This window comes from Papaver somniferum, unplaced genomic scaffold (assembly GCF_003573695.1).
Source record: "Papaver somniferum cultivar HN1 unplaced genomic scaffold, ASM357369v1 unplaced-scaffold_123, whole genome shotgun sequence".
Classification (NCBI taxonomy): domain Eukaryota; kingdom Viridiplantae; phylum Streptophyta; class Magnoliopsida; order Ranunculales; family Papaveraceae; genus Papaver; species Papaver somniferum.
This window is the reverse complement of record NW_020621381.1, coordinates 2,691,408-2,763,496: the sequence shown is the minus strand read 5'-3', so window position 1 is coordinate 2,763,496 and position 72,089 is coordinate 2,691,408. Positions and strand designations below refer to the sequence as shown.

Here is a 72,089-nt window from a genome sequence, read left to right as displayed (position 1 = left end):
AGGTTTGTACGCTCAGTCTGAATCCTAAAATATGAATTTCGCATATGCGTCTGAAGCTAGGTCATAAATATGCAAAATTATGATTTACGATTTTAGCCTTCGTCAAAAATCTATCATCAACAAAAATCTTTGAAGAATTTTTTATCATCTCCAAACTCTTTATCAACAACAGACATGGGAATATACGCTTCATGAATGAAGGTGTTAGTTCCAGCAAACCTGGTAGGTTATTGATCAACAAGATCTTCTTGTAGTTTGAGAGATTTCTGTAGAATTTTATTCATTCCCTGCATGTCATTCTTGGTTTTCTTAAGTTCATCAAGAAAATTTTCAAACTTTTTCTGATTGGAGTAATCCGCTCTAGGTTTCTTCTGATTCTTCCTTTTCCTCTTAAGAGATTAGATAAAATGAAAGGATATCTCTTCTTCTTTTTTGGTTGGATAAGTATCAAAAACCATTGGAGCATAAGTTCCACAAGAATATGTTGTGTTTGGAGCCTCCATGATTCATGAGAACAAAATGGATTTGTGGAACACAAATATATGGCTCAACACGCAAAGCTTCTTGTAAAGGAGATATGAGTCTTGAAGTAGAAGATATTTACCATGCAGGATTTCAGAACCATAAAAGTTCAGGCACTAGAATAAATAAAACCTAAAATGAATAAAAATGCCATTTTTATCTCTATAGGTTTCGTGGATCAAAATTTTAATACCATTACTTGGACATAGATTAAGATGCACAGATACGAGATGGAGATCCAAGCAATAATATCCAATCTTGATCCTAAGCCCTGATGTGCACAATTCTTATCTCTTTTAAGGGCACATGAGATAAGATGCACATTTTAACACAATTATATTGTGTTGAGGTGAGCGTTAGATTGCTCACCACTATATTCCTGCACCGAATTAATATCCTCCAATACAGAGCGTTTAGTCTGGACTCTTCTCTTTAACTGAGATTTTACCTTATCCTTGGAATCAATCAATCATTTAGAAGAAGAAGAGTTAACTTTGAGTACCTCAGGATTGGACTTTTGAATAAGTTTAAACACATTTTCCAAACGACTAGCCCTCCGTTGCAATTTATTGACATACCTTAGTTTATCTTTGTACTTGAAACGTTGTGTGAGTCTGTGACCGTCACTAGGACAATAAGGACATGTCGATTTTGAGATTTATTCAAGAAAAACATTAGAATCTAGACACAAGGTACCTAAAACAATAACATAATTTTCATTAGTATATGAAAAATCCATTACATCCTCCAGTGATTTTGATGAAGAGTCATCAATTAAATTATCAAGATTGATATGAGTATTGCTACAATTATCAAAATTGACAATTTCTCCCAAGAGTGCTACATTTGAACCATCTTCCTCTTCGGAATCATAATGATCAGATGTTTCATCAAGTGTTGCAGCAAGACTCTTGTTTCCAGTGTATTTCTTACGGTTTGGACACTCATTAACAAAGTGACTGAACCCTTTACACTCGAAGCACTGTGGCATATCCTCAACGTCGGTATCATTAGAATCTATGTTTGCGACAGAATACGATTATGTGTCTTATATGACGTTGGAGGTTTGTCTCTGGAGAATCGTTTACTTGTCTTCCAAAGAAGTTCTCTAAACTGTGTTGTGATAAATGATACTGAGTTATCAATATCTTCATCAAAAAGATCAGGATCAACAAGATCATCTCCAGAGTTGTATATACTTTCACTTCTAATAATTTTAGTGTTTGAACGCAATATCCTTTCCGGCTTTAGATTGTAGTTCATGATCAAAGATCTTCAACTTTCCAACAAGACTATTTCTGCAAGGTTATTCCCTTACATGATGACATGTTTCTTAGACTCGTATCTTGCTGGTAGAGAACGGAAAATTTTCATCACAATGTCCTTTTGGGGAATAGTCTTCTGTAACGCAAAACATGCATTAACAATTCCAGACCTTTTGATTAAATTCATCAAACGATTCTTCATCAGCCATACAAAGACTTCCCCAGTCAGAATTTATGTTTTGAAGCCTAGCTTCTTTCTCTAAGGTATCTCCTTTGAATACGGTTTCTAAGATATCCTAAGAATCTTTAGACTTGGTGCACGAAGTCACGTGGTGATGAGGATATGTGCTTATGGCGTGGATAATAGTGTTTAACCCATCTGATTTATGCTTTGCAACACTTATCTTGGATTCACTATATTGTATCAATGGCTTCACAACAGTAGCTCCGTCTATAACAATTGTTGGTGTGTTGTATCCAGTAACTAAAAGTTTTCATGTCTCAAAGTCACGGGCTTGTAAAAAGGAACGCATAACAATTTTCCACCATAAGTAATTTGTGCCATCAAGTACTAGCAGTACGTTTATCGAGATTGCACTGTTGTCTATATAGTCAGACCGCTTCAAGCACAGACTTATTAGGTCTTAGCGTGTTTTCCTGCTCTGATACTAATTGACAATGCGGGGGTACCAAAATACACTACCATTTTTTTCTTAGGAAATCTGTATGCACAAACTAAATACAACTCTGAGAGATAAACTCAATTAAGGAATAGTATCTTAGAGTTATATCTCTATCTCTTGCGATTAAAACGTTTACAGAATTGAATCCGTGAACCTAATCATAAAGAGATAACTTGGACGGTACCAAAGACCAATATCCAAGAATCAATCAAGTCGTATCCAACATACTAGGTCGGATGTCTCTACTATGATTGATCAATGCACAACCTGTGATATTTCCATTATAAATATAAACAATATAATGCGGAAAAATATATAACACAGACACCGGAAATTTTGTTAACGAAGAAACTGCAAATACAGAAAAACCTCGGGACCTAGTCCAGATTGAACACCAAACTGTATTAAGCCGCTACAGACACTATCCTACTACCAATTAACTTTATAGTAGAATGTAGTTTATCCTTAAAAGGTATCCACCGATTAAGGTATAGTCGCGCTATGTACGCCTCTTGAATCCCAGCAGGACTTCGCGCAATCGATTCCCTTAGATGACGTCACACCAGCTAAGAGTTGCTTAAACTCAATTGAAGACTTTAAACCAAATATGCCTCCCACAGATTAAGCCTATATAATTGATTTCCTGATTATGATCGAAATGTATGATCAAAATCAAACATATGACCAAGGTGATGAAAATCGATAGCAATTTGACAAAAGTCTAGCTATCCTCAAATTCCGGACTTATGCAACCCGACGCGCAGCCTATACTATTATTCACCTCGCAAGTATAAAACTTGTGGAATCAACAAATTCTGAGACAAAGAGAACTTTCATGATCACTATCTATCTTGATCTTTGGAGCAAGCTCTACAAACAATCAAGATCAGGATACTCAAGTTATCAAAGAAAGACAACTGGACCTGGCTTCACGAATCCCAGTGACGTCTTTATAGTCGATAAATCTTAAAAAGGTTTATGGAGAAGACGGATCTAGATACAACTAGGATACACCAAAAATTAATGTCAGGATTCAATGATCTCAGTTGCTTGGACTTCCCTTTTTACAGACATTCAAAGCATTGGTTGCTTTAGGTTTAAGCTAAGATAGCTTTGGAACCAAGCAAACAATATCCACTGTTAGATAAATCTTTGAATCTGATTTACATAAAAAATATATGCACTCTGGTTAGGTGAGACCGTAACCGAACCGTGTACAAAGGCCATATTTTCAACATGGTTATCCGAAACTAGTCGTTTGAACTTAAAAGCTTAATCTTCATTTTCATGAACACATAAGACATTAACTCCGAGTCACAAACATGTGATCAATTAAGTCTAGTGTTTATAGAGAATTAATCAAATGCTTATTATCTCGAAGAAATAACTTGAACACACTTGAAAATATAATCGACATGAATAGTAGATGTACGAGTACAAATACATAGTAGTTCGTGAGTCATTACAGTCATAATTCGCATACCGTCTTGGAAATTTTAAACCAAAACCAAGTTCCGGAGTTCACGGAACTTTTTAGGGTTGCGTACCAGTTTGCAAAATTTGCACGAAACCTAAGTTCCGGAGTTCACAGAACTTTTAAGGTTTTCGTACCGGTTTGGAAACTCAAATACTGTCCTCGGTTGCGGAGTTCACAGTACTGAATCAGTTTGCATACCGGTTTGAAAACGCTACCGAGTTCAGGAACACAGAAATGTTTTAGCTTGTGTACCGGTTTGGATACTCACCCCGGTTTCGTAACCACATTTCAAGAATGGTTTGCATACAAGTATGCACACCGATCCGGTTCACGAGTCACACCGATTTTCATATGATATGCATAAAAATATGTTTACCACTAATCTGTAAGTCGATATGTATATAGCTACTCCGCTGCTTGTACGAATACATGTAATACATGTTCAGACTTATAACAGTTTTCCCAGTAAAAAGGATACCAATGTCTTGTATCCGAATCAATATTAGTTCTATATTTCTCTAAATCAATTCAAAACATTCCTGAATAATATCAATGACACATATCATTGTTCCAGGCTATTTACGAATGATAAACTTGAATGATGATTTTGATTCCGAACAATAAATTGTCCTTAATCGAAATTCATCAAGTATGAACAAATGTTTATTAAGCTTAGCCATTATATTTCGGGAAATTATCAAGATAAACTTGACTTGAAATTCTTGTGTATGCATACTAGTCTAGAAAGTGAATATAACTTGAGATATAGGTGGTTCAGTCTTCACTTACCTTTTGTTGATGAAGTTATCCAAAGCTTCGGTTGATCTTCGCCTTCAAACGGTAGAATGCAATGATGACTGTCGTAATCCTCTGTTTCTCAACTACATTTTTATCCTAGTCCGAGACTTAACTAATTGTAAATTAGAAATCAAGATATAGTTTTAACAACTAAATTTGATAAAAGCTTGAGATAGCAACACTTGTGAGTTCGACCGATCACTGCTCTAACAAACAAAATCAAGTTGCAGATGCAATAGTCAAAAATTTCAGAGAAACAACTATTGACATCCAAAAATTTTAAGATTATTCCTCAGTTATTTGTGATCTTATTCCTAAAGATCAAAATTTTATTTCGACATAAGCAATAAAAATTTATTTTATCAAAAAGAAAAACAAGAATTAGTCCATTTACTGCTGATGTAGTTTTTACATTTGTAAGAAAGAGTTTGATTCTCGGACTTGTGAAGTTTATTTTAGACTTAAACTATAAAATTAATTTAGCAAATAAAATAAAAGAGAATGACAATATTGGGAGATTACTGGGAATCAGGATTTCACCAAACTCTAATTCCATGGTTTCAATATTAATTCTTAAACAATTACAGCTCCAAAAACAACAATTATTGACTCTTAATCTTTGCCAAGGTAGATTTTATAAAAGATTAATTGTAAATGGTAAGCATGGGTTATCAAAACACTAAAGCTAAGGATAGCCCATCAAACTAAATGACAACTAATTAATTTAAAATCATAATTCAATTTATATTGATGCAAAAGTCATAAAAATAATTAAATTAAGTTACCACAATGGTGAGAATTGGATTTCTCCGTCATCCCAGTGTTAGGGTTTAGCTCCTCATGCTCAAAACACACTTTAAAGATTGATTCATGGCTCAAAAGGGTGTTTTATTGAAGAATAATAATATCACAACGGATTTGTAACAGATATAAATGTTGCACATCCACTGTTACAAAGGTACAGTTGATGGAAGATGAACTTAGTCGCTAAAAGCCTATTACAAGTAAATAAACAACGATATTGTGTTTCTGTTGTTGAATATATGACTGTTCTGCTGCGTCTTATGTTCTTCTTCTTCTTCTTCCTTCTCTGCTGCAACTCTGCAACTTCCATATATATTTTCCAGAGCCTCTGTGGTGCTCGAAATCTCTCTGAAACTAACCCCAACTACTCTCCTAGGTCTCGATATCTTCTTAGGTCTCGATATCTTCTTTTGTGTCCAAGCCTATTTATATACCTCAGGGCTATAAATCTTCCCGAATTTATCTACTTTTCTTCCCTGCAAGTCACGGATTTTTCTCCTTTTTAATCTCACGCGTCTCCCTGTTTTAATCCAACTTCTTTCGGAAAAGTGAAACCAAATCTTCAGAAATATCTTCTCTAATTCTTTCCGCACGAAACTGCTAATAATAGGACAATAACTTCTCTATTTTCTTTTCCTGTTTTGATGAGACGAGTATGGAAACTTGATTATTTTCCGGCTAAACACACGTAGCAAATATTTTTTTTGAAGTAATCAAATCATTCCCGTGAGAAAGTCCGACCATATCTCCTCTCTGTTGCACGCAACTTCCAGAACAAAAAGCCAACAAAATTCCCGATAAACCCTCTTCTCTCTGTGTTGTTTGTATCCGTTGATTTCCGATTCTACACCCATTACCTCGCCTATTTTTCATAACATGACTAAAATGACCAAACTCGGTGAGAAATTCCGATTAAACCTAGCTAAATCTTCTCTCAAGACTAAACAACACTGGCTGGTTTCTAATCCCGCCAAAATCCATTTGAATGTGAGGAAGAAGATAGACTCCCCTTAACCGGACTAGGTTCCCTTTAGCACAGTTCCTTGGGGGTGTCCTTTTCAAATTCCAGGGTTCCTTTATCACACTTTTGGGTGTAAATATTAGTTTTGTTTGGGTGCCAATAACATGTTTTTGGATGTCTTTGACGCGTCTCCGGGGTGCCTTTAATAATTCCAGCTGGAAGTCCAAACACCGGTTTTCGAACCAATTTTGCCGCAAAAGCTTATTTCTCCAAAAACACCTACAAATACATAAATAACCAAATAAGTACAAAATCGAACACTAACAATACATGTAATTGAGATCAAAATAGACACATAAATACGTCTATTAACCGCGGACGTTGTTTTCAGTTGTGTAGACTGTTAATGAGTGGGCACTAGCTTATCTCATTCAGTATACTTCAAAGCTCCATTTCATATTATTTTTTTAAAAAAACCTAAAAGCTCTAGAGATAACGATAAAAGACTAAGTAACAAAATAATGAAGATTGACATATTTTCTGAAAATAAAAATAAAATAATACTAGCATAATAAGCTCAAAATAAAATTATGAAACAAAATTATGGTTTTGAGAGATTATATATATTTACATTGTTTTACATTATAAAATAATTTTTACATTTCTTTTGTTGTCTTTTGTTATCATATAGCTCCATGTCAATTAGCTTTAGCATCAAGTACTTTAGCTTGTATATACCATCTTGGTAAATAGTGAATGCTCCCTCCTTAAAGAAAAGAGTATTTTTGTTTAAATTACCAGTAAGAATGTTTTTGTTTAAAATTACTAGTAAGGACACATGTGCGATGCACATGCTTGAATTTGTCTCATTTAACGTGAAATCTTTTGTATAAAATAAAAAATTATTATTCCTATTGATAGAGAAAAAAACAGTATTACCACAAATCAGTGGCAAAAATGTTGAGAAAAAAGCAACTACAAAATCTCAAGTTTAACTGAGAATAAAAAGAACGCTAAAGAAAAAGAAAAAGAAAAAGGAAGCTATTGAGACCCTAAAACACCCTCCCAGTTGTATAATACCATATTAAGAGAAACATTCTCAAATGTATCCGTACCCAAAGACCAGTTAAACAGCAGAATCTTCACTTCTTGCAACACTAAGTCGTAACACTTGTATACTCCTTGAAAGGTTCTTTTGTTGCGCTCATTCCATACTGTCCACCAAATAGCAAAAGGGATTAAACCCCATAGATTTCTTTTTAAAGAATTCCCTTTTTTTCTGCTCCATTCCCACAAAGTAGATCTTACATTGACACCAAAAACCCATTGTGTCTTGAAACTTTTACAAAATAAATTCCACAGCTTACCCGTCTCTTCACAGTGAAGAAACAAATGAGTAATTGTTTCTGGGGCTTTCTTGCACAAAACGCAGGCATTAATCACTATGGAGTTTCTAATAGAATCAAGAGTAGAAGCAGCATTCTAACACAAACACCAAGCAAATAAAATAACCTTCATTGGAATCCTTTGATTCCAAAGACTCTTGTAGGGAAATATAAGAAAACCTTCATCTTCTAGAGGTAAATAGCAGGATTTTACTCAGAAAGAACTCCCAGGAATCCGTACTATTGTGTCATTTCCATTCTCTGCTATGTCAGGGTTGCTTATGAGGTGAAGAAGATTTGCCACCATATCCCCCAGGGACTTCCACCATTTCACAGATGGTTGCGTATTTGTTTCTTGATAGCCTATAGAGAGTAGGAAACAAATAAGCCAAATTGTAATGCCCTACCCATTTGTCCAACCAGAATAACACTTTATTGCCACTATTAACAATCACTTTTGAATTTTGCTGCAAAATTGACTTAGATTTTAAGATCCCAGACCACAGACTTTTCCCGACAGGTTTAGAACAATCATTTGGTAGCAATGCATCAACATTCCCACCAAATTTTTGATGAATGATTGACCTCCATAGAGCTTTCTTTTCTTTCCCATATCTCCAAACCCATTTATCATGTAGTGCTGTATTCATAAGTCTCAGCTTCTTAATGCCTACTCCCTCTCTAACTTTTGGTAAATTAATACTTTTCCATCCCACCCAACTTCTTTTCTTGTTAGAATCAGATGATCCCCATAAGAACTTCCTCATTATAGAGACCATTTGCTTTTCTACAGAAGCAGGTAATTCAAAGAGAGATAAATAGTAAATGGGAAGACTTGATAACACACCTTGTATGAGCATTAACCTTCCTCCTTTAGTCAAGTATCTTCTCTGCCATGTGCCAAGTCTTTGCTGAAATTTATGCAAATTGATTCCCAAACAGTAACGGACTTTGATTTACTGCCCAAAGGAATGCCTAAGTAGTTTAAAGGAAGTTGAGCTTTAGGACAGCCAAAAATTAAGGCACTAGAATCTGAAAATTGTGCATTCCCAACTGCCACCAGTGCGCTCTTGCTGAAATTCACCTTTAACCCAGAAACTATCTCAAAACCAATAAGAAGATTCTTAAGATTAGTTACTTGCTCTTCACTGTCATCTAGGAATACTATAAGATCATCAGCAAGTTGCAGGTGAGTTATTTTTATGCCTTCATTTGTTAGTTTTAAAACCTTGAAGAAGTTTCAAATCATAAGCTCTCTTAATCATTAACGAAAGTATTTCTACCACCAAAATGAATAAATATGGAGAAATGGGATCTCCCTGCCTAACTCCTTTACCACTTCTAAACAGATTAGAGCAAGAACCATTCAAAGAAACAGCAAACCTTACAGTTGAAATACACAAATGAATCCATTTCCTCCATAAATTTCCAGAACCAAACCTTCTCAAAGTGTAATCCAAACAATTCCAATTTACATTGTCAAAAGCTTTTTGCAGATCCACTTTGACAACTAAACCTGGAATGTTCATTCTTTCTCTGGAATCAATTAGCTCTGAAGAAATTAAAATCCCATATGTGATCTGTCTTGAGTCTACAAAAGCACCTTGGAAATTTGAAATAATTGTTGGCATTACCACTTTCATTCTGTCAGACAAACCTTTAGAGATAATTTTGTAAATACCTCCAATGAGACTTATTGGCATGTAATTATGCATTGATGTAGCTCCTTTACATTTTGGCAGCAAGATGATATTAGAACAGTTCAACCTCCAATCCAAAGTACCAGAAGAATGAAATTCATTAAAAAAATCCCATCAACTCATGCTTAATCATTTCCCAAGTGGCTTTAAAGAATTCCATAGTGTAACCATCAGGCCTTGGAGACTTGTTCTTTCCAAAACAATTGAGAACATTTTTTATTTCTTTTTCCTCAAAATGTTTTTCAAGCATGATACTGTGATTAACACTAAGAGAAGGAAGTATCAGATCACCAAAAGCAGGCCTTAATGGTGTATGTTCAGCAAAAAATTCAGTGTAGAACCTCTTTGCTTCTGCATTAATATCATCCTTGTCATGAGTCATAGCATCATCAATGATTAGATAGCTAATTCCATTGGCCTTGTACCTACAAGAATCATTTTTATGAAAAAAATAAGAATTCCTTTCTCCATCAGCTAACCACTAACCATTTGATCTAGCATGCCATTTCTTTAACCATTTGATCTAGCATGCCATTTCTTTGTCAAGTTTAAAGAAACAGACTTCTGCTTAATTTTGAAATCTTCTCTTTCCACAAATTCTTCATTAGAGAAAGTATTTATCTCCTCCAAACTATCCATGACATCAATAAGATCCTCCATCCTATTAACTTCAGCTTGTAAAGAGCCAAAATTCTCTCTTCCCCATTTTTTAATGAAAAATTTAAGGCCTTGCAACTTCTTTGCCAACACAAAACTTGATTTACCATAAAAAGTAAGATTGTTCCAGCAGATTTTAAAACAGTTCAAGAATTCAGGGTGATTCAAAAAGTAATTTTCAAATCTAAATGGAGATTTGATAGTAATACCTCCATTATAGCTTAGCATTACTAGAGCATGGTCAGAGACTGGCCTTTTCATTCTTGACTGAAGTAATGCAGGACATCTATCTTCCCAATCTGGAGACACAACAAACCTATCTAATCTTGAAAGCAAAGGTGGATTTTGGAGATTAGACCAAGTAAATAGACCCCCAACCATAGGCAGATCCATTAAATTTTGTGTATTCAAGAAATTTCTGAACTTTTTTATATTGATTAACCTTCCACCATCTCTATTTCTCTCTGACAGAGTGAGAATTACATTCCAGTCACCACCTATGCACCACGACTCATGCATAATTTTTCTAATATCAGCAATATCTTGCCAAAATTAAGCATAATCTGAAGGATCAGAAGCTCCATAAACAGAAATAAAGATCCAAACAAAACCATCTTTTACATTACAGAATCTAATCGTTAGAGAAAAAGCACCCAATAAAGTTTCCTCCATGGTTAAATCCCCACCATTCCAAAGAACAATTATACCTCCAGACCTTCCAATCGATGGCAGAAAAGCAAAGTCACAATTGTTACTACCCAATAAGGAATGCACTAAAGAATCAGTGACACACTCCATTTTTGTTTCTTGTATAGCACAAAGAGAAACTCTATTTTTCCTAATAGCGTTTCTTACTGCTTGAACTTTTAAATCATCGTGAAGACCCCTAATATTCCAAGTCATAATTTTAAGATCCATTACATACCTCAGTAGTCCCCACTACAGCTGAAGAATTTGAATGTCCTGCTGCTTCAACACTCAACTCCTCCTATGAATCAAAATCCCCCATTCCATCAATATCTTCCTGCATAGCTGATGCCTTAGCTTCTTATGATTGTTTTAGACGCAGCATAAGATCTTTACAGATTGATCTTGAAATTGGGTTATCATAATTAATCCCCATCTTCTTATTGAAAGTGACATTAAAATCTACCATTTTTTGAATTTCAAAGTCCTGAGAAGCAGTGAGTATTGAGTTATCAACGGCTCTTACATCCACATTTGTGTGAGACATATGAGTGGAAACTAACGCCTTAGAATTTGAATTATTCAAAGAGCTAGGTGATCGTGCCTGAGAATTTAAATTATTCAAAGGACTAGCTGATCGTGCCGATAATAACGAAAGGGACCCAAAATAAAATTGAGAACCATTAACTCTAGACATGTCTGGTTTACACGCACGCGAGACAACATTGTCTGAGTTGGTTTTCAGATTCCATTCTGACTCAGCATTTGGAACATGGGCGGAGCTGACAAGAAACTCTGGATTCAAATCCACAATTAAGTTCCCCCCCGCCCCTCCCCCCCAATCAAGCCCATATAAAGATCCGGTGCTGAGTTGTATTGGTCTTGGGCAGGCCTATCCGGACCGAAACCTGAATTCGTAATTGAATTCAAAGGGAGACATCCTGCCATCTGGACCAAATAATGATCGCTACATGTCCTATTCTTTCTTCTAACTGTAATCCATGGATGAGTTGTATCCAAATAACCCGAATCCGAAACCGTTTCCATAACCAAATCTTTGGAGGGAGTAATTTGAGAGCCCCTTTTCCTAGTATCTGATTGTGAATATACTTTCCCTTGAGACTCATTTACCGCCGAACTACCAGGTAAATTTGAATTTGAATCTTGGGGAATATTCACCGGCGAGAAATAAGGTGGAATACCAGAGTTTTTGTTTGAAACAGAACCTTGTGATTGCGAAACTATCTCCTTAGATCGTTTAGAATGATTCATGATCGTTTGAGTTGTTTTTCACTTTGAGTTATTTGGTATCACATTTTTGATTTTCAGTGGTTAATGCTTTCATTATTTGATTTGTTAGCATAATAAGATTGTAATACCTTAAAGCTCTCATTCATCAAGCAGACAGTTTTCGGTGGGGCCTCTCAAGTCTCATGCATCTCATCAATGAGATAAATGCTGGATAGTTTCCCCTCTAACAAATTTTAGAGAGTAAAAACAAAAATTCCCATAAAAAAAACAAAAAAAAATAGATGTTGAAATCTGAAATTAACAGGGACTTCAATATATGTTTCTGGTGTTTAAGTCACCTTTCAATGGCTTCCTTAGCCACAATTCTAATTTATTGCAAGGAGAAAAGTATAGTTGTAGTCACCAAAAGAAACAATGATCCCTATCCTCTCCTCTATTCTCTCTCCTCCTCCTGAATTCTCTAGCTGGCGGCCAATTCTAGCCGTTTCCCTTGTCTTCTTGTTTCCAACGGCTTTCCCAACGGTAAATTTCCACCGGACTTTTCGCCGGAAACTTCCGAAATGCTAAGTAATCTAGTAACCTGATCTCTAATTGCGACCTCAAATCACTCACAACAGTGTAACTGCATCAATCTCAGTAACTTCAAAGAAATCACAAGCAACAAGAAGAAGATCATCACATATTTCACATACAACTCACAAATCACTCTAATCACAAGCTCAGGAAAGGAAAGTATAGAGAAACAAAACACTAGCTACACATATATGGCAGCTAGCTTCTATAATCAACACCAATTCTCAAGTAGAGATCAAACCACAGTGGCTGCAAATCCGGAAACTCGAATTCATGGAAACCCTCATTTCACAAAGTCTTATTTCTTTCAGGAGCACCTGGAAATTCTCCCCCTGCATATCAATTCCCAACCCCCTGATGTTTGCTACAATTTCATAGACTCTAAGCCAAATGATTGCTTATCTTTTTATGAACCAGATCAGTATAAAGATTAATCTTTCACTATAACCATTTACTGGAAGGCAATGCAAAACAGCAAGTTTTACAATTACTCCTCTGTCTTCTGCTCTTACTCTTGGAGACAGACTAGCTTCAAATTCACTCTGCTGATACATCTACAACTTCTCCTAAGGAAATTTCTTCCTAACTTGAATATCTTCAAGAACTGTCTGATCATGCACCTTCTCGTGTTTACCTAAATCTTGAGACATAGTTGGAGAATTTCTCAACATCAATACAATTTATCCCTGCTTGGCTCTGGTTGGAAAAAACTGAATGGGAAGATGAAAAACTATCTCTTTCTCTTGATTTTAACTTGGATGAGAAGAACAACCGTTCTCATATCGCAACCGTCAAACCTCCCACAGGTCTCGATGATCACCAAACAATCTGTTCCTAGAGATTGGTGTTGCTTGATAATACATAATGGCAGGTCTAATGGCTATTTACAAGAGTATTGCATAATCAACCGCATTTTATTGGCTCATGCGGAGCGACATCCAACACTTGTCAGCTTCAAACCTCTCACTATTACGGGTCGGGTCTCGGGTAATTTCCAATGGTTTATGATCTCGACGAAACACCCACTTGAGGGTCCATTTCAACATAACTGGATTCTACAGCACAGCAGAGCCCATCACTGCTCAGGACACACAAGTAAGACTCAGTTCAATTACCATCTTAATAAACAAAGATCCACAGCTGGCTGGCAACATACACTGAAGACCATCAGTCAAGAACCAATTTGCAGTTTTTGGACAACTCAATGATCTAAGGTCGCCATCCCAAGGTTTGCTAAGAGACAATAACTCCAAAATGATCAGCCAGACTATAGACTATTATTCACCCAATGTTATTTGTCATATATCCCTGAACATGCATGATAAGAATCATATAAATAAGGAAATTTTTGACATAGATATAACATTCATTTTAGCATGCATTACCTTAAGTACTCTACATTGTCCAGCTAACCCCCAATGTCATTATAGCTTGTACTATGTTGGGTTTTGGTTTCTTAACAGGTCTACCTCTCAAGGTGCTCCAGTAGTCAAAAGCTTCACCATAGTCAACAAAACTCAACAAAAATCCAATGTCATTATAGCTTGTACTATGTTGGGTTCTGGGAAAGGCTAGCTAGCACATCGCAATTGTACTTCCATTCAGATAATCCTTGGATTATTCAGCTACATCAACCTGCAACTAAACAACAAAATGAAACCCTCTCATAATACTTACCTACACATCCAAATTCAAATTAAAGTTACCTGCCCCACTACTAAATACTACAACATTCTTAACATCACCACCACCACCAATACAAATTTTGAAACTTCTTTCATGGCTTCTTCACCAGGAACCAAACCCGCATACCAAGTTGAAAATATGGTTGATCAAATGAATTCATCTCTAAACATTCCTAAAGATTTATTTCCAAAAGTTTTTATCAATGCTGAAAATACTTTACCCAAAAAGAGAGAGGATTGGAAGTGGGTCTTTATTGGAAGATACTGTAACAAAGTTTCTCATGAAACCAGAACCATCTCAAGGTTCATTAATTCTAACTGGAAACTTAGAAGAAATGCTGAAGTCAATCTTTGGAAGAAAAGAAGAAACTACTATTCTATTAGACTAGGCAGCATAGAAGATTACAAGGTCTTTAGAAAAGGAGGCACTAGAGAAATATTTAACAAACTGATAGTCTTAACTGAAGTCCCACCAGCTGGTCCATACTTCATTGATGAAGCAAACTTCTATAGAGTCAAGATTTGGGCACTTGTTAAAAGAGTTCAAAGGCATATCATTCCTGATATAAGTAACATTATAAGACCAACATGAATCTTTCAAGAAGCCAAGAAAGCTTATGGGAGAGATGAAGATGAAAAAAACCTTGAAGTTTTCTTAACTATTGATGTCACTAGAGCTCTTAAATATGGCATTGATGCTTATGAAACCCCAACTATGTCTCACTGGATTGAAATGGCTTATGCTTTGCATGGAATTGTTTTCTGCAAGGTCTGTAGAATTCTAGATCACCCTGGTCCCCTTTGTTAAGAGAAGCAAGAACTATCACAAACTGCAACCCAAAAATCTCATACATTTAATCTCAATAACTCTTACCCATCCACTTCCAACACCCCAACAAATTCTAACACCAGTAGCCCTCAGAACAACATCATAATAAGACATTACACTGACAGAGATGTTGCTGAGGAATTTTCCATCAAAATGAGGCTAGCACAAAGACAAATCCTCCTAAAGAATAGCACTGAGGAGCTGGATGGCCCTGAGGAACACATCATATTCAAAGCTGGTTTGCATCAAACCATCAATGGAGCAATATCAACTATCAACTATGAGGTCATAGATGGCCAAAAGAAACATAAAAAAAATCATGGATAGCAACAGACACAAGGAAAAATTGCTGAAAAAGAAGAGTTACAACATCAAGGTTGTTGCTAGGAAACACAATCCTACTACTGAGAATGGAGGGGAAAACAATATCAACCCTGATAACATCTTCCCAAAACTCCAGACTACTTTCCCCAAGAATTCAACATCTAATATCTTTGATACAACACCTTCTCTAGCTGAAATTCAGCAACAAATCAATGAAAACTTTAACAATCAGAATAAGCTGCTATGGAAAAAAAGAAAAAAAGATTTTAAACTTAAAGATGTGGATACTAAACTCCATCCCCAGTTAATTGACCCAAAAAGAAAGCTCTTTATATCCTCTACTGCCACTGATCATCCTCCCCAACTATAGGATCAAAATCAACCATCCAAGAGAAGCAATAACCATGTAATGCACATGGAGGAGGATCATCTGACTGACTTGACTACTGGTGGCCTTGAGGGAGAAAATCCTTTTCTAAGTCCTCAGGTAACTTGTTATACTCTCTGTTATCCTTTCCAAAGTTCTTATATTAGATATAGCAACAATACCTTAGTTATAAGGATAATTCTCAGCCTTAGCTTAGGCAACCAACATAACAACACCATCCTTCAAACTGTTACCCTTATAGGTTATATCATTATCATCTTCACTTATCCTAATGTTTCTTATTTCTGGCAATTTTATTCAGTCATGTCTTGGAACTTCCAAGGGCTAGGACAGCCAAATACCAGTAGACACCTAAATAACATGCTGAATAAACATAATCCCGATATTTTCTTTTTATCTGAAACCAAGAAACAATCTAGGAACTTAAAAACTGTTCTTGGAAATATAGGTGTCACTAATTTTTGGTTTGTTGAACCTAAGGGAAAAACCAATAGTGCTGGTGTCCTAGTGTTAGCTTGGAAAACTAATCTGAAGGTCACAATAGAAGATTTTTCTAATCACCACATTAGTGCCACAATATATCTCAACATAGGAGAACCGTGGCTCTTCACAGGATATTATGGTAGCCCTTACACCACCCCTGATAAAATTCACTCTTGGAAAATGATATAAAATACTGGTAGAACTAACACTTTACCTTGGCTGATAATGGGTGACTTAAACATTGTTCTTCATGATCATGAAAAATTCAGTCAGCACCCTATTGATAATTCTGAAGCACTTTTTCTGAAGAAAATAGAAGAATCCAACCTTACTGATTTGGGCTACACAGAATGTCCATTCACTTGGCCCAATAGAAGAACTGGTATTCATCTTACCGAGCAAAGATTGGATAGAGTTTTGGATAATGAAACCTGGCTTGAAATACACCCAAATACCACTATCTGCAACCTCCCTGCCATTGGCTCTGATCATAACCTAATTCTCCTCAATACCAATCCCAATTGGAAGCAAGGACACATTCCATTCAAATTTTTTGGTCCTTGGCTTGATCACAAATATTGTAAAGCCATCATTGCTGAATGTTGGAAATCCCACCACAAAGGATCTCTTGCCATAAAAATTTCAAGAAAATTAATAGATATCAAAGTTAAATTAAAGAAATGAAACAAGGAGATCTATGGCAATATCAAGACTAACTTAGAAGACAGCTTACAACATTAGGAATGGATCACCAAGAATCAATTCAATATCAATAGAGGCAAGGATATAAGAGATGCTAAAAAGCAAGTTGAACATTAACAGAACATTCAGGAATGTTTTTGGAAGACTAAAAGCAGGGATCATCTTATTAAACTTGGATACAAGAACACTAGCTTCTTCCACTTATCTGCTAAGAAAAGGTACAGAAAAAATAAAATTATTTCTATACAACAAGTTGATGGCTCTTGGCTGCACAACAAGGAGGAAGTTGCCCTCTGCTTCACCAACCACTTTGCTACTACGGCCACTGCTGAACCAATAACCATCAATCAATCACTCATAAATCTTATACCCACCACCAAAACCACCTCTGAGAATAACAATCTTCTAAAGGTCCCTGATGTTGTGGAAATCAAAAATATTCTGTTTAGTATGGCAGGTGACAAGGCTTCAGGGCCTAATGGCTTTCCACCAAACTTCTTCCAAGCCAAATGGGATGTAGTAGGTGAAGACATCACTACAATGGTTAGGAACTTTTTTACTTCTGGATATCTTCTCAAAGAAATGAACTTTACTTTCATCTCCCTTATCCCCAAAACAGAAAGTCCGACTACCCTGCTCATTTCAGGACAATATCTTTATGTAACACAACCTACAAAATCATCTCAAAACTTTTGTCTCAAAGACTAAAACCTCTTCTACCAAACCTTATATCCCTTTTCAGTCAGCTTTCATTCATGGAAGACAAATATCTGACAGTATAGCTATTGCTCATGAACTTATACATCATATGAATACTAGAAAAGGAAAAAAGGGATCAAATGATACAATGGGAATCAAGATTGATATGGCCAAAGCCTTTGACAGGGTTAATTGGGATTTCCTTATTCAAGTTATGAAACAAATGGGTTCCAGCTCTCAATGGTGTAATCTAGTCCAACAGTGCATATCCACCATTACCATGGATGTTCAGGTAAATGGCTCTCCAGGAAAGTTTTTTAAACCTACTAGAGGTCTCAGACAAGGAGACCCTCTATCCCCATACTATTCCTTTTCTGCATGGAAGCTTTATATAGATATCTGACTAATGCCGAAGCTAAAGGTCTCATACATGGAACTAAAGTCTGTAGTGAGGCACCTGTTATCAACCATCTTCTTTTTGCTGATGAGTATATGATCTTCTGCAAAGCTAATATGGAAGAATGTAACAACTTAATCAAGATATTTCAAGACTTAGGGCACTCTTCAGGGCAGCTGATAAACTTCTCAAAATTTGGAATATTCTTCAGCAAGAACACAGCCCCAAGCATTGCAGACAAAATAAGTGATACTATGAAGGTTCAAAGAATTAGCACTTCTGACAAATATCTGGGATCTCCACTCTTCACTAACATAAGCAAGATTCAATCCTTCAAACCTTGTGTGGAAAAACTTAAGTTCAGACTTGCTGGTTGGAAATCTACTCTATCTACAGCTGGTAAAATTATTATGATTCAAACTGTCACCACAACCTCAAGTATTTACCAAATGAATTTCTCCAAGATTCCTAAGGGCACCTGCAAAGATATAAATGTTATACAAAGGAATTTTTTATGGAATAAAGACCAAGACAAACCCAAAGGTCTATTCTATATTGCTTGGTATGCAGTTAATAAACCAAAAGAGTTAAGGGGTATGGGATTCAAAAACATGGAATACTTCAATCTGGCCGTGATCTCAAAAACTGTTTGGAGATTGATAGAAGAACCAAATTCATTATGGACTAGTACCATGAAGGCCTCTCACTTTCCAAATCAGGAAGTTATTAGAATGGAAACCAAGCCAAAGAACACCGACTCTTGGATTTGGAAAGGCATTTTGGAAGGAATCTCCTGCATTCAAAAGTACTATATTTGGAGAATAGGTGATGGTACCAACATTCACATTTGGGAAGATAGATGGATAAACAATCTACCTAACATACTCCAAAAACCACCTCGATGCCCTTCAAACCTGAAAACTGTCAATCAACTATTCAATACCAATGGGGAGTGGGATCAAAATGTCTTAACTCTTTGGTTCACTCAAGACATTCAAAACCTTATTCTCCAGACTAATCACCACCCAAATACCGCTGACACCATCAAGGGAGCTTAACTCATACTAGAAAATTCACTGTCAAATCCCTTTATGATAGACAGATTGATGATAAATATGCTAATGACACCCAAAAAACTCCTTAGAAAGAAATTTGGAAACTTGATACCACCCCAGCTATTCAACTTTTCATATGGAAGTGTGATCATGGTATTCTCCCAACAAATGCCAAGTCATCTGGTATTCTAAATTATATTGATCCAATCTGTAGTTTCTGCAAGAGTGCTTCTGAAGATATTACTCATGTTCTCTTGGCCTGCCCAGCTGCTTCTGATGTTTGGAGGAAACTCTTTGGGGATAATCATCAGCTTTTACTGCTCACAGTTCCTTTCATGATTGGTTCAACAGTTGGTTTTTACCTAACAATCCCTCTGCTAAATGGAATACTACTTATGCTACCATTTGCTGGTTCATCTGAAAAGCTAGATGTGACCAGACCTTCAGAAATATAGATCATAATGCAGCTGCTACTGCCCTGAAAATCACTTAGCACCTTTGCTCTTATGACAGAGTGATTCACAATCCAGGGCACATCTTAAAAAACATCCACTATCAGGACAGCAGCAATGAATCTTTCTTAAGCCAAAGCAGTCTGGATAGAAACTTTCAAAAGAAGTTTGGGATAACTATTAGCATACACATTATGGAAGTAAATAACAATATGGCTAATAGTGATGTACCACAATATACGAACTTTGCTTTCGTGGCTCTCTCTTTCACATGGCAATACATGGGAGCAAGGAACTTTAAAGATCCATCAACTGGACTTAGCAGCGTAAGCAGAGCCAGCAGAGGAGCTCAACTAGCATTGACTTGAGGAAAGGAGATGCAAAAGACCAACATCAACTTTGAAGCAGTAGAGGATGACATTCTACAAGCCATTCAGAAAGGTTACAAACTAGCAGTGCAACAAAGATTTCAAGGAGACTATAAGAATGAAGATAGGAATTTTGAAGTCATCGACTTTATCCTGGGAAGATTCATAAAACTAGACTTTCTGCACCACAACAATGCTGCTAAGCTAGCTAGGATTACCAGTACCTCTACTTTATTTCAGAACCTGAATTGGAAAGGTCCCAATTTGCACTTATTTTGGCAAGCTTTACAATGCAATCCAAACTTACTTATTTAGGATTACTGTAATAACTTTAATACTCTATCAAGGGATCCTCTTGGTGCTAGGCTTAGCCCAGTTGATCCCAACGTTGTACTTTTGGAGTAGGTTGTTCTTTTTTAAGCTGCCCCTTACTCTTTTTATTATTTTAAAAAAAATGGCATCTTTAACCAATCAGTGTCATAAAAAGCAGGCTGGGCTCCGAAAGTCCCTCACTCTAAGCAAGTAAGTCCTATACGGTTCTTGTGAGAGCAGGAGAAGCGTCTACGGGTTTCAAAAAAATATTGGTATAAGCGTAATACATTAAAAAGTAAGCAGGCCTAATAACACGAGGGTAGGCCCTTCCCCGCCTATCCTCTTATCAGAGATTACAAAGGGGACGAGACCAAAAAAATCCTTTCAAAAACAACAAAAAGACGAAACTTTTAATAAGACAGTCAACTATGTAGTTAGCTTCACGATAACAATATGTTAGCTGCACAGTTTTTCGTTTTTTTTAAAGAAAAACTAGTGATATCAATTCAAAGAACAAATGTTCAAAGAATAGAGAGATAGATGCTTTCCCTTATTCCTGTGTTTACTTGGTTTTCTCTGTACTTACTTTCCATAAAGCAAAGGAAATGGGAAAATCACGGAACAAAAACAACAGTACCGTTTTCCTCCCACTATTATTATTGTTATTATTATTATTATTGGATAAAGAGTTACATTATCTAGTTGGAAGCCTAACAAGCTAAGCTCCAACAACGCACTACATGAATTGAACAGGTTGTCGTACTAATCTACCAGCGAGCCTCATGAGCAACCTATCCAAGGGAACCGAAGCGGGAGGGGACTGAGATTGTGTCACAAGGGGCAAGCTAACTCTACCGTACATGTTATTATTATAAATATTATTACATGAAACTAGTTGGAAGTCTAACAAACTAAGCTCCAACGACATACTACTACATTAATTGAACTGGTTGTTGTGTTAGCCTACCAGCGAGTCTCATGGGTAACCTAGTCAAAGGAGCCGAAGCGGATGAGGGCTGAGATTGTGTCACAAGGAGGGAAAACTAACTCTACCTTCCATGTTAATTTCTGCAATATTACGCCATTAGGGGCTCGAACCTGGAACCTCCTGAAACGCATGAAACTTTAGGGAACGAGGATGACCAGCCGAGCTAGGTGCCCGTTCTTCACTTTATTATTTTTTTTTTCTTTATTATTATTTTCTTACTTGGGGTTCCTCTTAAATCACGTTGGAAAGAAGAAAACTAAAGAAAGATTTGAGAAAGAAATTTCTTGGACAAACAGCCAAGGGAGAAAAAGCCACCACCCCTGCCACTACCAAGCACCATCTCCATAACCTCACCTCTGGTATCAATCTCTCGCTTTAACCTTTCAGGATTAGTTTTCCATTTTAATCACATACCTTCACCAAAACTTTGAATGAGACTAATCTAGCTAGCTAGGGATTCTTATTATATACTTTATCACCCCCCTAATCAAAATTACTATCCTACCATTTATTTTATTTTTTGAAGTTGCATCTTACCATTAATACTATCCATTCACTAAACTGTAGTAAAAATTAATTTTTTTTATCTAGTGTAACAGAGTTTTTTCGAGCACTCTCATTCACCGGAGCTCTTGGTTGATTCTCGTTTCAGGTTGATTTTGGCCCCATCGTTTTTGTTTTTTTGGTAATGTAATCAAATTTCAACTAAAAAATAATCTAAGAAAATATTTTTTGTCTGGCAATATATTTTTCGGCCAATCTTAGGCAAGATTATTTTACCTAAATCTTATAAAATCTCATAATAATAAATCGAATATATTTAATCATAATTAAATAAATATGAAATAAAATTTAAAAATAAACCATAAAATTTTATTTATTATTAGATAAAGAATATTACACTAACTAGTTGGAAGCCTAACAAGCTAAGCTCCAACAACGTACTACTACATTAATTGAACAGGTTGTTGTGCAAGCCTACCAGCGAGCCTCATGGATAACCTAGCCAAGGGAACCGAAGCGGATGGGGGCTGAGATTGTGTCACAAGGGGGGACAAGCTAACTCTACTTTCCATGTTAATTCCTGCAATATTACGCCATTGAGGTCTCGAATCTAAGACCTCCTGGAGCGCATGAAACTTTGAAAAACGGGGATGACCAGCTGAGCTAGGTGCCCTTTTTTAAATTTATCTTAACTAAATTAAATCAATCACAATTTCATCAGAAAACTAAATCAATCACAAAAAAATTTAAAAACAATATCCAGTGTCCAAATACACTTCTTAAAATTAAAATAAATTTCAATTACAATACAATACCATACCATACTATTTACTATTGTTAATTAAACTAACTCTAGTTGAAATTTCAGTGACATTAAAAAGTCTGTTGATCAAGTTTAAATCAATGATTAAAATTTTAGAAAAATACATAGAATTGCAGATACTTACCCGTAGAACGAAATGTGCTTCCTCTTCCATGTAATAATTGATTGGTTATCCTGTTCAATAGCAAGCAGCAATGTTTATTAAAAAAACAAAATAGCAAGCAGCAAAAAAAAGAAAAATAACGTTAATACAAAATCGTGTAGTGTTTGAACATGATATTAAACAAAACATTTTATTAAAGTCAAAGTGCAATCAAGTTGCACTCGTCAATATGGATAAATTTCAATTTATATTACTTAATATTGCTCATTCCATAAAAAAATTATCAACAATAATAAAATTTTAGATTTTTTTTTAAAAAAAGTACCAAAAATAAAACCCCGAGGCGTCTTATTTTTGAAAATTCTATATATGGAGAGTTTTCCCCTCCATAGTATTTCTTAGAAAAATAAAATCCTCTAAAATAAAATGAAATAATTTTATTCCTAATTAGCTTTTACTAAAAGAAAATCCAATAAAATAAAATGACATAATTCTATTTACGGATGATCTAGGATATCCAGAATAATTTTAGTCAAATATACAATGGCTATCCATAATAATTATTATGCACAACAATAATTTATTTTATTTCCATTTTTATTGAACTTTTGATGTTCAGCGATTCTCTATATAAAGCCCTCAAGCAAAAGCTTTTTTCTCACGAGTTTTGTCAGTTTTTTTGTTTTTATTTTTGAGCGGCTTTTTCTTCTGTTTCTTGGGATTTAATTATTTGTTCTATTTTTTTTTCTTTTTGAACAGTATAATCAATTAACTGTTTGATCTATTTTGATTTTTTTTGTACAGTATAATCAATTACGTTGTAATGGCTGCGCCAATGGAAGATTGGGTATTAAGTTGAAGACGAGGTGAAACATGAGGATAATATTAGTTCTTTCGAAGATTCAGGGTATTAATTCTAAACCCATACGAATAACTCATGTATTGTTTTCGTCTTTATATATTCTTTGGATTTTTCTTTGAGTTCTGATATTGGACAGTTATTGGAGACCTCTGCATGGTAACGAGATAATTTTTTTTTCTCTTTTTTTGTTCTTCTTCCTTTGATTTTGACCCTCCCTCGGTTGGTTCAAAATTTAGCCCCATAAGTAGATAACACCTTATAGATTCTTAAAGCTTTTATTTTAGCAAAAGTTAAGTTTGGATGTATACATTAGTCCAATTGTTATCATTGCCATATCTTCCGATCTTTCACATTTTGTATAAGTAGGGTTTTTTTTTCTTTATTCTTTTTTTTAGTGTTATTTTTCATGTTAATTACTAAATTTGAAGGATCCAGTTTTTGTTGCCCCATGTTTCCATGACCTAAGAGATTTCTCTGGACGTAGATTGACAGACGTTTTCATGGAATAAGCAGATGGTAAGTAATTTACGTATGCACTAAAGAAAGTTGATTGTGCTGCTCCAAAAATGCCCATCCATGCAGTTAATGAAAGTTATTCAGGGCACATTTTTTCAGTATAATGGCCTGCAAATCTTACTTGTTATCTTGCATGCATCTGTGTGTATCTTAGGTTACTTCACATGTGTTCTGTTAACTTTGGCCTTGGTAATACTTGCATGATATACCAAGTAGCTAAAGGTGAACCCTTCAACCAATCCCCATGGTCGATGTTGTTCCTCTTGATGTGAATTAGTGTATCTCATAAGTTTCTTATTACAGGTCCTTTGAACAATATCAAGGCCAATACACCTGCAAAATCGAATATACATTCACTAAAGAAATATTTACATTCCACTAAAGTAGTACAATGGGCTTTCCCTTTTAATGAAGATCGAGCACCTAAGCATGTTGCTTCTGGAATTTTGCGCATGAGAATTAGGATAATACTAAATACTCATACTATGACTCTGAAAAATTTTAACAAATAAAAAGCGCAAATCGTTACAGCAGGAGCAAGATCGCACATTAGAAACCAATATTGCATTATTTATGCATCTTCAACATACAATAGAGGAAAAGAAATGGTAAATGATGTTGGTCTTCTGGTGCGGATACCATTTTTATCTTTTGCACACTATAGTAGTTAGAAACTATACCTACATAAGGTAAATGATATTACACATATCCGATCCAAGGTTAAAAAAATACTTATATCAATATAACGATATGCCATATGATTTTTTATATGCAAATATCCTGAAAATCTTTGGAATTTTACCATTATAATTATTTCTTTTTTTTGAAGTCAACATATTGGAGGAATACTTACCGTGATTTAGACATGTACATCACCAATTTGCTTCTAAAATAGATAAAGTGAAAGACTAATTTTCTATGAGACGAGATATTATTATTTGGCAGGATACGACAGGCCTAGCTTCAAGATATTGCTTTGTAGGTCCGTATACCAACAATTCATATGTTGGCAATACATACCCAAGCTAAAAGACAATTAAATTAGTATTATTAGTAAGGTAAAGGCATCATGTACTCTTATTACCTTGATCAGTGGATTTATTTCTTTCTCGATCAAAAAGGAAAAAAAGGAAAAAGAAAAAGAAAAAGCTACACATAACATGAGAGGAAAAAAAAAGAGAACAATATATATACACATGATGCCTAAAATATATATAATAAATATTACAACAACAAAAAAAAAATATCATTATAGAAATTGGTAGAAAATAACTCAAAACATCAATGATCTTATTATTCATCAAGATGGATACGTTAACTCAAAAAGCTCTATGCAGTACATGGGATCATCCTAAGATGTTACACATATTCACCCAAATTTTTTCACCAAATATATATTTATGCGGGCACAAAGTTCAATTAAGTTATGAGTTTATATTATCTTGATATTTCACTCCTTTTATTTTTTAAACACACGACCTCTTTAAACATAATCCACCGTATATTTACTAACTTTACCGGTATTCAAGCGCTTTTATAAAGTATCAGCTTATTAGTTTTTTTTTATTGTTTTAACAAAACCATTTGTTTTTAACGAAATTAATTTTAAACATGAATCTAATATTTCATAAACAAGCAACAGGTCCATGCATCGCACATGTGAAAAACTAGTTTAAATAAAAACTATGTGCAAATAGATTAGTAGAGTTCTCCCGTGACGGATTCAAGGAGACTGCATTTTTTTTCTAGGTTCGGACTTGCACACTTGGTAAGCCCAACATCTAATGGGACTATAACCTAGATTAGTCTCTTGTAGATCTGTCCTTCGGATACTAACAAAACATTAATTATAAATAGTTAGACAATGTGAATAGGCATCTAAAAAAGAAAAAATTAATTTTTTTTCGACATTATAATGATAATTTTCTCTTTTTTTTTTCTTTTTTTTTATTAATTCAACTTAAATACTCTATGTTTTTTCTTTTTCATAATAATACCATCAGTTTTGATGGTTAGGGAAGGGTATTCTGGTAACTGGACATCATTTCAGCTTGGAGCATTTCATACTAGATACTTGTAAGTTGTAAATGGTTCTCATTTCATGTACACCAACGAATGTGGTTCAAATATCAAAACCTTTCCTTTCTTTTTCTCTTTTCCTTTCTATCTTTCCTTCTTTCCCATCTTAACTTCTCTCTTCTCTGTTTAGCTACTTTTGTTTGAAGCTTCTTGTTGAATTCTTATTCTAAATTTGCTACCCCGGCCCTTGGTGGTTCTACCTGGTTCATGGATATTGATTTCTTGTTGGCTCTTGGGGGGTGGTGTATTACTAGTATTCCTGGTTGCATGGCAACAATTACAATAACATCATCATCATCTTCTTCTTCTTCTTCTTCTTCATCATCATCATCATCAGCTCATGATCGGTCCATCATCAAATGGGACATTTCAAAAACATTACTTGTTTTCTTATTCTTTATAAGCTTTATCTTTGTTACTCATCTTTGTAACCCTAATCCAACATCGGTTACAGACGAATCGAAGATGATGACAGCCATGGATTCTTCACCGCTGATTACAAGAAGATTCTTGTCTCAACCATCTACAACTTCACCTACGTCCACGTCTCATGATGACAATCATCAACATAGTAGTACTAATACCATGAATTTGAATCCTCATGGCAGTAGTACTCGTACAAAGAATTCATCCAAACAGTTTGAAGCAAGTGACCATGAAGTCCCAAGTGGTCCAAATCCCATCTCTAACAGGTAGGATTAATCACCATCAGTGCTGCTGCTGGTATCATCATAATCGAGCTTGTTGTCGATGAAGAAAAGAACCATACATTTACAACATCGTTGTCATCATCATCGCCGTACGTGGTCACAACGTTATATTTAATATTACTTGTCTTCTATCTCAGAGGTTTGTTACCATTAAATTTGTGTTAGCATCATCGTCATGATCACTCACCTGTCTTGGTATTAAACATTTAAATATCATCATCATTTTCTCTTCTTTGCTTTCTCTTCTTTGCTTACTAGAATGTGTATAGCAAGTGAATACTATGGGTATTATGTTATGGTTAATTTTTTATATTTGTTGTTGTTGTTCGGGACAAAATTTAAGCTACCTGAATTGAAGCTAAAAGTCTAATTAACTTTTTATGTTATAATAAATTGCTCTTAAATTTGACTATGATACTTTATGCATAAATGAGTTCTTCTTCTTCATCCTCTTTGTGATATATATTACGAAGGAATCCGAAGTTTATATATTATTTTCTTTATAAAACTTGTGGCAATGAATTTGAAGCTAATTATTTGGTGACATGTTTGTTTTATAAAATTTTATATTTTAACTAAAAGTGAGAGCATTCCAAAACATCTAAGAGATTACCGTCTATCATTTTGACTATCGACCGTTAAAAATTAATGTTTAAAATTATAATTTGTGGATGGTTAAGTTTCATATTTCGGAATGTTCTTATTTTTGTCCGTTATTTTTGACAGTCATTTTTTATCATCAAAATATTAGTTTCAAATTTATCACCGCTTGCATCTTGCAGGAAAAATAATATCACCATGCCACGATAATGTCAATATAACCATATATCTGACATTCCCTCTATATATAGGTATACAATTATGTTTATTTTGGTCTGTAAGAATTCAGGCTGTGAGTATCCGGGCAGGTCTCTACTAAATGGACATGTCATGTACTAATAATGCATTTTTCTATGTAGTATTGAATTGATTCTTGAGATTTACTTGCACATGACACAACATTTTGTTGAGTACCCTTGTTTTGTATAACTACTTCCTGTTTTTAGAGAAGAGTTTCTACGATTTTTTCAATTTGATCGATTTTTGGGCTAAATGAAAAAGGGGTGATATTCCTTTTTCAACAACGGAGGTAGTATATATGGATCCCTTACCTCCAATATCCCAAAAGAATAAATTAAAAAATAAAAATAAAAAGTGATATCATGTTCTACCAATAATTTCAATATGATTACTTTTTTTTAAGTGTTTTTTAACTTCATGGATGAATTGCATTCCTCATTTTGTTTTTTGTGTTGGATTTGAGTTTCAGACTACACTGATCTGATTTCATTGTCAAAGTTAAAATCAGAATCTGACCCACACAAGAAGTGGTGTCAGATCTTTAACAATGAGTATCTTTTATTTATTTAATTACTGATTTCATGACTTTTCTTTCTTTCTTCATTTTGTTTTCCTGATTATTGTCCCCACATGAATACAAACACGTCACCAATAAAGGAAAAAGATCTGATCAAGGAAAAAAGTCATGGAAGATGGAACCATATGCACACTCTTGTATTTGATATGAGTTGGTAATAATTGCATTGGTGATGATCAGAAGTTCTGTTAGTTTTTTTTTTTAATATAAGAAAATGAAGCTTAAACAGATACTGTAACAACCGGTGATCCTGGTTTCCAGGGTATCATGTCCCCAGTTATGTCTACAATCTAAGTTCCCTTTCCCATTGTTTTCAGCCAGATTTCTAGTAACACGTTGGTTTAGGTTCCATATTTCACATCCCCTCCATTGTCTACTAATATTAAAACTTGAAATATAGTTTGTTAAATTTAAAGCTAAATAGTTTTTGATTGGAGTTTGTGGTACTCCAAGTAGCAATCTCAAAATAATTAACAGTTTTTTTCTCCAGTTTGATTCTTCGATGTATCTGTTCCGCATGAATTTTCCTTGTCAGCCTTATCAGTTCACAAGAATATGGGATAAATAATTTTCGATGTATCTGCTCAGCATGAACATCTTCATTTATCATCAGTAGAAGAGGATAAATAATTTTGTGTTCCTCATTATTAGAATATGGGCATGCAATTCAAAACCAGTTGGTAATGAGTGAAGAGGCCCAAAGGATTATAAACAGCATGATCTTAGGTTGCCAGACAATATGAGACTAATAATCTCAACACCCCCCACCCCCCACCCCGTGTAGCCTCGTTGAGTCTAACACGTGGACAATAAATCGGCGGAGTAAAGGTGTGGCCAAATGACTCGACACAAAAATCCTTCTCTGATACCATGTTAGAATACAGACATCCAACTCAAAACCAATTGGCAATTAGTGGAGAGGCCCTAATAGATTATAAACCGCAGGTTCTTAGGTTGCACACATAATAATAATCTCAACACCCATGATGTAAAATGATGATATTTTCTTGATGAAATTTGTCACTACTATTTTCAGTTACAGCCTCTCCCCACTATTATTGCGAATGATATGTCATCATCATCTCCACCAATATATGTATACACTAGAATATGGCTCGTGTCGTGGCGGCACGAGATTTGGTTCTTGTATGACGTGGTTCTATTTTTTTTCTTGCTTTTGTTAATTACACGACTCATGTGAACAAATGTCACCCCATGAAATGTTATTTTCTTAGCTTATTCCCACATAATCACAAATCTAATTATTAAGACAGTTCACTCAGTTTGGACTCCTAATATACACAATCGGATTAGCAAATAAAACCCACTCAAAATAACGAAAATGATTAATACCGGAATATTATCCCAGGAGTAGTAATTCCGTATAAGAGGGATGGCGGTGATGGTAGAGTTACTCTTAAAATAAAGGGAAACAAATGAGCCAATTAATAAATACGTCAGATTAATCTTATGGAACATCAGATTATCAAGAAAGTTTTACTCACGGATTTAGTCTCTATCTAATACGTCTTTATTTCCTTGATAATTACTGTTCAATGGACGAATTGTATGTCCGTTCTTAAGACTATACATTTTAGGTATTAGTCACACATATACAAAAAGATAATGCAATGGCAGATGAGCTATCCCAACTGGGAGCAAGCAGTAACATTTCATAATGGTGGAATTATCCTTAGATTTGATGAGGGTGTGACTAGGAATTTATAGATCTTCTATTCCCATTTTCAGATTTCTTTGATACGTATAATAAAATAGTGGGACTTACAACTGCGATCATATCAACTTTGTGGCGAGTCTGGCGACACATTTTAAAAAGAATTTTTAAAATAAGTAAGTTATACTTCACTTGTTTGAAAAATAAGATGTTAGGTCGAGGAACTAAGACCATTGAACATTTACATTTGTCTTACAAAACATAAAAATCTTATGCGTTTTTTCTTTTACCGGGCAAACTAAGTAAAACATGCTCTTGCAATTATTAGCAAAATTCATTGCCGAGTAACATAGCTGATGGCAATGACGTGGGTTTAGAATCGATTGTGACTCTGTGAGCTTGAATGTAATATAACTTAGATATCGACTCATTGTCTTCAAACTGGAAGGATAGATGTTGCAGTTTCGACTCTGAGTCCTCAAACTGAATGAAACAGAATTTGCAAGGGAAATGGACCTAGCGTAGGTAGCCATCCATAGAGTAAACAGTTGTGTTCCGATCACTGTTGGTCAGATAAAAATCAGGTTAGTCAATGCTCAAATGCACTTTGTCTAGAGAATACAAACCCTCTTCTCGGATTTGCTTATCAAAACTTCCAAATGTGATGTTTTTGGGAAATCCACTGTGTGATTTCTCTCTTGAATAAGTGACTGTGTCAATATTCCAATCACCTCACATACCAACTTAAACCCCACACTGACATCTGATGACTAAAGGAAAAAACAAAGCTAAATGGTGAAATAAAACCCACATTGCTGCGGATTTTTACTAATGCTCACAACCTGTTGTCATTTTTCCTCCAGGTGTACCACTGCTTCCTGCATATAGTAATATCTGAATTTTAGAATCCATCTCATAGAATTCAAACTAACTAAACAACAAAAAGAAACTAAGTCAATGAGTAGTCAGTTGGAACAGGTTTGCAACAAATTAGAAACGCAACATAAGAATCCTCAAATAATGCATCCTATAATTAAAAATACATCAAAATAAGTGTATAACTAATTAAGTCTCTAGGATTAAGAATTAACTAACTACATCAAGTATGATCACAGTACAACACCATCTGATTGTTTGAATTATTTCATCTAATAAAAAAATTAAAGTTTAGCTTGGGAAATTGGAGTATAAGGACCTATTCTTCTTACCGCTACGTCAGTCACCGTCCATGTTGCACTAACCCCTAAACAAACAAACAACCTCTTTTTAAGTGTACTGAAAATTATTTTTTATGTGTGGCAATAGCTACCCATCTTCCATGAAATCTCTTTCATTTGTAGCTATAGATAATTCATTAGCTCATCCCCATCAAAGTGGACAACAAAAATACTACAGGGACCGAAATTAAAAAACCATCATGTCAAGAGTAGGCAAAAAGATCCACTTTAATGCATACATAAGCCAAAGAAACTTTTGCCATTATTGCCATTAATCAGAATCAAAATGTAATCAAAATAAACTCGGCAAAGAAGGAGAATTTCCCTCTTTCATAAGAACCTAGACTGACTGATAGTTGAAGATACCTCCATAACTTACTTGGAAAGGGACTTAACAAATTAGAAAACATTCATTAAAATTGTTCAGCATTAAATACTTCATGATATAACTAAGAAGAACCAAACCTAGATCAATCCACTCAAAATTGCTCTTTTATAATCTTAATGAAAATCATATTTACCTGCATGATGGGTGAATCTTGGATAGTGCACGGATGAATTCTCTTCATCTGTTATGGGTCATGAATCCACTAACTTGAAATTGAATACTATGAACTATATGAAAAGCCATGTATAGTGAGTTAATAACAAATTATTTCTTAATGATCTCTGCATGGACAAATTGAAGATGTTAAATACCATATGATCATCATGAAACTGGTCACTTTAGAATAGATGTCTTCCGTGTCCAACTTAAAACAACGGATTATCATCTCAAATGCTTGCCTTGTAGTAATGTTTTCCTCTGTGGAAACAGTAATTGTGCCTTGGTTTTCATGAACACTTGCCCGTTTTACTATAAAAGAAAGTATATGTATCATGAACTGTTTCCCATTTTACTGTAGAAAAAAGTAGATGGGCAAGAAAGGGAGATGTAAGCATAAACAATCAAGAAAAACGTAAGATTCATAATCACAATGCAATTTTTTAATACGGATATCAGCGTAATACAGGTAGAACCCATAAACAACAAATATCTGGGTTCTGGACATTCACTTTCACAATCTATTGTCACACTTGTGTTTGACCATAGATGTGAATAACATGAAGGTGAACCTCAAAAACATTACAAAGGCTTAAAAGCATAAGAGCTTCATATTAGTCATGTTAAGACTCTGTATATATCTATATTACAAAATACAAAGGATTGATTATAAGGTATCAGAGTCTCATGGGGTTATTTTTTGATCAGTAAAGGTTTAAAGGGTGAGTGCTACTTACATTCTCATCGATCGGGAAGACATCATTCGTGTCCATGATTCTAACTCGTTTTTTGAACTCATTTGAATTACCCACATGTGTGTGGGCGAGAATTAACATCAATTGACAATCACAACATTCAAAGAATAACATATAACAATAGTTTCCACATTGGCATTATAATAAACATATGACATGAATGACAACCACTTTAAATCATGAAATTCCACTGATATTTACCTGAGACTGATGTTAGTGTGTGCAGAGTTCTCGGATAAAGTGGAGGATTAAGCCCTGTTTGACACAATCAAAAGGTGTGCGGTTCTATGCACATCTGTCGTTAACTACCAACAACAAAACCAATCAGAAAATAGAACCTCTGGAAAAGTAACAAATATAAAATACATAAATATGAAATAAACAGTATTAAAATTAGAGAAACTTACATGAACAAATGAATCTTGATAGAGAAAAAGGAGATTGGTTAGCACTGAGAATCTGTGCGAAGTAAGATCTTTGGGGGTTTATGTAGCCGAACAGTTCAAGGATTGGCATGCAGAAATAATCTTTTATTTTGGTAACGTATAAACAGTTGATTTGATTATTCAGGTTTGAATCAAAAGGAGTAATGGCGGTTCTGATTTCCTTCTTTACGGACGAGAAGCTGGAGCAGAGTACTAATTTCCTTCGTTACGGATGAAAATCCGGAGCTGAGTAAAATCGTAGTAAAGGAAGCTTACTTTTAATAGGCATAACAGAAGGAAATTAAAAGAGAGGAGAAATTTGAGACGTTGGATGAAGGAGTAGGATAGGGGTGTATTATGAGCCACGATTTATCTCCTTCACTTTCTTGCATTTCCGGAGAAATAAGAATCGTCGATCGTTATAAAAGACCTATGCAAAACCGTTAGATGGCGAAAAACACATTTGTTTTTGTAAGATGGATATATCTTTTTTTTAGCAGTAAATAAGATTTAGTAATTACTCCCTCACTTCCGCTATTAGTTGACCTATTTATTTTAAGATTTTGTCCCATAATAGGTGACCTATTTCATTAAATAAGGAGATACTTCTAAAATTATCCTTTTAATTGATTTTTGTTAGTATATGAAATATATATAATCTGATAGGCATATTTATATTCGTTATGTAGGTGTTTTAAAATGTATTTCAAGGGTATAAAATTTGCGAACATCCGTGGTATAGGTTGAGGGATAAATCATTTCTAAATTTACCACCCCCTCCTTTCCACTTTAGATGATGTTCTAGGAGTTTTCATGTAGATTAAGAAATGGAGAGAGAAATGAAGATTTTTCAACTATACCCATAAGAAAAATCTTCTAACATGAATTGTTATTAGTGCATTTAAAAATAAACTTATATTTCCAAGATAAATGTTATGGTATTATTGGTAGTTTTGTGGGAAAATATGAAAACTTTCAAGTATTGTGGAACAAGAAAATAACCCTAAAACATCATCAAAAATGGAACGGAAGGAGTAGTTATTATCCATAAGGGTATAATTGTAAAAAACACTTAAAAAAATACTCATTTTCCTTCCGTGCCTTACGAATTGTGCAAACTTGAACTAGGTCATCTAGTGGGACGGAGGGAGTAGAAAATATTAAGAGGTGGTCAAACTAAAAAATATTTCTCTCTCTTCTCTCTCCTTTCTAGCTCCTTCTCAAAAACCAAAAAACCTCCCACCGTAAAGCTTATTGCTCAGATCTAATCCATTTTTGTTCTCTCTCTTCTCTCTCCTTTCTAGCTCCTTCCCAAAAACCAAAAAACCTCCCACCGTAAAGCTTATTGCTCAGATCTAGTCCATTTATATTTTTTTTACAATCAAAAGGGAAAATTATGTTAAGAAAAATAGCAGTCAACAGAAGTGACTGCTATCAAAGATGCCAAAAATGAAACACAAATTAGTTATCGGCAATTACAGCATCCAATTACTAATTAGAGTGCTTAGAGGGTAGCCATCAAAAAGCTTATAAGATAAAGTCCAATTAAACAAAGTACATTTAATTAAGATTATCAATTGCTTCTAATTTATGCTTCTTTTGCTTTCCAAAGTGTTAATTTAACACTGTTAGTGAAAACCCATTTTAAGCCAAAACTATCGAAGAAATAACTCCAAAGCTTTGTGGTTTCTTTGCAATGTAAGAAGAGACGCGTATTCGTCTCTTTCTCATTATTACACAACAAAAAAAATATATGTATTAGATCTGCCAGCCCTATGAAGACGATCAAGAGTAGGAGCTCCACCAAAATAAAGTGTCCAAACAAGGAATGAAACCTTAAGAGGAACTTTTGGGTTCCACAACTGTTTGTGAGGGAATGATAAGTATCCATCCAAATCCAAAGAATTGTAGCAGCTAGCCACATTAAAATCATCCACTGCATCCCATTTTCTCTGATCATCTTCATTCGCTATCCCTAGGACCAAAGATGGATCCCCCAATACTTGAAGAAGAGATATAACATCTTCAAGTTCATTTTCATTCAAATTTGTAGAGAAATCAAAATCCCATGCCATACTTGGAGAAATGCACTCTTTCACAGTAGCATTTTTCTTTCTACACAATCTGAAAGAGACTTGAAAGAAATATGTAAAGCATTATTCCGTGTCCATTTATCCCTCCAAAATAGAAACTTATTGCCGCTATTAACCGTGAACAAAGTATTCTGAACAATATGGTCTTTGGCCTTGAGAATTCCAGCCCAAAAACTATGGCCGACAGAATTAGAAGTAGAATTTGGCAAAAAGGAATTAGGATTACCTCCAAATTTTTCGTGTATTATTTGTCCCCGTAAGGCTTTACGCTCAACTCTATATCTCTAGATACATTTGCACTGAAGGGACTTATTAACAAGATTTTGTTTTTTGACACCAATTCCACCTCTATTCTTAGGTAAATGAACTTTAGCCCAAGACACTCAACTTCTCTTCTTAGAATTTGCAGTAGAACCCCAAAAGAAATACCTCATAATTTTCTCAATGCTTTTCATAACTGAATAAGGAATCTGCAACATTGACAAGTAATATATAGGCAGACTAGACAAAACATTATGTATCATAATCAGTCTTTGGGCCAGGTTTATTTATTTTATTTTATTTTGTTTTCTTAGATAAGTAATAGTGTAGGTTAGATTTTTTTTATTTTTTTGTTAATCTCATTGTTTTTAGGAGATTTTATAGCGTTCTTGTGGATTTTTTGCCCTTTTTGTTTATGTCTTCTCCTTATGGAGATTCTTTATGCGCTCTCGTGACGTTTTTTTGTGATTTTCAAGAAGAGAAAACCTTATCAAAATGGTTGGATTATAATCCAAAATAATTCTTTTAATCTTCGGATTGCTTGGTGCTCTAGTTGGTAATTCGTTACTTCTCTTCACGGAGAACTCTTTGTTAGTACCTTTTAGTTGTATTTCGATCTTTGATCTTGATGTTCTTGAATTCCATGTAATCCCTATTTTATCATGAATGAAATTTATCAAAAAAAAATAAAAAATTAAGAGACATTGTCTTCGTCAATAGAGGGCTGAAGTTAAAAAAAGGAAATTGTTGAATCTAAACAAACTACAATTAGAATGATAAAACCAACCAAACACTATGGTGAGGGTTTCTTCTTCGCTATAGCTTAATTATAGCGACCATTATGGTCTTCTGTATTGCTTAAGTGTAGCGATATCCCTTAGTTACATTTAAAAGTGTATCACATCTGATCCAGATTGTACAGAAGAGAAATCACACGGACACTCAGTTTTCGTGTAATTTTCTATTTTACGAAAAACTGAGTATCCATGACATTTTACACAGAAACTGAGAATCGTTTGCCAAGTTTTATTTGTTTGAACTTTTTTCGTTTACACTCCACTCACATCCGATCATAATCATCATTCTCAACGGCTCTAATTTCTCCGCCGTCGGATCCCAACGGTTATTTTTTCAAAATTTGAGAAAAATGTTTATAGAAGGTAACTCTAATTCTCAATTTAAACTTGTCCCAAACAATTGAGTTTAATTGATTTCTTATCTCTCTTCTACTATACTTCTTTGGTATTTTCATAACCTTCTACTACTCAAGTTCTTAAATATTAGTTTGATTTAAAATGGTTATTCAAAGAGAAGAAATTGATCTAGCCACTGCATACATTTATGTGAGTTGTGATGAAATTGTTGGTACACAACAAAAAACCTCTCTTTTCTGGAAATATATTCATGAAATTTTCGTCGATCGGAATGGCAATCTTAATGAAAGGGATCTCAGTTCCTTAAAAACAAAGATGAAAGCAATCAAAAAAGATTGTAGAGAATTCGTGTCAATACTTAACACTATATATCGGTGAACTAAAAACGGTGCTTCACATGAATATTTGGTAAGTTCTACCACTTTATTATTTATTTTTCTCCGTTATATTTAGTAATTAACTTATTTTTTTAACATAAAATTTCAGACACGAGATGCTCGAGACCAATTTTAGAATCAAATAGGAAACCATTCAAGTTTGATGCTTGTTATCAATTGTTGAGACTGAAAGTCCCTGGAATTGATTATCGGCTCACTGTCGCACAAAATATTGCCATGTTTGACATCCATCATAACTTTGTACCAGTCGAAGATGGGGTAGAAATCATTCCTAACAGAGAGACTCGTTGGAATTACAAGTATCAGGCTAGTCCTATAGGAACTAAAAAATCCAAAAGGGAAGCTAGGATGAAGAAGGATCGCGAGCAAGTTATATTCACGGAAGGTGATGGGAGAAAATCTTTGATTAAGATGGAAGAAGAAAAGATCTGTCAACATAATGCAAATATTTTAGAGTATGTTAAGGAAACACGATCGAGGAAGGAAGCTATCAAAAAGGAACCAGAAGGTCATCCATCTCCAAGCAATTTGGGCGTCTAACCAACAAAAAAATTATGAAATGCATGAACAACAGAGTTATCAAATGCACCAACAAGCTATCAAATGAACGAAGAACAGATTTATCAAACACGATTTGAGCAAGATAATGAAATTATGGTTATAGATCTAAGTAAGATAGCTCTTTACGAGAGAAAATATTACCGATGTAAGCAAAATAATATTTTGAAGAGGATGAATGTAATCAACATTGAAGATTTGGAAGATGAGGAAGTTATCCACCTCTAAAGTTATCCCTTAATTGAGTTTAGTTTTTTTATTTCGAGTCAGCCTAGTTTTAAATAAAAGATGTTATTTTATTTTTTAGTTCGTGTTGTTGTGGTCTTAATAAAAATTGTTGTTTAGTGAACTTAATGTAGTCATTGCTTGAATTAATAAAAGGTTTATATTTCGAGTAACCAAAGGCTTTATTTTTAGAAATTAACACTAAAGGCTCTATTTTTTGGAATTAACACCACTATCTCTTTAATTTTGAATTAACACCAACACTGGTGATTGTGTTGGTTACCATTGATGTAAATGTCATTAGAGAGATGTTATAAAAAGCATTCATTAATACTAAAATTTGAAATTACAATCTCTCATTCGACTATTTGTGTTGTTAAAACACTTTTTTGAATGAAATTTTCGAATGAGGTTTCTTCATGCAACACCTTCATTAAGTAATATAATGCCATGCGCTTACATCATAACATCGTGGACGATTTCTCGATTCGAATGGGTTGAATCTTTGCATCACCTTAATGATATTGAAATGAGGTTCGTAATGAATATCCGTTCATTTTCATCTTCGCAATTCTCGGAGAGATGTCGCTATTACCTCTCCATCGTTTTCACCCCCGAGTCGATATCGGTTGACATTAAATGTTAAAGCAGTAAATTCGTCAACTGCGTCGGCTATTGTTGCATATCGAAGGAACAATCCAGTTGTATTACGATTTTTCGGGTTTCCTGTTTCTGAGGAGAAATGCTCAAGAATGGTATGTCAATGAGATTGAATGGGATATCATTTTTCCTGCATTTTTTCTCCCCTATCCGGAAAGAATAAAACCAAGTTTCGACATAGAGATAAATCTTCCTCTAATGTAAACTCTGCAGGATTCACATAAGATCTTTAAGAAAAATTGAGAATAACTTAAGTGTTCTTTAGGATATAATCTTTTTCGTAGGTGTGTCTTGTAAATGGATTGTGTGGGTATATACTTAACGTTTGTGGCAGGCCGTTCTATTTTTTTGAACTTGCGCGCAACAGTTATAATTTTTGGAGCTTGCGCATAACAACTACTTTATTGGATCTTATGTCCAACGACTGCATTTATTGGAGCTTGCCCCCAACGACTAGATATTTTCCTATAAAACTATATTAAATATCATTTTCTCTAAACACAACAAACTCAAATCATTCTAAACCAACCCTCTAAACCATGTATTCAAGCAGTTCGACCAGTAAAAGAAAACGAATAGTATGTGTGGAAGCAAAAGAGGTTCTTCCATTATGTTTCATGGATAACCATAGTCTGATGGAATTCCTTGATATATTCAAATTTTCTATAACGAGGTTGCACCGGCATCATGAAGGTAATTGAGTCGTTACCAGAAAAAATTAGGTACTTGGAATGTGAATATCCTAACTGTCATGAAGAAGTACAATTACTGTAGGATGTAACGAAACAAAAACAAGTTGATAAACTCTGCAAAAATTTCAAACTTAAAGGGAAGCTGGAGTTTGAATACAAACAAGGGATTGAATGAGATACCCCTGGTTGCAATTCTTTCATGGAAATGCACCGGTCTGTAGCAAAGAAAACATATGGAAATCGTTTCTGGAAATGTCCTGGATGTAATTTATTTAAATGAACTGGTCAAGTGTTGTTATGTTTAAGTTTGATGGGTGAGTTTAAATATGAACTGATGTAATGTGCTATTTCAATAATTAATAGGTATTTTTTTTGTCATTTTAAGAGTTTGAATTTGATAACTGATGTAATGTGCTTTATTAATAATCTATACGTGTTATTTTCACTTTCGTGCGAATCACGATTACACTGAGCATGTGCAACAAGCCTTTAAACCATTAAGCAACCCTAATTGATGAGTTGTGTCCTACGAGGGTTTACAGAGATATATTCCCACAAAACCTATCATTATCTTACTTGTTCACTCTTCATCTGAATGCTCAGAATCAACATCTTGTGTGGGTTCTGGGTTATACTCGGGACGGTTGTTTTTCAACAATAAGTAGGAGTCATAAAATCGAAATTTCTCCCCAAACTTTTTTTTTGTAAGTTCCTTCAGCCGCCTCCTCCTACAACAAAAGAAAACAATATCTACAATTCAATTATTCAATAATCCAGTAGACGTTATTTGTAGGTAAATGGTAAGTCACTTAAGATTACGGGAGTGCAAGGTGGCTTGAAGAGGTATAATACTTTTTGTAGCGATACATACTCTCTCACAACTGAAGTGATTGTGCACAATCTTTCCTGAAAATAACTAATCGTTCGTTGGTTTGGATTCCCAGTAGTTCTAATAAATTTTAGCAGCATCTGGTCCCAAATTTTTGTGGTATTTCTTACTTGAAGTCCATCGTCATTCTCTAGAAAAACATCGACCCATAAACTAACAATCACTTCATCATCTTCTGGAGTATTATTCACCATAATTTTAAAAGGAAGGTGTTGTTTTGTAACTAACAATTAAGACAACAGAAGTGTTTATAATCGTAGATAAAGAAGAAAGTTGGTCGAATTGATGTGTTCATGGTCGAACTATGTGCGAATTATTTAAACAGGATAAATAATTTACTGTTTTACTGTAACACAAATCCATATACTGTAACTAAAGACTGAAAGTGACCATGCGACTGTACTAGAATGAATGAGGTGACCATACAAATGCAAGTACTGTATAACTAGATTGAGAGAAGTGACCATACGACTGCAATTACTGTATAACTAGACGTAGTGAAGTGACCATACAACGAGAAGTACTTTATAACTATATTGAGAGAAGTGACCATAAGACTGGAACTACCGTATAACTAGAATGAGTGAAGTGACAATACGACTATAACTACTGTATAACTAGACTTCAATAGGCCACTAACATGTCATAATTGTAAATAACATGTCCATCAAATTAAAACACATACATTGAGCAACATAATTGAAAGCGAAAAAAAACTATCGTCTATTCAAACTTCTACCCGCATCATTCAAACTTTTAAGTCTTAAAGTGCAACAACCATAAAGGAAAAATATCATTCATCCTCCTCATCTTCGTCATCGTACTCATCATTCTCATCGTCATCCTCATCATCATCATCATCATCTTCATCTCCATCATGTTCATATCCATTTTCAAAAGCATGTTCTCTTGCATGCTCAAAGTCATCTGGAATTTCGTCATTGTATTCTCTATAATAATCAAATACACCATCCTCGTTTTGACCATGAACAACTTCTTCATCTAAGCTTGTATCTTCATGTTCTCCACCTGATGATGGAAGTACTACGTATTCCTTATCTGAACACTCTAAACTAGACGAGTCTACTGTCTGGGCTCCCGGTTGTGCTTGGTCTCCTCTACGAGGATACACAACAATGTGCGTCATAAAATCAGTTTTTAATTGAAGGTGCATTTCAAGGCTTTTTAGACTTGACATAAAAAAACGATGATTATCTGTCGTCTCTGGAATCGGAACAGGAACAACTCTACCCCAATCCCTATACCGAGTTCATGCTCAATAATCATGTTGTGTAAAATTAGACAACATTTCATTATTAGGTTCAATTCAGATTGTTTCCAATACTTATAAGATGATCTGATAATTCTAAATTTACCTTGAAGCGCACCTAAGGCACGCTCTACATCCTTTCTTTTAACCATCTGATACTTTTTGGTTCTTACAATTTCTGGAACCTCCAATATCTGACTTAAAGCTTGTACAATTGTAGTCAACTTTGGATAGATACCATCGGCTAAGAAATAACTCATCTTGTATTGGTGACCATTGATGATATAATTGCATGGAGGTGCTACACCCTTTAGCATGTTATCAAAAACTGGGTGAGTGTTCCAACACATTCAAATCTTTATATGACCCAGGCATTCCAAAAAAAAATCATGCCAAAAACATAAATCATATGATGCCACCACCTCTAACACCATACAACTATGTTTGTCTTTAACCCGATAAATTCCTTGCCAAGCTATCCGACAATTCTTCCATGGCCACTGCATACAATCAATACTGCCTAGAATTCCTGGAAATCCTCATTCGGAATTCTCACGTAGCAACCTATGAACATCTTCAGGAGTAGGTTGGCACAAATATCTTTTTTCAAAATCCATGCAAATTATGTTGCAAAATCTTTGTAGATAATAGTATATTGTTATGGCACTCATACGAGTGTAATCACTGATACCCATCAGCTGTTGTACTTTTGCACAAACATTTCATCACGATAAAAAATTTCATATTTGGAGAATGGCCATAACACATGTTGCATCCGTGCGTTGATGCCATTCTAGATCCACTTTAAGTAATTTTCTTAACAATTTCTAAAATAAATATTCCTTCATGCCTAGACGTTGTTTGAATTGTCTGGAGGTATAACCGGTTCCAGGTGTGAAATAATCATTCATCATTTTTGTATCATGCCACAATCAATCTCCGGTAGTTACACAACATGTCTACACCTCCCTGGGCACTGGTTTCCGAATAATACACTGACGTTGAAAAGACGAGGGTACCCAAATATACCTCAATCTAAAACTTTTCCACCTATAATTCCTTTCTCCGAAAGTGATCGTATATGGACTGAGTCGAGACAATATAACTAATCGGTTCCCCAATGTCTAGAGTTGGCCATACCAATTAAAATATATCGATCATACCATCTCAGGTGATTACTTAAGATCGGTTTCACTAATAAAAGTCATACCAATACAAAAGTCAGGCATTGTGAATAGTTTTACCAAAATACATAAACAAGTTATGAGCGGTTATACTAAACACACATATTGGTAATCCAAAGATATGCAATGAATAATAATACCAATAAGCCTAGAGATTTCTCTTTCGATTCATAAAGCAAGTTTATGAATTGTACTTCCTTTAAACTTATGTAAAACATTGTTTCCTAAGACAAAATCTTCACCCATACCCATACACATAATCACAATTCAATTCATACGATTATGTCAATGTCTTATATACGAAGTTCAAAAGATAGATGTTATACTTCGTATTGTAATTCCTTAATACTATGTCTAACTAGAGTATAATCATTCACAGCTTCGTAGTTATGTTTTCAATATGCACGACTTGAAAGATACGTTAGGAATGATACAGTTCAAGTCAAATATTACTAACCTCAAGAGGAAGGATGATGTTGTCATTGTAGTTCTTTACTTCTTCATATTCTTCAAGTCTTCGAGTAATACTTGTAAGTCTCATATCCTAGTAACTTTCTAGCTAACCTATACGAAGTTGACTCTAGTAAATAATGAAGCGACTCTTTAAATGAGTTTTGATTCACTAAAATATGACAACCAAACTTGACATACCAACGCTTGGTGGGTTCAACTTAGTTATGCTTTAACAATCTCCCTTTTTGTCAATTTTAGTGAAAAAACTCTTACATCATATGGATAAACAAATTACAAGAATTCATTACACATACGCTTGATTCCAAGTTTCAACAGCACAATAACATGTATACATTCAATCCATAAATGCTGTTGTTGACATTATAATAACAAAGCTAATACTCCCCCCTAAAGGTAAGATAGGTAGATTTTCAATCCGCACGTCTTTGTTATTCCCTTTGTAGTTAAGATAACCACAAGTATCATTATGATATGTTACTCCCCCTTAGTCTATGCTTTACTCTTTCTTTAGATATAACGTTTAAGCACCCATTGTCCTTTCCTTAGTGATACCAAATCACTTGTTTACTCCATATATTTCTCCCCCTTTTAGTCACAAAATGACAAAGGTACGAGCAAATAAAGGACAAACCGAAAGGATCTTACAAATCTTAAAAAACTTGCAACCTATAAGAATTAAGCACGAGGGTTCAATACACCATTTTAGATAACCAATATCAAAACCGAAACTGCAAAGTAATATTGTTTTGATATGTTACCAAGGAAACAATTGCCCGAAGAAATTTTCCCTAATAGTTTAGCAATTCAAAAATTGCCTAAGCACCTTAATTCTTTTGCTAAACCGATTGTACAAATACAATCGCTTGTTCGACAAGACCAAAATAAAGATCAGAATTAACTCTATTTTTCTCATCAGGTTCTAATTATTCAAATGATAATTTAGACCTTTCACTTTTAAACAAGACAAGTACTAGGTTAGTTAACTAGCATTTCTTGTTAAGGCATTCAATTATACTTGAATAACTGAAATCTTGACTTTGATAAGTCTAACTCAGATCAGAATTAATTTAGTTTCTCTTATCCTGAATCGAATTGGACTAAACAATTTATCCCGAAAACCTTTTTGTTAAGACATAAACAATTCTTACTGAAAAGACGAGGGTACCCAAATATACCTCAATCTAAAACTTTTCCACCTATAAGTCCTTTCTCCGAAAGTGATTGTCTATGGACTGAGTCGAGACAATACAACTAATCGATTCACACTTTGTGTGATCGTCTATGGATACGAGATCGAGACAATACGACAACAAGACAACTTGTGTGATTGACTATGGATACAAGATCGAGACAATACAACAACGAAGTAAGTTTACTTGATAAAAGGTGGGACTTAACCAAACACAATAGGATTGCTATCAAGTAAATAGGAATTAACGTTTGTGTATTTTACTTCTATTGCGGAAATAGAAAAGTAAAAGACCCGACAAGATTTTGTTAACGAGGAAACTGCAAATGCAGAAAAACCCCGGGACCTTGTCCAGAATTGAATACTCTCAGGATTAAGCCGCTATACAAAATCTAACCAACTTCGTATAGTTGAGACCAAACAACTAAACATATAGTACACCTAGTTCCGTCTGTATCCCTGCGCCTCCAACTTGCAATAAGTCATGCACTTGGAACAATTCCTTTGGTTCATATTCCAAACAGTAAAGGAAAAATAAATTTGTTCGGTAACAACTCTTTTCAATCAACGTGATATGAGTTTGACAAAAGGCTCCTCCGTTTATCCCAATAAAATCCTTTGTCAGGTCCTTAGATCTATCTTTTCAACAACTACCAAAGAAATTGTTAAGATTAGGAAATCAATACTTTTAATCACAAAGAATTGTATTGATGTCGATCTACTCCACTAATCAATCAAATCTACCATAAAGATAAACTGATTATAGTTGGATCCTTTTCCAACCGAAACAAGTTTTGTGCACACCAAAGATTATGAACCCAAATATCTTCTATGTGTTCAAATATTCTTTAATCTTCAATAAACACCTGCACACAATCAACTTTAATCTCTTGTGATCAATCACACACAGAACGGAGTCTGTTCATAATGGATTATCACAAGACGTATTTAGATCTACAAACATTCTAAAGATCCCCGACGAAACTTCGATCTAGTTTGAGTGAATCTTATATCAGAAGAGAAGATTCTCAAGCATAAACAAACTAGGTGCAATCAAAGTTCAACTACCGTTAGTCAATCAAATTAATAGAAAACTAATAATAAACTGCAATTATCTAGTTTCCCACCAACGGTACTCGTAGAGCTTCCAAATCACAAAGAAGTCTTTAAAACGAGCGGTCGTAAGAGATTTCGCCTAATTAGGGTACTTTCCTCTCCGAATAGACATCTCCACCAGTAACAACACAATTAAGTAGTTTTGCTGGATCTGAGGATTAGTTTGCTTGAAATGCAAACTTCAATATTTATAGACCAAGGAAGTTCGGACACCAAGGAATTTACAAAACAGAATATTCTCAAAGGTATGCAATAAAACCAAAAACGGTTTTCATAATTCCTGGAAATGCTCTGTCCAATTAATGACCGAAATCTCAGTAGAAACTCTCCAACTAGTAAATGCATACTAATAATTTCTATTTTCTAAAGATATGCATTTTAATTGCTTGAAATTAAAAGCATATAAAACTAAAAACCTTAATTAAAAGATTCTCAATTTATTTCGATCCGGGATTCTCCTTTAGCTATTAAGGAATATCTTTGAACAATAAAAGATAAGAGTTGCTGCACATGTTCAAAGTATGTCGACATCTTTACTTTGTAAATTCTTTTTCATATTTACAATCTTGAACCGATTTGCCAGACTTCCAAACAAGTTTAGACTTGGTTCATCTGACTTCCAAGAACTATGTGATTGATTATCCTATCAAATCACAAATCATGGGTTTCACGGTTCTACCAAAACAAGTTTCGGTTCTACCTCCAGATGGGTACTAGAATTAGTCACGCTAGTTATCAAAACTTGGTTGACTAGGTACTAGGATCGGTTCCCACATATATATGGTATCTAACTTGTATTTGTTGCACATGGTCATATGATCAGTTCCCCAATTACTAAAAACTTGTTGCACCTCTTACAAGGATCGATTCCCATTTTGTGATCGGTTGCACCTCTTACTAGGATCGGTCCCCCAATGTCTAGAGTTGTCATACCAATTACAACAAATCGATCATACCATCTCTGGTGATTACATAAGATCGGTTTCATTAATTAAAGTCATACCAATACAAAAGTCAGGCCTTGTGAATAGTTTTATCAAGATATATAAACAAGTTATGAGCGATTATACTAAACACGCATATTGGTAATCCAAAGATTTGGAATGAATAACAATACCAATAAGTGTAGCGATTTCCCTTTCGATTCATAAAACAAGTTTATGAATTGTACTTCCTTTAAACGAATGTAATACATGTTTCCTAGGACGAAATATTCACTCATACCCATACATAATCACAATAGCATTCATACGATTATGTCGATGTCTTATATACGAAGTTCAAAAGATAAGCGTTATACTTCGTATTGTATTCCTTAATACTATATCTAACTAGAGTATCATCATTCACATCAGTTATGTATTTAATATGCACGACTTGAAAGATACGTTGGGGAATGAAAGAGTTCAAGTCAAATATTACTAAGCTCAAGTGGAAGGATGATGGCGTCGTTGTAGTTCCTTACTTCTTCACATTCTTCAAGTCTTTACGTAATGCTTGTAATGTCTCATATCCTAATACTTTCAAGCTAACCTATACGAAGTTGAATCTAGTAAATAATCAAGTGACTCCTTAAATGAGTTTTGGTTCACTAAAATATGACAACCGAACTTGACATACCAACGCTTGGTGTAGTCAACTGAGCTATGGTCTAACAATCTCCCCCTTTGTCAATTTTAGTGACAAAACTCTTACATCATATGGATAAACAAATTACAAGAATTCATTACACATACGCTTTGATTCCCAAATTCAACAGTACTATAACATGTATACATTCAATTCATAAATGCTGATGTTGACATTATAATAGCAAAGATAATACTCCCCCTAAAGGTAAGATATGTAGATTTTTAATCCACACGCCTTTGTTATTCCCAACATCATATGATATGTTAGCCCCCCTATTCTATGCTTTACTCTTTCGTTAGATGTAACGTTTAAGCACGATTGTCCTTTCCTTAGTGATACCAAATCAAAACAAATCAATATCAATATCACTTGTTTACTCCATATATTTCTCCCCCTTTTTGTCATAAAATGACAAAGGTACGAGCAAATAAAGACAAACCGAAATGATCTTATAAATCTCAAAAGACTTGCAACCTATAAGAGTTAACCGAAAGGATCAAAGCCGAAACTACAAAGTAATTTTGTTTTGATATGTTACCAAGGAAACAATTGCCTGAAACAATTTTCCCTAATAGTTTAGCAAACCAAAAATCGACTAAGCACCTTAGTTCCTTTGCTAAACTGATTGCACACATAAAATCGCTTGTTCAATAAGACCAAAAAAGATCAAAATTAACTTTATTTTTCTCACCAGGCTCTAGTTATTCTCATCAATAACTTATACCTTTTACTTTTAAACAAGACAAGTACTAGGTTAGTTAACTAGCATTTCTTGTTAAGGCATTCGATTAGACTTGAATAACCGAAACCTCCACTTTGATAAGTCTAACTAAGATCAGAATTAACTTAGTTTCTATTATCCGGAATCGAAATGGACTAAATAATTCATCCCGAAAACCTTTTCTTTTTTTAAGCCATAAATAATTCATACAAACCAAATAAATCAACTTGCATAATTATTTACCTCAACCGGAAGCAATTGAATCAAACATAGACGTTAAAGTACCGCAATTGCACCGAAATTTCGTAAGCCTAAACAATTGATACCAAACCATAAATAAAGATAACAATAGTTTTTCTTAACCGGAAACAATTGAATCACACACATCCATACACAAATAATGGAATAAACATCAACTGTACCGAAATTTTGTTAAGTAAAAGCAATAAATATATGCAATAAAATCAGGCTTTTCTTAAACAGGAAAACGATTAACTAACAAATTCGTTACCTCAAGCTCTGCATCCTCGTCTCCCCTTAAGATATATCATTAAGCGCAAGTTCACATTAGAACTCCCCCCCGTTGTGTTTTCATCCTCTCGCAAAACAAAATAACAACAACAACTAAGCTTTACCAGAGAAAGGTTGAAAACCGGTTTTAACTAATGCAATGCAAAAGTTGAAACCCCGAAACACATATGTTTTTATGCTAAACCAAACGATTCAATATATTGTGACTTTTTCACATATTGTTTCAATCAGAACCCCTCATGATCCTTTGATAAAGCCTACCAACATGGGCTAGAACTCAATCCCGCTAAATCAAAAAGTCACCCAAACCATAAAGGTTCACACCATATGAGATCGAATATTAAGGTCATGAAAACCGAAATCAAACATCGCATAAACATACATAGCAATAATATAAAGCATTCAAGCATAGGCTATGTAAATGAAAACTATCACAAGAAAAATTATAAACTAATAATTTTATTCATAAATAAGATAGTTTTATTCATAAATAGACATTATACAATTATTGAAAGAAATAAAAAACTGATGTCTATTTTTCTGGGATTAAGTATTACAGCATATAACTTAATATCTAGTGGTGCTCTTGTTGTTCACTGAGGTTTCTTCAGTGTTCAAACTTTTGAAGCATGTATCAAGAGACTTGTCTGCAGTCACTTCTTGTTTCTCAAGTTTTTCAACCCGAACCTTCATATCAGCAAGATCAGCTTTTGTCTCCTCAATTTTATCTTTGAGTCAATCTTGATTTCGAACCGTCATTACGAGGTTGGTTCTTAGTTCTTCAAAACCTTGGATATAGTCAACCATACTACCAGAACGAATCGACTTGGTTTTGGTTGGATCTTATAAATTGTAAGCCCACAGACATGACTCATCTTGTGATCCAACTGAACTATCAGAATTATAATCAGACATGATTTTTTGATATGTTCTAATTCTTCCTTTTTGTATTGATTCCTTGACAATCCGTAACCGTTTGAGTTTCCTCTTTATTAGCCTTTGTGACACTGTGAGTTATTGGAGGCATGCTCGGTTATTTAAATAGGGGCTGATCAGGGTTTGAGAGTACAAGCAAGATATAGTTTCTCTTTAAGAAGAGACAACTTTTGGACCAAAAATATTACAAAAATATATTATGTTTCCTTTGTCCGAACTTCTCATGCTGTAAGGTTTATTAAAATTCGAAAATTCTAAATAAAACCTATTTTTGGAAGATCCTGATGAACATGAACACTTTTTAGACATGCATGGATTCGCAGTCATCCATACAATGTCATAGATTTTTCTGATAAACAAACAAAAAAAAAGTGCTCTTCATTTTATTGTGCTTTTCTCATCCATAATTAAGAGCACGGAAGAGGATGAGAGTGCACAATTTAGATACAACTACGTTGTATCTGAGTAAGCTTTTTCTAGCTTACAACGAGAATCAGAACCATAGTTCATGTTTCTCCTTGGGAATTTCTGCCCAAATATTTTCTCCCAGAATAATGATCTTTTCTAACTCTGGAGATATGATCATGTGGAGAAGATGTATTGATGTGAGAATTTTCAGAGATAGATAAATCTCTCTTAATTCTGTCAATGAGATTTTCATAAGATTTCTCATTCTAAGGATTTCCTTATGATTCACATCAGTATGATTATCTGAAACAATTATGGGAAATTCCTGATTGTTTCCTTTGGCAGAGATTCTCTCTTTCCCTTTCTCCTGGAATCGTTCTTCATCAAAACAAGAATTTCTTAGATATGGGTGAGGAGGAACCTTTTTCCAGAAGAGATTATCAACTTTTTCTTCTGATTCTTTTGAGTTGATCTTATCGGGTAGTGGTATATTCTGTCTTTCTACTGAGGAATGATTTTTCACTTTTTTAAGACAAGAAACTTCTTCCAATATCTTTACCACCGTATTTTGATGAAGTATAAGTTTCCTGCCAAGGGATTGAAAGTTGTATTCCTTAAGATCACGTTCACGGAATCGGTTCAAAGTTTCCTTTGGACAAGATTTCGTCTGATCATCAGTAGATGTAGAAGATGGTTTCTCGTCCTCTTCTGACTTGATGTAGTTAGGCAAACTATCATCATCTTGATCTGTTTCAGATGTGACTAAACCGGTTTTATCACAGTCTATAAAAATCGAGCAAGGAATTTTAGTTTCCTCAAAACCAGAAGAAATCACAACGGCATCATTAGTCAGAGTCATAGGATGTGTCTCTTTATCTTGAGTAAGAGATTTACCAAGGGCTTCTAATTTGACAGTGAGATCGATATTCTCTTTTGCTAGAAGATTCAGTTGAATGTCTTTATCTCTAATCTCATTCTTAAGAATATTTGACTCTGTCTTTAATATCATCACTTTCGTATACATAGATTTTATAGGCTTTAGGGGTTTTAACAACTCTTTATCAGCATCTTCTTTTCCATCAGAGAACGACACAGATGTTTTCGCAACTCCTGGATTATGAGTTAACGAAGTTGTAGCATCTTCAACTTTTGAGTATTCATACTCTTGCATAACGTTAACTGAATCAGACATAAATTCAATTTCTTATAGGTTGGATCGCACCAAACACAGATTGTAGGATCTTTTCGTGTTTTCCTTCTCTGATACCAATTGAAAAGACGAGGGTACCCAAATATACCTCAATCTAAAACTTTTCCACCTATAAGTCCTTTCTCCGAAAGTGATTGTCTATGGACTGATTCGAGACAATACAACTACTCGGTTCACACTTCGTGTGATCGTCTAAGGATACGAGATCGAGAAAATACGACAACAAGATAACTTGTGTGATTGACTATGGATACAAGATCGAGACAATACAACAACGAAGTATGTTTACTTGATAAAAGGTTCGAACTTAACCAAACACAATAGGATTGCTATCAAGTAAATAGTAATTAACGTTTGTGTATTTTACTTCTAATTATAATAAAACAATTATAATTGCGGAAATAGAAAGCAAAATACACAACAAGATTTTGTTAACGAGGAAACTGCAAATGCAGAAAAACCCGGGGACCTTGTCCAGAATTGAATACTCTCTGGTTTAATCCGCTATACAAAATCTAAACCAACTTCGTATAGTTGAGACCAAGCAACTAAACCTATAGTTCACCTAGTTCCGTCTGTATCCATGCGCCTCCAACTTGCAATAAGTCACCCACTTGGAACAAATCCTTTGGTTCGTATTCCAAACAGTAAAGGAACAACAAATCTGTTCGGTAACAACTCTTTTCAATCAACGTGATATGATTTTGAAAAAAGGATCTTCCGTTTATCCCAATAAACTCCTTTGTCAGGTCCTTAGATCTATCTTTTCAATAACTACCAAAGTAATTGTTAAGATTATGCATCAATACTTTTAATCACAAAGAATTGTATTGATACCGATCTACTCAAATAATCAATCAAATCTATCACAAAGATAAACCTATTATAGTCCTTTTCCAAAACCGAATATTCTCAAAGATATGCAATAAAGCCAAAAACTGTTTTCATAATTCCTAGAAATGCTTTGTCCAATTAATGACCGAAATCTCAGTAGAAAATCTCCAACTAGTAAATGCACATTACTAATTTTTATTTTCTAAAGATATGCATTTTAATTACTGGAAATTAAAAGCATATTGTAGATGGTGGATTTTCAACAAAGGTCAAAACCGTAAAATCATGATACATGTTTCTGACACGGATTTCAGGCATGTGACGATTCATATTTTACGAAGCCATGATGATTATGCATTTTAGAAGGCCTCCACTAGATGAGTGTTCGATATCTCGCATTTCATCATTCCCTCTATGTAGAATAACATAATTGGGCGGTTCTCCGTAAGATTGAGAGCAATAACGCCTTCAGGACGTCGGTGAAACTCACTGTTCCTTGACTATGTATAGAGACCGTGTATAGACCCAGGCAGTTCTCCGTAAGATTGAGAGCAATAACGTCTTCAGGACTTCGGCAAACATCCGATGTTTCCTGACTATGCACCTCAGAATGGGTATGACGCTTTAACTGGCTAATATCCCTTCTGCAATAGATTAATTCTAACGTGACATCCACAACTGTATTCCTAGAAAATAATATATCTTATCTTATTACTCCTATTCCATGATCAAACTCACGACTGGTTCTATGGAATGGTAATAGATAAATGTATTGCTCCAATTTCATGATCGAATCCACGGTGTGATCTCATGAAATGGTAATAGATATTACTCCTATTTCATGGTCGAATCCACGGCTGATCTCATTAAATGGTAATATCACCACCAATCTTATTACTCCGATTCTGTGGTCGAATCCATGATCCCATGAAATGGCAATACCTATTTTATTATTATTCTGAATTCATGGTCGAATCCACGACTGATCCTATGCATTGATAATAATAAACTACTCACTTTTATTGCTCAATTTCATGAATCATTCTCCACTGAATTTCATAAATTAGTAATAAATACTCAACAATCGGGCATCTGAGCTATTCCCGAGTGAGTCCCATAAAATGGTGAAAGTGTACTCAACCATGATGCACGAACGAGCACCCAAATGCGCGAATGAGCATCCAAAATATGGACAAATGACGAATCCGGCACAAAAAAGGAGAGAGAAAATAATAACATTAAAATAATGAAGAAGCGCCCATGAGCCGGGCACCGGCCGACCGACCATGCCTTAGCCATGGACGGTCCCATGCTTCCTCCATTATTCTCCTTATTTTTGTCGTTTTCATGAACCCATGAAGACTCCTCCATTCTAACAACTTTCCTTGTTTGAGCAAAACTCATGGTTTCTCCATATTTTCGTGGTTTCATGAAAAATAATAATATAAAAATAGGGAAAGGAGTCACGGGACTGGAAAACTTAGCCCTAGCCGTGGCCGGTCCCACACCTTGCAATCCCTAATCTTTCATAAATTATTATTTCCCTCATCTTGTGAAACTTCCCTGTTTCAGCAAAAATCATGGTTTCTCCATATTTTCTCAAATATTGCTCAAACCATGAAAAAGCCAAAAGTCAACATGGTCCCATGACCGACTAGGCTACTCACGAAAAGAATATTAAAATATTTCTATTTTTATATTTATAAAATATTGATCAATTGAGCATACATGCTCATTCCTGCAAAAATCAAGAATTTCAGTCAAGATGAAACTTTTCTGAAAATTCACAATGTTGCTCGAACGCACATCAAAAAATGCTGAAACTCTCAGTATGGAAACACGACCACCATGGTAACATGTGCATTCCCTCTTGACCGACCAGGGTCATCCATAGGGCTTGCAAAAATCCGATCCCACACGTTTTCCTAATTTTGACCTAATTTGCGCAATTACTCATATTGGGTCCAAGCTCTTTCCAAACAACTTAGGATTTTCTCAATCGACCATCAGCCGGTCCCATACCCTCAAGGGACCGTTTCATGCCTTCTTGTCCGGTCCCTCACTTTTTCATAATTAGGTTTTATCACCTAATGCTCAATCGAGCACTATTTCAATAAATGATGAAACCAACATTTAATCGTCATTCCTTCACCAACCGGTCAACTCGGGACCCTGGTGTACGCTCACTTGAGCAATTGGGCATCACATGGACGTCCATAGTCCCGTGTGGTCGGTCCCTCCTTGGCTCATGACCTATTTTCAGCAATCCGTCAATTAATGAGTAATCGATCAAAATTTAGGGTTTCGAACAAACGCTCAACAAATTATCATTCTGAGCATGTTCACACATTGAATAAGTTTATGTTGATCCAGCAACCACACGCGGATTAATTATATAATATTTGGTAATCTACCAATATTTTTAATTAATAATTTTACTGGGTCACGACATCCCTAAATAATTTTCTTAATTGAGCGATACTTGCTCAATCCATTAAAATTCAGTAAATTATCAGTAATTTGCTAAAATGAGTAACACTTTCTCAGTTGCTCGAATATTGATCAAATTATCAATATTCAGTAATTTTTCAGTAATCCGTCGAATTGAGAAATTGCTCAATTGGTCGAATATTGATCCAACTATCAATATTCATTAATTCGTCGAATTGAGCAATACTTGCTCAATTTCCCAACTATTAATATTCAGTAATTCGCAATACTTGCTCAATTGCTCGAATATTGGTCCAACCATCAATATCTAGTAATTCGTCGACCAACACTTGCTCAGTTACTCGAGTGTTCCACTGAGCAATTCGTCATTCATGCTCAATTCAACAAAACCTAGACTGTCTAAATCAGTCAACGTGACTAATTAAACACACGTATGTCGTGCAGACTCCACGATTCGTGAGATATCAATCACGTCACAAACGGGGGGATATCACTTAGCATTTTGGTCTGGCGGCCTAAGGCACGTGGATACATCCACAATGAGAGAATGTGATTAAGTCGTGCAACGGTTGAAGGAGTTAGAAAAGTAGTGGGTGAATAATCAACCAAGTCTCCACACGACCTGGAACTGGTTTCACCACGATCTCCCACTTTCCCACTCTTTCACTCAAGAAACCGTCACACTTACAGGGATCAAGGTGTTCACGACTCTGACAATATAAATAAGTCTCTGAATCCATGATTGTAGACAACGAATGATCACTAGCCGTCATCAATTGTCAACATAGAATTTCTCGAGTAACTACTCTCAAGAATTCGTCAATCTACCAGAACTTATTCGAACTCAGCAGTTCACCATTATTACAGACACCTTCAACACATCCACAATCCTTGATCATCATTGATCCCACACAATTCTCAACTTCCCTCCTACAGATCAACCCATCTCCCTCTTTGTGACCGAATTGACTCTGGATCGGCCATTATCTTGGTTTAGAACGGATTCCTACAGATTGATCTCTCGAATCTAAGCACTCCCTTTGCAGTGCATCTGTGTGAGGTTCATCAATTTGATCGGTCGATGAGTCTCGACAACACGCTCGACTCTTCACTTTCCCAAAAAAACCAGCGAACCGTTTTTCCCCATCCACAGATTGGCGACCACAGTGGGAGATTAATCTCTCGGTTGCAATCTCACATATTCGCAAAATGGTTGATCTTAGGTCAGGTTTAGTTACAAATCCTAACGCGAACATCGCTAGCACTAGCAACAATGATGGTATTCCAGAAACCATTCCTGCTTCCAACAATGGTGGTCACACTGCTCCTCCTCGAATCAATGTCGAATATCATCCTCTTTTTGGCCAACATCCCGAGGAAGTCAGAGAAAATCCACCCACTATCGTCGATCTCATGAAAGTTCAGGAAGTTCTCGCCAAAAATCAAACTGATATGACTGCTACTCAGAAGGAGCTATGTAACTACCTCAAAAGTCTTACTGAAAATATGTCAGACAAAACTCAGAGAAAGGAAAAGACAAGGAAACATCTCCAAGCACGAATCCTGAAGTTATTCCAGTCCACGACGAGGCCTACAAAGCTGCAGAACCCGTTGGTTTCATCACTCGTGAGAACCTGGAACGTTTTATGGAGAATCGGAGAAAGGGTCATACACCGTCTGTGCACCGTCATTAACCTCCATACCCCACTGCTACGTAAAGAATCCCTCTCCCAAAGGGATACACTTCTCCAACGTTCACACCCTACAATGGAACGGGGAATGCTCGAGAACACGTTTCCCGATTCTTAGAAGCCTTAGGAGAGCATGAGCACAACCATGTTGTCCGTATGAAGGAGTTTTCAAAATCCCCGACGGGTCGAGCATATACTTGGTACAACAACATCGCACCAGGTAGCATATCGAATTGGGGAGAAATGATTAACGCTTTCTACAAAAAATACTTCTTTGTTTCTGAGCAAGTTACCCTTTTCGAATTAGGAAGGATGGCTCAGAAGAATACTGAAAAACGAACGACTATGTGAAGAAGTTCAGAATTCAAGCTTTGGATTGTCATGATCCTAATGTTACTGAGCAACAACTGGTGGACTTGTGCATCAAAGGAATGATTCCAGTCTATAGAGCCTTATTGGAAAATCTCCGATTTCAAACCTTTTCAGAACTTCATGAAGCGTCCAAGAGATCAGCAACCACTGCTCCATCTTTGTTAGAAAGAACAAAAACTGTCAAAGTCGAGGAACCGAACGCCCAAAGCAGCACCAATAGGCGTTTGATCAACAAGCAGTATAACATTGAATCTTCCATGAATGTTGCTGAAGGGAGCAAGAGAAAAGCTGAGGCATAATAACACAAGAATGATCCTCCGGCGTCTCATCATCCAAAAGCACCAATGAAGGACAACCAGACCAGAAACACGCAACCACCAGTTCAGCATCAACAGAATGATTAGGAAGCGCCTGACTTCCCTTTTCCTATTGAAGAAGTGGTTGAACTATTAGAAGTCTGGATTCAAGATGGTGCAATCAAATTACCTTCCGTCAAAAAGGAACCAACTGAGGAATAAATAGAAAATGCACGCTACTGCCATTTTCATCGGTATGTTAGTCATCCAACAAGTGATTGTAGAAATTTGAAGCGCATATTCAAAGAAAAGGCCGACTCAGGGAACTGGGAACTGAAGGAGTGCACAGAAATCCTCCTCCGATCAGAACGTTTGCACTCTCCGAGCAACCGGTCAAGGAAGAAGTTCAATCCCTAATTAAGCGTATATGTGAGTTGATGTACTTGTCAAAGGCCCAAAGAGATGACATGTTTACTGCACTAAACCACATTGTGTCAGGGAAACGACTAACAATTCAGGAGACGCTCCCTGAACCTCCAGCAACAGACAAAGAGATGTATGCCTAGGGACTTCTCACTACAGTCCATCTCAAAGGAAATGAATTCAAGCGAGCATTGGTCGATGTTGGCACTGATGTTAACATCATCCCCTTGAACACTCTCAGAGCTGCTGGCATCACTCGACGAGAAACAACTCATGCACCTATCTCAGTCAGAGACCATGAAGGAATCTCTAGGGATGCTTACGGTTATATCATTCTCAAGATAAGGAATGATTCAATCTGGACAGAAACTAAATTCTTCATAATTAAGGAGGATCCAGGATATGACATGGTCCTTGGGCGAGCATGGACTCATGATGGAAAAGTTGCTGCGATATCTTCATCTTCAGGTGCACATTTCTCCATGGAAGAAAGCTCTGACTCGGAAGATGATCAACCGTTAGAGCATTTGGGAAAATTTGAAGCCTTGATGGAACTCACACGAAAACCTGGGGAAAGCGCCCACGAATTCTTCAGAAGGTTTCGCACTCAGGAAAGTCTTATTCCCCCTGATGCATATGTATTACCAACTTTCAAATATGCTACCCCAGTACGAGGACTCAGTTCTGCTCAAAACCTAGCTATCACCAAACGTTATGAGTGGCTAGTTTCTCCTCAACAATACTTCACTAAGTGGTTAGATACAGAACTTCTCAAAATTCAGCATTCCACCAACATGGTCATCTCCAGAATAATGGCCGAGTTTGATAAACAGTATCCTAGATGCTTCCCTCTGCGCGAATGTCCACATGTACCACAACCATGGAACTCCACTGCTCGGGGAATCCCAAATCAGCAGAAGATATTCAAGGCGCGTACAACCAAGCCTAACAAATTCCAGGAAGGAGATTTAGTTCTTAAGGCAGCTAAACGTGATCTCCATTCTGCAAGGAGATCCAACTGGGAAGGACCTTTTATGGTTGCAAGATACATAATTTGAGGATACTACAAGCTAATCAACATGGATGGCAGTACCATACCGGTAATTCATGAGAATTGGCTCAAAGCTTTTGATGTATGAGGTATTTGGCAATTCAGACGTTCCCTGCTAGACATAGAAATATTTGGTTTGCTTTTAGGATTTTCTTTCACATGTATTTTCAATTCATCCAAAACGTTTGCAATACTTGGATCCAGTATTTGAATTTAGTAATTTATCAAAGTTCTTTATTTAAGAAAAAATCTCTATCAGATCCAAAATTCAAAAGCAAATCCTCAGTCACTCATGAATTCAAAACCAATCAAAAATTCAAAACCAAAATCACATCTCTCAGAAGTTCAATGTTCGGAGATTATCGGAAGAAAACTAAAGAAAGCCGTCAAAGTATGATTTCTGCTTCTCAGCATTCTCTAAGACTTGCAAAGCCGCTCTCTCCAACTCCAGCTTTTTGGTCAGCTCAACAATCTTGGTCATTTTCTCCATCACGACGTTACTTATAAAGGGATGTTCTTCACTACTGCATCCTTGATGGTATTGATTTTTGATGAAGCCACTTCAAGTTAAAGACAAGTCTCTCAGAATTCTCCAGGTTGTACTCCCAATCAAAGAGGACATCTTGAGTAACGATATTTCTGGCCCTGGTTCGTATATCATCTATAACACGCAATATGTTTCCTAATTGCATTGTCAATAAGTAGCTACGTTCAGAATCTCTTGTAACGAAAATAGGGCCATACATCTTCCAAAACTTCTCATACATGCTGGCATACCCAGTGGGAACGCTGAATCCACCAACAAATACATGATACGGGAGTGAAGCACCAAATGGAGGTTCACAAATAATCCCTGCATTGGGATATTCGTGTATTACTACACGATTCTCAACTACTTGAGAAACCTCTATTGTCATTGCAGCATCCTCTTCTGGGACAGTCTCTTCTGTTCTTGGCTCGGTTTCGACAAAAAATGGAGTCTCAGTGTCCTCCACGGCTTTAGCAGCGATATTCTCATAACTCGGAGGTGCAAAAATCTCTTCTGTTCTTGACTCGGTTTCGACAGCATCTGGAGTCTTAGGTTTCCTCCACAGCTTCAGCAGCGATATTCTCATAACCTGGAGGTGCATATCTGGTGATGCCACTGCTTCGATTCACCACATTTCTCGAATTATCAACATTGATTCTGTCATTCTCAACTTCAATATTTGGTACCTTATGTGAAGATTACATGGGATTAGAATGATTCAAGAATGGAAATCAAAGACAACCATAAAATTAATAATGTAAGTGAACCAACATCATCTAAGTTCCTTATTATGCACCCCAAGCAATGCCCAAACAAGCTCAGCTGAAGAGATTTTACACTTCCCTGTATTCAACGGATAACTGGGAGCAATTGGTAAGGAATTTAAGGTTGGGTCATATGCCATTCTCTTTGTATGGATGTTATCTACAACATATCAAAATTTCATAGAAATCGGATGAACGAGCTAGGATATGTGACCAAAATATCGGACAACATGCAATCTGAAAAAGTTCTGAAGGTGTCATGGAAGTTCACTATTTCGCCTTTTTCATGCCTAAACATGCTCAAAGTTCAAATAGCTTCTCTTTCTAAAGATTGTAAATTTCCTGGGATTGAAGATACATACGTATACCGCAAAAATCCGACTTCAGACGAGGATTCTACAGCGTTTCTAGTAAAATCTGAAGTCTGAAATTTTCTGGTGACGTATTTCGGCAAAGTTGTCCATAAATTTACATGGATTCTCATTCATTCATTCACAAATTAACAATTTCATACTTATATGAAGGAATTACAGGATATATACTTACTAGAGGAGTCTTTGAATCATTTGAAGGCTCGGCAATGCCGGAATCTCCATTGGAAACCCCGTCATCTTCATTCGTTTTGGGATTTCGGGAATTCTCCATATTCTCACGTCCCAAAGAGGAGTGTGCTTCATCAACATGCTGCTTATCTATAATTATTTCCTCCTGGATCCATCAACAATATTCATCATTATTTCATTCAAGGAAATGCTGAAATCAATTACATGAAAGGATACTCACATCAACCTCTCCATCGATGCTGGATTCCTGAATTGTTTGTATGGAGGAAATACGAAGACCATCAATAATCGATGGAGCAAAATTCTGAAATAAATTAAAAACATTCTTTTGGGATCCTAATTACATGGACGAGAAAATCGCAACGATAAAGGAAGTGCTAACAACTCACCAAAGAAGCAGCTGGGGACTGCGTATTGTTCGCTATCATTCTATAATTCATTCTGCTTCTGCATTCTCCACCCTAGGGACTGTCTTTCCATTCAGATAATTCTACAGGAATTCGAGGACTCACAACACGACCAACCTACAATGAATTAATCGAAACTATTAAAGTTGCAATTATTATGCTATTATCAAAAACATGAGGAAAATATTCACCTGTGAAGATTCTGGAGATGTTTTCCTTTTATCACCACTAGAAAGAGGTTTCAACCGTGGGAGATCCAAGAGTATTTCAGCAGAAGGAAACACTCGTGTCGGAGATTTAACATCCATTACAAAATTATACAAGCGTTCAAGTTGTTGATTCCAGAATGCTGCATAACCTGGAGTTACATAAATGTCCCGATCGGTAAAACAAGACACATAATCATTCCCTTTCACATGTGTGTTATCTAAATTAGCCTTCAAATATTCAAGCGATGGTTTATTCATCCGATGACCTGGAGTACACTGATCGAGACCCATTTGTCGAGCTGCTCTGTCAATATTATATTCTTCCACCTGGAATTCTCCTTGCATCACTGACACTATGTAACCAGGAGTGCAACTCAGCATAAAAGATTTCTCTCCATCACTCAACTCAGTGCCAGACTTCAAAGTGATGATCTCTTTAGTATCATTGAAAGTGATCAATTGCGATAATAAAGGACGAACTGTCGTCCAGGGGAGAAAGTTGAACTCAGATTCAGTGTCTAAAATACTAACAAGGCATGTATTTTTCCGTGGTCGCTTCGTAGACCAGCGCATAATCCTAGCACTATTTTTCTCAAGGATGACATGACGGGTATCCACTTTGGGTCCTTGCAAGACGCTACAGGGAGTTGGGGCATATTTCTCAAAGTGCCCACACATTAAGGCTTGGAGGAACGCGGTATTAGCATATGTCTCAATCTTCATGAAACCATTGGAGACGCTGGAATCCATGACTAAAGAATCCAAATTAGCAAACAGTGAACCCAGAAACAAACTACCAATGGGAAGTTTCTCACCTTTATCCATTTTTATAGCAAAAGGGATCACAAATGGATTCAATAAATGTCCACTGTCTTCAAGTATGTTTCGGGAGAGCCACAAACATAAGAGAGCAGCAATGTTCAAAGTATCAGGTTCTTCAGGAATCACGTCTCTCGGCCACCAGTGTTTCAGCCATCGAGCATAGCAAACTATGGGCGACTCATTGAGCTCTTGCATTTTGGCTTCCAGAATACCAGATATTACATTTTCCTCCGTTGAGAGCTCTTCGGGGAAATTACCAGTAACCGGGAGATGCAATAAAGTGATTACGTCTTCCAAGGTGACAGTGAATTCTTCCTGTCTGCATATGAATGTGTGAGTAGGAATGCACCAACGAGCAAGCAGAGCCACCATATCTGGTATGTCGTGATTGATCACTAAATCTCCAGTTGCTTGAATAGATCGTGTCACTTGTGCACGATCCAGCATAGTTCTTACATGACTATAGCCCAACATATGACGTGCCCATCCGGAGAAATGCGCCAAGGGTTTTCGAGAAAGTTTGAGTTCCACGTGAGAACCCAAATAGTGTTTCCACTCAAACAGAACCTAATTATCGCCTGAGGAGTTACCAGCTTGTTCTGAGTAGTGCTTCTGGGATTTATGAGAAACCGAAATGCGGAACCTGGAGGACGCCTTTCGGGTTTGTACTGAAACACGAAGAACTCGTCATTAGCGTTTGGGATGTTATTGGTTTTATCCTCCTTTCTCCTAGAAGACCTGAAATCATCATTCCTGGAAGATACATCAGCAGAAGCATCCTCTCCAGAAGAATCCTCTCTAGAAGCATCATCTCCAGAAGAGTCATCTCTAGAATCATCCTCTCTGGGAGACTCTTCCCTAGAAGCATCTTCAGAAGCGCTGTCCTGGTGATCAATCATCTTTACAAAGTTGCTGTGACATCCACACATAAATTTCATCAGTGGAATTAAAGTGAAGGAATAATCATGATCTTCACATCAGCTTCTACAAAAATGGTAATCCTCAACTCTTACCTATTTACGATTTCATGAACTTAGTGATAACAATGCAAAGCTCTGAAAACTTGCTTACTCCTTCAAACCTGCGAAGATGAGAAAAATCTATCATTCAAGAGTCAACAGTGACTTTTCACGAAACCATGAATGATCCATATAACCTTCCATATGAACATTCGCTGATTTTTACGTGAACACACACTATAAAATCACCAAACTCATGCGCACACTACGAGTTAACGAATTCACCAAATATTGTTGCTTTCAGCAATTTTACATAAATCAAAGTTTGATTTTTCTTTTAAAACAAATCGTGAATAGGTCACGTAATTTAAAAAAAAATCGTGAGTTAATATCTCACGTACCTTATATAAAAAAAAAAAACTTTTGCTCATACGAGCATTCGTCTATAAAATGAGGGTCTTTACTATTTTTGTAAAAGTATACATGTTCCAAACAAAGTTTTGAACGTTCACACATAAATTTTATCATGAACTACAAGTCTTTTCAAAAGTTCTTTAACTCTAAAGATTGCTATTTACTGCTTCTACTACGAACGAACCTACGTTCCTAAAAGTACTTGTGAAAGTTCGTGCTTTCAAAATAAATTTGGGTTTTCATGAACCCTCATAAACAAAATTTTCTCTACTGCAATTAGACCATATGTCTATTGATGTGATTTCAAATTGAGTTGTAGCAAAAAGTTCGTTGAGACTTGTGAAAGCAATCGATTTTAGACTTAATTTTAAAGCAAAGAAAATAAAGCAAATGAATGTTGATAGGTTGTGAAAATTATGGAGAGGCTGGAGATAGGATTTCACCATTCATCAATACTTATGTGGTTCTAAATTAATTTATATCATGCAATTTAAACAATTAATTCGATTCTAAAGTATTGCCAAAATCAGATTCCCAAAATATCAAATGTTAGTCGAAAGTATAGCGCATCAAGAGTCTAAAATTAAGCATGCATCATCAAGAGAAAACACATTTGATTAATAAGAATCATTTAATTTATTTTTTTATCAATGCAATTAATCATATAAAAATATTGCATAAATTTATAAAATAAATATTACCACATAATTCTTGAGAGAATGGCTTCCTCCGTCGCCCCAAGAATTGGGTTTAGCTCATCATTAGGAAAACACGCTCAAAAGTTGATTTCATTGCTCAAATGGTGTTTACAAATGATGAAATGGGAGAAACAATGATAACCGGGTTTGTAACAGTTATATGTGTTACAAACAGAAAAGAACGATAGAAGTGTACTGTCGCTGATTCTCGACCCACGGCTGTGTGTCGTTTCCACTGTTGAAAAACGACTGTCTTGGATGGTCTGTTCTTCGCGTTCTTCAGATGAGCAGCAGCAGAAAAATATTTCTGTAATTTGATTTTCTCGACTCTGTGATGCTCTATAATCTCCCAAACTCTCTGTAAACCTTCTATGATATTCCAACACCTATTTATAACCCAGAAACAACAAAATCTCACGTAATAACTTCATATAATTCTCCATTATTCTTCACGGCCAGTTTAGGAAATAATTCAGATTTTTGATCTCTACACGTGTTCTGAAGCTTCCAAATTTCCATATTTAACTCCTTCACACTCCACATAGTTGTTAGGGTCTTCCAAACACGTGCAAACTCCTCTGCTGCTCGCGCAAATCCCGTGATATCCTCTTCCGAGAATAAACTCCCATGTTTTCTTCTCATGAATTATATAGCCAAATTTAGCCAACTAAATCACTCATGATAGTTTTGTTGGGACATATCACAACTACCCAACAAATTTCAGCCCTTTAATCGACCCAGAACTCCTTCAAATATCGATTGAAAAATCACACAGTTCTGTTTTATTTTCCCGCCAAAATTCAGTTTTGAACTGTTGAAGATGAAGTTCCCCTATCCTGGTCTGGGGTGCGAATAGTAGATGGGTGTTGAGGAAAAATTTGGGTGCTGAGGATGAATTTGGGCTACGCATAACCTTGGGTGCCCCTTAGCCAACTCTGGGGTCCTTATAGCAAATGTCCTCCATGGGTCCAAATAACACTTTTTGAGCAACTTTTTCCACACAAGTGTATTTATCCAAAAAAACCTACACAAACATAAAAACACCATAATAAGTACAAAATCAAGCACTAGAAATAGAGGCACTGAGGACAATTCAGACACAAAAATGTGTCTATCAAATACCCCCAAACTTATTATTTTCTAGTGCTCGAGCAAATCTAATATAAAATGACTACACTTAGCACGTGCAACAAGCCATTAAACCGCTAGGTAGCCCTAGCGTCGGAGTGTTGTCTCTGGAGGGTTTACCAGAGGTGTACCCACAAAACCTTTACTCCAGACCCTAGCTATCTACGCAGAACCTTGGAAGGCACTAAAGAATCTCCTTGGTTGGCATACAATCATTGACTATAGGAGGAAGTACCCTGATGCGAAATTCCAATTGTTGTACACGAGTTTACACTCAACATACTAAAATTCATATATAAGTGACAGAGCTCTACTCAGATAGTTTCTAGACATCATAACCAGAGTCAACCAATCACATGGAAAGATTAAGAAGATGGATAAAGAGAAAAATAGATGGTTCAAAGTGAACGGTGTTTCCCATATCTTTTTGAAGGCCTTTGCTAAGATGAACCTATCCTAATGGACTGAGACACCGGTCTGACTAATATCAACACAACTGGCATATAGAAGGGGACCAGTGGTCGATATACCTAACTCTAGGTCAACACAACTGGCATATACAAGGGCACCAATGGTCGACTTTATTGAATTTATTCTGGTTGGTCTGATGGTCTGGTCTCAAACTTTTTTTTCGGTATCTCAATCACCCTATTTCACCTAGCAATGGTAACAACTTGAGTCGTGTTCCCCACCAAATCACTTAAGAAATAAAAACAGAAGGGATTAGGATTCAACGAGTTATGGCGAAACTACCATGTTTTTTGTAATTCTAACACCTGAGCTCTGTGCTTTTATTAATAGACTCTTTAGATGTTTCCATCTAATCAGATTGGTTCCTCAACTCCTACAACCAAGATATTCCCATCCACTTAGATTGGTTAGTGCCAACCTTAATAAGCATAAATTTCTAGGCTCTGGAGTTTATTTATTGCAACTAAAAGCTAACAAAAAGTTTCTTCCCCACCCCCAAAATTATATCTAACATTGTCCTCAATGTTTCTAATGAAAGAGAAATACCAAAAACCAAAGTAACATAAGGAATCAGTAAAGAGAGAAGTCGGTAAGATAGTACCTGGGTGAAGAGAGAAATCAAAAACTAATATACAACATACAATCGCCTCGATGGTCAATCAAGGGTAAACAGGGTCCTCCAGAGGGACCTCCCCAACATCACCTGTAGGAAAGGGTTCTAAAAAGGGTTTCAATCTATGACCGTTAACCTTCGAAGAACTACTACCATCTGGTGTCTCGATCTCAACATCTCCATGAGGAAAGACAGTGCGAACAATAAAAGGACCCGTCCACCGAGAACGTAACTTCCCAGGGAAAAGATGCAAGTGGGTATCATACAGAAGAACTTTTTGACCTGGAGAAAATGACTTCCTAAAAATATTTCTATCATGCACAAGTTTCATTTTGTTCTTATACTCCTTCGCACTATCGTAAGCATCTATACGAATCTCTTCCAACTCATTGAGCTGGAGTTTCCTATGGCCTCCTGCCTTGTCAAGTGAAAAATTTAGCTGCTTAACAACCCAATAAGCTCTATATTCTAACTCAACAGGTAAATGACATGCCTTTCCATACACAAGCCGATAAGGCGACATTCCAATGGGGGTCTTAAACGCAGTATGGTAAGCCCATAAGGCATTGGTAAGCCTAGACGACCAGTCTTTCCGATTAGGATTAACTGTTTTCTCTAATATACACTTTATCTCCCTATTGGAAACCTCTACCTGACCACTAGTATGTGGATGATATGGGGTAGCTATCTTATGTGTAATACCATATTTCTTCATCAAAAGCCTAAAAGGTCCATTACAAAAGTGCGACCCTCCATCACTAACTATAGCTCGCGGTGTACCAAAACGTGTAAGTATATTATTTTTCAAGAACTCAATCACAACCCTATGGTCATTAGTCTTACACGCAACCGCCTCAATCCATTTAGATACATAGTCTACAGCGACAAGGATGTATAAGTTACCAAAAGAATTAGGAAATGGACCCATAAAGTCAATACCCCATACTCAAAGACCTCAACAACTAAAATAGGGTTCAAGGGCATCATGTTCCCACGGGAAATGGTTCCTAAGTTCTGGCAACGTTCACAAGTAATACAGTAACTGTGGGAGTCTTTAAACAATGAAGGCCAATAGAATCCACACTGCAATATTTTAACAGCAGTCTTCTTAGCACTAAAATGACCCCCACAAGCATGATCATGACAAAAGGAAATAATACTGGACTGGTCATTCTCAGGTATACATCTCTTAATAATATGGTCTGGACAATACTTAAACAAATAAGGATCATTCCAAAATAAATGCTTCACCTCGGCTAAAAACTTAGAACGGTCTTGTTTGCCCCAATGTTGGGGCATTCGACCAGTAACAAGATAATTCACTATAATCGCATACTAAGTTGCTTGGGTAACAAAGAACAGTTTTTCATCAGGAAAACTATCCCTAACAGGAGGAGAATCATTAAGGGTATCCACAACAAGCCTAGACAAGTGGTCTGCTACTACATTTTTTGCACCTTTTTTTATCTCTAATCTCTAAGGAAAATTCCTGCAACAATAGTATACATCTAATAAATCTAGGTTTAGTATCCTTGTTGGAAAGAAGATACTTCAAAGCAGCATGATCAGTAAAGATTATGACCTTAGAACCTAAGAGGTATGATCTAAACTTGTCTAAGGAAAACACAATAGATAATAGTTCCTTCTCCATAGTGATATAGTTCAACTGGGCATCATTCAGAGTTTTGCTAGCACAGTAAATCACATGAAGTAACTTATTTTCTCGCTGACCTAGCACAACACCAATAGCATAATCTGAAGCATCACACATGATCTCAAAGGGTAGGTTCCAGTTGGGTGCCTGGATTATGGGGGCGGTAGTGAGTAAATTCTTAAGCTTCTCAAAAGCCTTTAAACAAGCATCATCAAAGACAAACTTAACGCCTTTTGCAAGCAAATTGCAAAGAGGTCTTGAAATTAAGCTAAAATCCTTAATGAATCGACGATAAAAACCTGCATGCCCTAAGAATGACCTAATATCTCTTACGATTTTTGGGACCTGTAAAGTTTTAATGAGGTCAACTTTGGCTCTATCTACCTCTATACCCTTCGAAGATACGATATGCCTTAGAACAATTCCTGAACGAACCATGAAGTGACATTTCTCCCAATTAAGCACTAAATTCTTTTCCTTACACCTAGTCAAAACTAATGACAAATGATGCAAGCACTCATCGAAAGACGAACCAAACACTGAAAAATCATCCATAAAGACCTCTAAGAACCGTTGTACCATGTCAGAAAATATGCTCTACATATAACGCTGAAAGGTCGCAGGGGCATTACATAGCCCGAAAGGCATGCGTCTATACGCAAAGGTACCAAAGGGACAGGTAAAAGTGGTTTTATCTTGGTCTTCTGGGGATATGAAAATCTGATTATAACCGTAGTATCCATCTAAAAAGCAATAGTGGCTACTTCCAGCTAATCTCTCTAGCATTTGGTCGATGAAGGGAAGGGGAAAGTGGTCCTTCTTGGTGACCTTGTTCAATTTCCTATAGTCAATACAGACACGCCAACCCATGGTCACCCGGGTTGGGATTAACTCATTGCTATCATTCTGGACTATAGTAATACCAGATTTCTTGGGAACAACCTGAACGGGGCTGACCCACTTACTGTCTGAAATGGGGTAGATAATGCCTGCATCTAACATCTTTAGAACCTCGGTTCGAACTACTTCTTTCATATTAGGGTTCAGCCGACGTTGCATCTCCCTAGAAGGTTTGGTGTCACTCTCTAAATAGATCTGATGCATACAATCAGTAGGACTTATACCCTTAATGTCTTCTATGGTCCACCCTAAAGCTTCTTTGTTATTCTGAAGGACAGTCACTAGCCTACTTTCCTGATCACTATCCAAGTCGGATGCTATAGTCGCAGGTAAAGTTTCAGATGGGCTTAAAAACACATACTTCAGGGAATCTGGTAATGGTTTAAGGTCCAACTTAGGAGGCTTTTCTAATGAAGTAACTAGGGTAGACTCAGAAACGGGTAGAGTTTCGAACTTAGGTTTCCAGCCATTACTAGTGTCTATCAAAGGGGTTGAATCTAACAAAGAATTCACCTCATTAATCACATCGTCATCATCAAAATCAATCCCAAAGTGGGATAGGCATTTATCTAATGGATCTTCTAACAAAGTGTTTGGTAATGACTCCTCGACTAATGTTCCTATCATGTTCACCTCTTCTATGTTCGAGTCATTTAGTTCAGAGGGTAGCTTACTAATATTAAAATTTTTCATCTCAATAGTCATATTACCAAAAGACAAATTCATAATACCATTCCGACAGTTAATGATCGCATTGGATGTAGCTAAAAACGGGCGACCTAAAATCACTGGTATTTGGTTCTCTGGGTCAGGGACAGGTTGGGTATCTAGGATAAAAAAATCCACTGGATAAATAAACTTGTTGACCTCAATAAGAACGTCCTCGATCACACCACGAGGAATTTTAACGGACCTATCAACTAACTGAAGTGTTATCTGGGTAGGTTTCATCTCACCAAGCCCTAGCTTAAGGTACACATGGTATGGAAGTAAGTTCACACTGGCTCCTAAGTCAAGCAAAGCTTTCTCGACACGGTATTTACCTATTGTGCAAGAAATAGTAGGGGACCCTGGGTCTTTATACTTAGGAGTAGTGGTATTCTGAATAATAGAACTCACATGACTAGCTAGGAAGGCTTTCTTCTGGACACTAAGTTTTCGCTTTCGCGTACACATATCCTTAAGAAACTTGGCATAAGCGAGAATCTGCTTAAACACACCTAACAAGGGGAGGTTGATAGTAACCTGCTTAAAAACCTCCAATATATCATTAAAGTTGGACTCCCTCTTAGTTGGAACTATCAGCTGGGGGAACGGGTCTCTGAGAACAAAGTCGGGCTCAACATGACCCTCATTGGTCTCTTTGGAGACTCTATCAGTCTCCTCATTTTCTGGCTCAGCAGGGTGAACTACAGCATGTTCACTATCAGGCATGGCAACCTTATTGTCAACTTTCTTTCCACTCCTAAGGGTTGTTATAGAATTCATATGATTGTACGATTTATCTCCTTTAGGGTTAGGATCAGTTTGACTAGGGAATCTTCCATCTTCTCTTTCACTAAGAAACTTAGCTATTTGGCCGACTTGAAATTCTAAGTTAGCAAGAGACTGGGAATTATTCTTAAAATTCTGCCTGGTTTCTTCTTGAAAACCACAGTGGTTCTTTGATAACATCTCATGGTTCTTTGCTAACATAGTAAGGGTTTCTTATAAGGTGGAGATATTTTTCTCATTCTGAAACTGGGGTTGACCTGAAGAGTTCTTAGCATAACCAAAACCTGGGGGAGGATGAGAATTACTAGACTGTCCTTGATTCTGACCCTTACACCAAGAAACATTAGGATGGTTTCTCCAACCAGGGTTGTAAGTCTCAGAGTATGGGTCAAACTTCTGACTGTTCTCAAACCTAGCATTGTTATATAAAGCATGGGCTTTCTCTTCACTAACCTGACCTTCCCAAAACGAGTTATTGGGTTCTACTCCACAACTATACACTTGAGAGGCTCTAAACCTATCATCAGGTTCAACAAGAGACCTATGTTTAGCATGATTCAATTTCAAAGCTTCTAACCTTCTAGACAAAGAAGCAAATGTAGCATCAGACCCGAAGCTTGTATCTACCACATTTGTGCTACTTCCATTGACCAAGAGTCTTTTGGGGGTTCAACACAAGACTCCCATTGTTGGGATTTTTCAGCGACAGCTCCTAAGAAGGTGAAAGCATCATCAACACTTTTACTAGTGAACTCACCAGCGCACATAGACTCAACTATGGCTTTGGTTGAATAGTCTAAACCATCAATAATAATCTCTACGAGTTTCATCTTATCAAATCCATGGTGGAGACACTGGGATAGGATATCATTGAATCTATCTAAGAACCTATAAAGAGACTCTCCCTCTTGTTGAACACTAGCACGATATCATTGAATCTATCTAAGAACCTATAAAGAGACTCTCCCTCTTGTTGCACACTAGCACTAATTTTCTTCCTAACAGACGCAGTTTTATGCTTAGGGTAGAATTTCATATAGAAAGCAGCAACAAGTTCCTGCCATGTTTCAATGGATTCAGATGGTAGGTTGTTCAGCCAGGTCTTGGCTTTATCTCTTAAGGAAAAGGGAAACATCTTAAGTTTCAAGACTTCATCAGTAAGGTCTTTTATTCTAATTGTCCCACAAATTTGCTCAAAGTCCCTAATATGAAAATAAGGGTTCTCATCATCTTTCCCTAATAATATAGGGATCATCTTAAGAATACTAGGTTTTATCTCGAAATTAGCCGTAGTGGTTGGCATTTAATGCACGAAGCTCGGGTGGACCTAGTTGGGAAAATGTAATCTTTCAAAGTTGCCATTGCTGGCACAGCTGAAGTACTAGGGGTATTTTCCTCACGAAGAGACAGATTCTCAAAACTGAAGTTTCCAAAAACAGGGCTCTCAAAAGAAGAGTCTTCGAGCTCCCCGCTTTCACAAGAAGAACTACTAGGTTTATCACTAATCAAACGACCTAGAGTGTTTCTTTTCCAAGCCCGCTCTTTAATAACCTTGGGAATACACTAGAAAAACAAAAGAAAAAGAAAGAAATCCTAAAAGGAAGGGAAGTTCTATGCAAACACAAACAAGGCTGACTCCACCAAAGCAAACCTAAAGATTTCTAGCAAACAAAAAGCATGATGGCTCCACTTAGATTGTTTCTAGACCAGATTCTAATCCTTCGAAAGGGAATTCGTTACAATTTAAGCAAACCCATCTGGAATCAATCCGAGTTTAAGTAAGTTGAATCGAGACGAGGGAAGATCAATGGAGCTTTGATACCCAAGGCCTCACCGGCGCTACAAGGCGGCGTATTCAACTCACATAAACCATCATGAATCTTGAAGCATGCTTAAAAGAGTAACCAATATTTTTCGAATGACTTTCCTATTAAGCTCATTACCCTGTAGGTCTCGTTCTAGTCAAATTTTAGGCTTAGGTTCGCGTTTGGTTTCGTTTTCCTAAGGCAGGCAAGAAGGGAACGGTGATGAAATCCGAACCCTTATCTTGTATGGCCAGTCCTTGCCCTTTAATAGGAAATTAAAGCAGTCGTTTTCAAATCCTCAGCATATATGCAAACGAATGAATACAATAAATCGCTGACAGGAGATTCGCGAGTGTTTCGACAAACTTACCTCCCGTACCAGACGGGGGATGAACCGCTGAAGTCGACTCGGGCCACGACTCCAATATCATGTACGAACCCGAGGGGCCGAGGCGATATCGTAATCGCCGTCCTTCTCTGCAAACAGTTGATATTTAAACTACCCTTCCGTAGGGTTTAAAAAAAAAGTCCCAAAGTCCACAGTCCAAAGTCCAAAAATAAAGTGCAAAATAAAAAAAAAATCTAAAAGAAATTCTAAATTTTTTTTTTGTCTCTCTCTCTCTCTTTTTTTTAATTAATTTTTATACTCCTTTTCTTTCGCTCCTTTCGCTTTGCTTTTACTCCAAATCTTTAAGTATTCACCAAAAGCTTTGGCAAATTTTTCTTTCGCTCCAAATTCCAAAATCTGTAAGGAAAAGACAAAAACCCAGAAATGTAAAGAAGAACAAATAAAATAAAAATGAAAAACAAATAAAAACCTTAAAAAAAATCTAAAAACTCTAGCCTAAAGACAAGTCCGCGTCGG

General features: G+C 35.9%; 3 protein-coding genes across 3 annotated transcripts; 1 reads left to right on the top strand and 2 right to left on the bottom strand.

Moving 5' to 3' along the window:
- Positions 1 to 9,695: 9,695 nt before the first annotated feature.
- LOC113331019 lies at positions 9,696 to 10,645 on the bottom strand. Its single transcript, XM_026577797.1, has 2 exons — positions 10,158 to 10,645; positions 9,696 to 10,020 (listed from the first exon to the last, which is right to left on the bottom strand). The coding sequence occupies exons 1-2, from the start codon at positions 10,643 to 10,645 to the stop codon at positions 9,696 to 9,698; spliced, it is 813 nt and encodes a 270-aa protein (XP_026433582.1).
- Positions 10,646 to 26,311: 15,666 nt separating this feature from the next.
- Positions 26,312 to 27,452, top strand: LOC113330983 (CLAVATA3/ESR (CLE)-related protein TDIF-like). Its single transcript, XM_026577768.1, has one exon. It carries the CDS (start codon positions 26,540 to 26,542, stop codon positions 27,026 to 27,028), a length of 489 nt encoding a protein of 162 aa, XP_026433553.1. The 5' UTR covers positions 26,312 to 26,539; the 3' UTR covers positions 27,029 to 27,452.
- Positions 27,453 to 40,798: 13,346 nt separating this feature from the next.
- Positions 40,799 to 58,924, bottom strand: LOC113331018 (glutamic acid-rich protein-like). Its single transcript, XM_026577796.1, has 3 exons — positions 58,691 to 58,924; positions 41,382 to 41,583; positions 40,799 to 41,229 (listed from the first exon to the last, which is right to left on the bottom strand). Exons 1-3 carry the CDS (start codon positions 58,922 to 58,924, stop codon positions 40,799 to 40,801), a joined length of 867 nt encoding a protein of 288 aa, XP_026433581.1.
- Positions 58,925 to 72,089: the final 13,165 nt, after the last annotated feature.

What these genes read in the sequence shown, in the direction of transcription:
- LOC113331018 (XM_026577796.1), bottom strand. Translation starts at nt 58,924, where the DNA reads ATGCACCTCCAGGTTATGAGAATATCGCTGCTGAAGCTGTGGAGGAAA. An exon ending in TGACAATAGAGGTTTCTCAA is followed by an intron (nt 41,584 to 58,690) that starts GTAGTTGAGAAT and finishes AACATGCTAAAG; the next exon opens with GGTGTAGCACCTCCATGCAA. An exon ending in TGCCTTAGGTGCGCTTCAAG is followed by an intron (nt 41,230 to 41,381) that starts GTAAATTTAGAA and finishes TTCCGATTCCAG; the next exon opens with AGACGACAGATAATCATCGT.
- LOC113330983 (XM_026577768.1), top strand. Translation starts at nt 26,540, where the DNA reads ATGGATATTGATTTCTTGTTGGCTCTTGGGGGGTGGTGTATTACTAGT.
- LOC113331019 (XM_026577797.1), bottom strand. Translation starts at nt 10,645, where the DNA reads ATGGATCTGCCTATGGTTGGGGGTCTATTTACTTGGTCTAATCTCCAA. An exon ending in GATTTCAAAATTAAGCAGAA is followed by an intron (nt 10,021 to 10,157) that starts GTCTGTTTCTTT and finishes TGATTCTTGTAG; the next exon opens with GTACAAGGCCAATGGAATTA.